Raw genomic sequence first — 72,089 nt, forward strand, 5'->3', positions numbered from 1 at the left:
TATACCGCATGTAGTCTAACTCCCATGAATCTAACCACCACTGACACTCCTAGTACGGTCACCATGTGAATGCTATCAGCTCATCAAATAGGCATTGGTAATAGGTCACATCTCCACTATGCCTCTGTGGGATGAAACCTCTATAGCAAAAAATGTACAGCTAGCTACGCTCTCGTGGCTGCACCTGTGGTCAGATCACAACGATGTGCTCCCAAGCCCAGATCTGTGCTAACATTGCTCTGCATGCCCATGACCCACCCTCATGGTATACTATCTCATGAAGCTCATGGTACATCTCTGCCAGTATAGCAGGCCCCCATGCCATCCTACGTGGTCAGGAGATCAGATCATATACCAATCGACCCCATCCTAGTGGAACGCCCTTCTAGCCTCGGTCTGTCACCAGGGCCTGGGCTACCAAAGAGCATAGCAAGCTGGGCTACCAAAGAGAATAACAAGCTAGGAAAAGGATAATCATATCCGTACTCATTCATCAATCTCTCCCAACTCAGGTGACAGTCCAGAATGGTCACATCCTGGAAAAGCTCCTGCACTCGCGCTCGCCCCTCTGTTGGGGTTGTATCATAATACACCTGTGCCATCACCAAACTTAACATCAGTACACCTGGCATCCAACATTGAAATGGCTAAATCAACAAACTACTAACCAAGTAACTTACCAGCTCACTGTGGCATGGTACTTGCAAAATGCGATATACGTCCTCCAAGGTAATCGACACCTCGCTGGTCAGTAAGTGAAAGGTGTTATGCTCGCTATGCCACCTCTCTGCCAGCGTAGACAACAAACCATGGTTTGCCCAAATATGGGGCATCCATACAACCCAACGTAAGCCCATAGCCACTAGCGCAGTCTGCTCCTCATCGCTCAAATGCTCCAAAATGCACAAACCAACCACCCTGGGAGCTCTAATCTATAATGTAGGGAATACCTCCTGTCTAGGTAAAACAAGCAATCATCAGTAATAGTCACATGATGAAAAAAATCATTAAGGAAAAAAAAAAAACTAGCCGTGTGACACTTTTTACATAATGAGTGCAACAATTTTTTTGAAACAGTGTCGCGTGACACTTTTTACATAGGAGTGTAACATTTTTATGTCGTGCAACATTTCACACCGCGTTGTGCAACATTTGGGTATTGCCTGGGAGACATATTTTTTCTGAATGGTGTGACACTTTTTTTGAAAAAAAGTGTTGCACGATAGCTTTTCTAAGCCTGTGTGATACTTTAAAAGTATCATGCAACTTTTTTTCAAAAAACTTAAAAACATGCAAAAAAACTTACAAAAAGCTCGAAAAAGCAACAAAAAGGTAGTTACTTACCGGTGCCTCATATCGCTCTGGTCGGTTGTGCAACCGGCTGCGCTCAAAATGGTGTTGATGAAGAGGAATGTTCGCCTGATCCATGATGCTATGTGGACCACACAAAATCTCTCAAATCAAAAAAAGACAAATGAATAGTGAAAATGACACTTGGACCCCTTTTATAGCCTCTAACCTCATTTTGACCTAATTTTCAAACTCCCCAAAATTGTGCAAAAACTGCACCCCTAGCTAATTTTGACATCTTGGATCCATTTTTGGGATTGAAATTGAAATCAAAGTTCATCTTGATGGTCAAAATCACATTTTAAAATTTTACCTTGTTCTAAGCAGTTAGCTGACCGTTTGAGGTCTAATCTTTGAATCATCGCTGGGGCATCTTCATTTCTTCATGACTTCATCATTTCTATGCTTCATATCTACTTCTATTCACCTTTTCACATTTAAATCCTCTTTCTACTCAATTTGACCTAATTTTTATGATTTATCTTTCATGGTCAACGTTGGTCAAAATGGGGCATTTTATCAATTTCTTATAGTCATTCTTGGGTTCTAATCATTTATCTATCATATCAGACATTGCTATATCTCAATTTTCTCATGTCTAGCTACTTTCTTCTTCCTCTTACCTCATTTTGATTTCGATCTCGAGGGGGCAGAAATACTCTATTGCTGATTGTTACAGCTATCTATTTCTTAGGAGCATTTGTTTGACCTTATCACTTGCTCTCGATCTATTCGCTTTGCTAGATGTTAGAATTCTTTTCGGATTCTAACATCATCTTCCTAATGTTTAGTACTGCCACTATCAAGCTGTGCATTTAGGACTTGTTATCTATTTTTGCATTTCATTCTTTGGAATTAGATATCTATATCTATCATCACCTACTTGGCTTCTATTTTTTTTGACATAATGTGTTCCCAGATCGATCACGCATTAGTCAAAGAGGGGAAAATGTAATCACCTAAAAATGGTCATCTAGACTATTAGCCCCCTTCTCAGCATTTTGGCTAAATTAATTTAATCATTTATCTAGACCAAATTGCTAATAATCAATTTATTTGATTATAACCTATAGTTTGACTATGCTATCCTAAGTTCATTATTTGATTAAAAGAACATGTCCCCTTTTAATTAAATAAAATACCCCATTCTTCTAACCCACTTAAATTGCACACATAAAGTCCTTTTTTTATTTTACAATTAAAAGAAAAGGCTTGTGAGACTTTTGTCTTACGTGACAAGTCAACTTATATTCTATTGGTTGACTTGTGTGTGCACATGGATCACTCCTCTTTTTGAATTCCACCGTTAATCATCCACCATCTTCATCTTGATCTCTACCATCCATACGACTTTAAAAGGGAGAGAGCTTTCCCCCTCAAAGGATCCATCCATCTTTTGAATATTGTTATGCTGCAGGTTTTCTAACAGGTTTCTTTGGAGCTTTGTGGAGAACTTCTCATTTCTTGTCTCATTTTCTCATTCCATCATATTAGCATAAGATCATATGGCATTCTTAGCATAGTTGCATGTTAGTTTAGCTTTGATTCTTGCAATAATCTCACATAGTTTAAATAATGGTATTGTAACACTCTTATTCACATTCTAGCATAGTTGCATCTTGCATTTCCATTCAAGTTTAGTCTTCCATCTTGCATTGCATCTTTGAGGAACTCATTGTAGACACTTGCATTCTTGCTCTTGTTTCAAAGAATCTCCCATTGCATGGTTCACTAGCAAGAAGCACATTTCTAAGGCTTGGCTGAGAGCCTTCATGTTTGAATACTAGCTCCTTGTACTCCATGGATAGGGAGCTCTAAGCCAACATCTAAGCATTCCAACTCATGGAATCGTTTGGATAGAATGGTTTAGAGTGTGACAAAAATCAAGTGTAAAATGATCATGCAAAAAGAATGAGATCACAAAATTGGATTTGCACATTTCAAGATGCTAAGATGATGGAAGATGAATCTATAAGAAGTTATGTTTGTAGAATATTAGAAATTGTTGCAGGTATTTAGTCTCTTGGTGGAACTAAATAGGATGATGAGGCTATATGGAAGATCTTGAAAATTTTAACACCACCATTCAAGCATACAACTTAGATGATTTAGCTAGTAATGCACTACACCCAATATTTCAAAAAGGAAACATTGTTTGGAAGGTTACAATTTGTAGAAGTAGAATTGAGATGGTTTGGAGAACTAGCAAGAGTTGAGACAACTTTTAGTACTCTAAACATTTGACCTAATCTATCAAGAAGTGCAAGCACAAGAGGATATTTTTCTAATAGTAGAATGTTTGAAGAAGATAAGAAGATTGAAGAAGGAATAGCCCTTTTGGTAAGAATAGGAAAAGATGGTAAAAACATATTTAAATGCTGAACTTGTGATGAATATTGTCATTATGCATCTAAATGTCCTAACAAAGAGAAAAAATTTAGAGAAAAATTTAAGCCTCGAAGAGATAAGGATATAAATTGTTTATATGCTAATAAGGATGAAAAATCTGAAGAAAGAGATTAGAGTGAAAATGATGATGAATTAGGATTTGTGTCTATCAAGGAAGATGATCTTGATAGAGAAATTAGAGAAGAGAAAGCTCTAGTTACCCAAGTTGGGAAGAAATTAGATTGGATAATTGATAGTGGATGTTCACATCACATGACTTGTGACATGAACAAATTTGTCAAGTTTAGAAATCATGATGGAGGTATTGTTAGAGTTCTAGTAACAATGCAAAATGTCATATCATAGTTGGATCTATTACTCTTGATGGTAAAACTAACATTGATGATGTTTACTTTGTTGATGGTTTGAAACATAATTTTCTAAGTGTTGGATAGTTGGTAGATAGGGGATATATGTTGCAGTTCATAGAGAAGACTTGCATTATCAAAGACAAAGATAGTAAGTTGATTGGTATTAGAACCATGTCCAAAGGTAATGTATTTTAGTTGAATCCTATTGAAATAAAATTCTTGGTTGCAAAGGTTGATAACAGTTGGTTATGGCATAGATGGTTTTTTCATATAAACTTTGACAATATTGTGAAAGTTAGTAGTAGATTTGCAGTAAGAGATCTACCTAAGATTATTAAGCCTACTAATGTTATCTGCAAGGAATGTATTTTTGCTAAGTAGAGGAAAGTGTCTTTTTCTAGCAAGAAGTTATCTACAACAAAGAAATTAGAGATTGTTCACACAAATCTGAGTGTTCCTACAAGAACCAAAGGATCCTATGGTGAAATGTACTTTATGATTTTTGTTGATGATTTCGCTAGGATGATGTGGGTAGTATTTCTTAAAGAGAAGTCTGAAGCTTTTGAGAAATTTAAGATATTCAAGAATAGAGTTGAAAATGAATCTAGTGTCACAATTAAATGTTTAAGACCAAATAGATGAGGTGAGTTCACCTCTATAGAGTTCAACATGTTCTATGAAGAGAATGGAATCAAACAATAGTTATCTTCACCTAGAACACCTGAATAGAATGAGATTGTTGAAAGAAGGAACACATCAATAGAAAAAGTAGCAAGAGTGATGTTATTTAAGAATGTCATCTCAAAGAAATTTTGGAGACAAGTAGTTAACACTGTAGTATATACTTTGAACAAAGTACAAGTTAGAAAAGGTATGAGCAAGACACCCTATGAGTTATGGTTTGGTCACTCACCATCATTCAAGTGTTACATATTAGTAAGTGTTACATAAAGAGAGATGATGTTATTGGTAAGTTTGATCCTAGAATTGATGAAGGTATTTTTCTTGGTTACTCATTAAAAAGAAAAGCATATAGATGTTTCAACTATAGAACTAAGACAATAGTTGAGTGCACAATTATAAGGATTGATGAAAATTTTGGTACTATGAAAAGATGACAGATTATAATTCTGATGAAGAAGAGGATAATTCTCAATTTTAGTAGTAAATTTCCTCATGATTTACTTTGACATAGGGTGGCTAAATTTATAGTCAATCTTCACTAAATCAGCATTTCAAATGCAATGGCAAGGTCAAAACTAGCTCTAGACACTCCCAATTTTTGTGATACTCTAGATTTGGTCCAAGGTGTTGAAGCAACAATGGTCTCAAATGGATATCTAAAGAGAAAATCTCCAAGCTCTAAAACCATGTAATAATTTTCTTTAAGGAAAAATTCACCTAGAAACTAAGAACTCAAACACAAGCACAACTATAGACTACAAAGGAGTATGATTAGAATAACAATGCATTAAATTCAATATGCACTAAGAGTAGACTAGGAGTGCTTGTATATAAAGGCCTCTGGTATGCATTTAGAATGCCTAAGAATTAGCTACATTATAAGTCATACAATTAAGCACATGTCCACTAGATATGGGTTTTCCTCCATTAAGCACAGAAGTAAGTGTGATGATGAGAGGATAAGTCTACAATAGTGTATCACACAAATCAGTGTTGTAGACAACATGTCCTAAAAAGGGAGTGCAAATAATTGTATTTTCAATATGAAAACTCAAAAAAGTACACAAACTACTAAGTGTCTCACAAAATAAAATAATGAAATAATGCAATATAATAAAATAATGCATTACCCTAAGTAAACTTAAGTGAGTGTAAATAGTAAATACATATTTACATCAATAGTATTGGATCCAACTTTCCAAGTATTTAATGAATTCTCCTATTATTCTCACTTCCATACTACCATCTTTAACATAATAACTTATTTACTAAGAGGTTTTCAATGTTTCTTATGTCCCTATTGATTTAAGGATCAAATCATGTTGACTTGGTATCCCTGGTGGTTAAAAGGAATTGTTAACAAATATTACTACTCTATGTGAGGAAATAGGAGTAAAAAAGAACTAATTTAACACTTTAACTACTAAAAACACAAACCAATAAAGTAATCCAAATTAGGCCAAGAGAGGTTGACATATTCAAGACAAGAATACTTATACAAAATGAAGCTGAATCATGGGAGACACACTAAGTATTGGGCCTTCTAGTTTTTAATTTGATATTTGCATGAAAATGAAACATTCAAAATGCACTTATGAGAGAAGACCTAGAATGAATTAAATTGATCAAATAATGAACGTAAGTTAGTTTAAGCTTAACTTGGTTTCAAGAATACATTAATATTCTTTACTTACTAAGGCCAAACACGTGAAGGTGGAAGCTCATCTGGCCATGCCCCTTCCCTCCATCCCCCCAAGATCAATCTAAATTCTCCATTAACATCTAATTACACACTTCATCCATTCATTCATCCATTTGTGAACTATGACACTCAATCAATACAATCACATAACTTTTATTAATATAATATAACATTCATTAATACACAACACTAATTAGGAATTTATTAACACATTAAAATATTCATTAACATGACATAAAATTCAATATTAATATGAAACATTCATATCCAATTACTTAAAACAATGTTCTTTCATTAATAAACAAAGTTAATCAAACAAGGTTTATGAAAGAGCATTTTCAAGAAATCATTTCTTTTTTAGGCTTTTCTTAGATTTCTTAAGGAAAAGGCTAAGAGGAGCATCAATATCTTCCTCATTATCCTCCTCTTGTGGCTATGATTTTAAATTATGATGCATCCTCTTGTTTTGAGGAGCATGAGGCTTCTACACTAAACTGAGGTCTATTGCAATAAAATTACATGGGTTAAATTTGCATACTTTTTTTTTACTGTTACAAGAATTTCATTAACCAATAGAACATAACATGAATTTCTCTTTACCTAATAATGCCACATAATGTGTTAGCATGAATTCTTATGATACTACATTGGGGTAGTATTCTAATCATTAATAAGTTGCATTCATGACTACATTTGTCATTGATGACAACATAGCAGTAATTTTGTAAAGAATGGAAGAATAGCAGTCAGTAATCTTATGTTGTATGGAAGCTAAGGAAGTTTTAGATGATTGAAAATTGAGGACATGCTCCTAATATTTTCATGATGACATGGTTAAAATGACTAATTCTAAGTCAATGGTGTATAGAAGTTACAATTGATTCATTGGAAGCAGTGCAGAAACATATCATTGGAAAATAGAGTTCTGATGATCTATCACTATCTTTCATTTGAGATATAATGAAGAGATGAAAAGTAACACAATGGTAGAGGAAAATCATGTGAGGACACCAACATGTGCCCAAGATGCAGTTTCACACGTGTGAATTCTTGTATAGACCATGAAGTGATAGTACTATTGTAATTCTAAATTAATTAATTATCTTATTTTAATTAATTGGGAAAGCCTCAAGGCCAACTCAAGGAATTATTTGTAATGTATCTTGGATTAGAAGATCAAGTGGAATGTGAAGTATTAGTGCATAGTGTGAGAAGGAGCAGAATGCTTACTAAATATGTGTAAGCAATCCAAGGGATCATTGGATGCATAGTATAAGATCTAGTTACAAGATTTGAAGGAGAAAAAGTCTAGTTGATAGGATATAGATAGAGGAAGGAAGTAAATTTTATTTCTATTATTATATAGGGAATAATATAGAGATCATTTGGACAATGGGTTCTTTGATCTTAACCTTGAAGTTGTTTATGTAGTGGGTCTAGTTGTCTTCCACACATGATTGGCACAACACCTAATAGGGTTGGAATCTCCTAATAGGGATTCAAAGTCTCCTAACAAAGACTCATATGTACTGAATGTTGTAATAGACTAATAAAAAGTTCTATTCTCTAACAAGGAATATTTATATTAGTACATAATCTTATGGGTACCATCCCCATCAGGGTTTTTCCTATGATCAACGGTTTCCCTAGTTAACATATCTAGTGTTAATTTTGTATGCGTATATTGTTATGGTTTCAATTAACATTACTCATATGGTTAAGATTATTTAAAGTTAATGATTGCTATTATACTTGCATAACTAATTCACCCCCATTAGTTATATCAGTAGACTATATATTCTAACAATTGGTATGAGAGTTCTAGGTCCTTGGAGATAAGGCTTAACAACTTTGGGAGATTGATGGCGAATATGTTTAGGAAGGATAGTCCAAGATTCAATGGGGCTAACTATGATAGTTAGAAGGAAAAGCTGAAGACTTGTCTGCTATGCATGGGTCTAGGATATTGGGTTTTGATGAAAGTTAAGAAGGAAATTTTTGAAGAATCAAGGTTAAAAGAATGTAGTGAGGGAGAAAGAGATATGTTTATGTGTAACATGAGAGTGAGAGAATACCTACTATTATCTCTTCCAAAGAATAAATATAACTAGGTAAAGACATTTCAAACTTCTCATGAAATTTGGAAACCATTAGAAGTTACTTTTGAAGGTGATGATCATGCAAAAAGAATGAGATCACAAAATTAGATTTGCACATTTCAAGATGCTAAGATGATGGAAGATGAATCTATAAGAAGTTATATTGGTAGAATATTAAAAATTGTTGTAGGTATTTAGTCTCTTGATGGAACGAAATAGGATGATGATGCTATATGAAAGATCTTAAAAATTTTAACACCACCATTCAAGCAGACAACTTAGATGATTTAGCTAGTAATGCACTACACCCAATATTTCAGAGAGGAAATATTGTTTGGAAGGTTACAGTTTGTAGAAGTAGAATTGAGATGGTTTGGAGAACTAGCAAGAGTTGAGACAACTTTTAGTACCCTAAACATTTGAACTAATCTATCAAGAAGTGAAAGCACAAGAGGATATTTTTCTAGTAGTAGAATGTCTAAATAAGATAAGAAGATTGAAGAAGGAATAGCCCTTTTGGTAAGAATAGGTAAAGATGTTAAAAAAATATTTAAATGTTGAACTTGTGATGAATATTGTCATTATGCATCTAAATTTCCTAACAAAGAGAAAAAATTTAGAGGAAAATTTAAGCCTCGAAGAGATAAGGGTATAAATTGTTTATATGCTAACGAGGATGAAAAATCTGAAGAAAGATATTAGAGTGAAAATGATGATGAATTAGGATTTGTGGCTATCAAGGAAGATGGTCTTGATAGAGAAATTAGAGAAGAGAAAGCTCTAGTTACCCAAGTTGGGAAGAAATTAGATTGGATAACTGATAGTGGATGTTCACATCACATGACTTGTGACATGAAAAAAATTGTCAAGTTTAGAAATCATGATGGAGGTATTGTTAGAGTTCTAGTAACAATGCAAAATGTCATATCATAGGGATTGGATCTATTACTCTTGATGGTAAAACTAACATTGATGATGTTTACTTTGTTGATGGTTTGAAACATAATTTTATAAGTGTTGGATAGTTGGTAGATAGGGGATATATGTTGCAGTTCATAGAGAAGACTTGCATTATCAAAGACAAATATGGTAAGCTGATTGGTATTAGAACCATGTCCAAAGGTAATGTATTTCAGTTGAATCCTATTGAAATAAAATTCTTGGTGAAAAGATTGATAACAGTTGGTTATAGCATAGAAGGTTTTGTCATATAAGCTTTGATAATATTGTGAAAGTTAGTAGTACATTTGCAGTAAGAGATATGCCTAAGATTATTAAGCCTACTAATGTTATCTGCAAGGAATGTATTTTTGCTAAGTAGAGGAACGTGTCTTTTTCTAGCAAGAAGTTATCTACAAAAAAGAAATTAGAGATTGTTCACACAGATCTGAGTGGTCCTACAAGAACCAAAGGATTCTATGGTGAAATGTACTTTATGATTTTTGTTGATGATTTCACTAGGATGATGTGGGTAGTATTTCTTAAAGAGAAGTTTGAAGCTTTTGAGAAATTTAAGATATTCAAGAATAGAGTTCAAAATGAATCTAGTGTCACAATTAAATGTTTAAGACTAAATAGATGAGGTGAGTTGACCTCTATAGAGTTCAACATGTTCTATGAAGAGAATGGAATCAAACAATAGTCATCTTCACCTAGAACACCTGAATAGAATGAGTTTGTTGAAAGAAGGAACACATCAATAGAAAAAGTAGCAAGAGTGATGCTATTTAAGAATGTCATCTCAAAGAAATTTTGGAGACAAGTAGTTAACACAATAGTATATACTTTGAACAATGTACAAGTTAGAAAAGGTATGAACAAGACACCCTATGAGTTATGGTTTGGTCACTCACCATTAGTCAAGTGTTACATATTAGTAAGTGTTACATAAAGAGATATGATGATATTGGTAAGTTTAATCCTAGAAGTGATGAAGGTATGTTTCTTGGTTACTCATTGAAAAGAAAAGAATATAGATGTTTCAACTATAGAACTAAGACAATAGTTGAGTGCATAATTGTAAGGATTGATGAAAATTTTGGTACTATGAAAAGATGACATATTATAATTCTGATGAAGAAGAGGATAATTCTCAATTTTGCAGATAGAGTGTTTTAGTTCTTGTTGAGACTAACAATGACTTGTAGAATGATGTATATGTTGAGCATAGAGAAGATAAGAGATATGAACCTAGGGAAGAGATAAGAGTTGAGATCTCATCTCCTACTTCTAGCAAAAATATGACAAAGAATCACCCTCTACAGCAAATAATTTGGAGCAAGGATAAAGGCGTAATGAAAAGAAACAAAGTGAATGAGGAATTGTGTCTAATTTCTCAAGTAGAATGTAAGATAATAGATGAGGCATGTAAGGATGATCACTAGATGCATGCAGTGAAAGAAGAACTAGATTAGATTGTGAAGAATGAGACACGGGAATTAGTTCCTACACCTAAAGACAAGAATGTTACTGGAATAAAGTGGGTATTCAAAAATAAGATGAATGAGCAAGGAGAAGTTGTGAGAAATAAGGCTAGACTTGTTTTCAAAGGTTACTCATAGAAAGAAGGCATAGATTATGAAGATAAATATGCACCTATGACAAGAATGGAAGCAACTTGGCTTATACATAAAGTAAAAATTGCAAGGTTTATTAGATAGATGTCAAGTCATCTTTTCTAAATGGAGAACTTAAAGAAGAAGTATACATTAAGAATTCTAATGGATTCCCTTTGAAAAAGGATAAAGATTTTGTATGCAAACTAAAGAAAGCACTGTATGGTCTAAATCAAGCACCTAGAATCTAGTATGTAAGGTTGGATAGGTATTTATCTAAGCTTGGATTTAACAAAGGTTCAACTAATGGTAATTTATATTTGAGGAAAATTGAGGATAGTTTATTTATCATTGTAATATTTGTGGATGACATAATATTTGGAGGAAATGATTAAGAAAGTGATAAGTTTCTTGAAGAGATGAAAAATGAATTTGAAATGAGCATGACAGGAGAAATGAAGTTTTTCTTAGGATTTTAGATTGCATAAAATAATGATGGGATATTTATCTCACAAACCAAGTATCTAAAAGACATGTTGAAAAGATTTGGTTTAGAAAGTTGCAAACCTATTGGTACACAAGTGCAGAGGCATCTAAGCCACTCTAGGAAGACAAGGTCAACCAGAGGACTCCAAGAATGAATTCAAATTACTCGTATCATGGTGGAATCAACTGGGAAGTTTTAAAGCCTATCATGTCATCAAATATGAAAAATATGTAATTCCTAGGTCCTAGAAGCCGAAGAAAAGAAAATTGAGCATATAAATGTAATAGGAATTAAATTGAGTTAGTTTTTTCCTTATGAATGATTAATAAGACTATTTGAGCCATTTCAAAAGGTTGGAACATTCAAAATGTAATTAAAATGTCAAATTTTTAAAGTTGCAAATTCAAATTTTGAATTGCAATGGTTGGCTTTAGGAGGGAAAAGGAGTTTCTTTGTGTTTTAACCTTTAATGACTCTTGTACTAACCAAGGTTGGTTGGGAAGGTTGTAGGGAAGTCATATATAAGGGATAGAATCTCATTGTATGATAGAGAAATGAATGGTACGGATTGTGCACAAATTTAATGAGAAAACCCTCTATTTTAGCAAGTTTTTAATGAGTTTATTCATTGATTGGGAGTGTCTTTGAAAGAAAATTTATGTATGATTCAATCTACCATTCTATGCTTTGATTGAAGGTTTGCAACATTGTTTTCATTCCTTATTGATGACTGCCATAATTTGTCTAGATTTATTTAATAGGCAATTTTAACAAGTTTTATGGAAATGAGAATTCCATGGATGTGAAGAATTTATTCTCATGGAATGGCTCTATTTTAACATGTATTATATGTATTATAACATACTAACCTTATAATATGCATTTGTGATGGAGAAGTTAAGGTTATTGGTGATCACCATATGAATTGCTAGAGTTTTACATTAAAAGTTGTAGGTAAGTTACAGAAGTAACATATTTCCCTTAAGAAGAGAGAATTATAATGATTGATTATGCTTATAGGTGTTCTATGCATTAGTTGTTGGAGAAAGAATTGCTAGAGTGTAGATTGGAGAAGCCCTAGGTTTTGAGGGTTTTGAAGCTTAATTTGGGCCTTTTAGACTTGCAACACCTAAAGACTCAAATTTATTCAATATTCCTTTGATTCAATACATTTTATGATAGTATATAAAGTTATGGAGTTTGGGGATAGGTATTATGAGTACTTCCTTTATAAAAGTAGGTGTTTTTTGGCTTAAAATAGGGCATGTAGTATAACAAAAAGGATTTCATCCAAAAAAACTATACCTAATAATTTAATATATTATAGAGAATTCAAATAGGTATCCAAATATATAATTTATTTCTCTAACATTTTGTAAAAGTTGTGAGAAAAATGTGTGATAATAACGGTGGAAGCGTAGTTGGGATTTTAGGCCTAACTTGTGCATTTTTTAGTTTATGACCATAGAGTGCTTTTAGAAGGGAAGAACCATTTGAATCATATTATTTTTTGTATTTTAAGACTGTCCATATCATCTTGGAATAGGGTATAGGTCTTGGTTAACCTTTTAGGTGTTTGAGGCATTGTGGGTTTTTACATTTCATTGAAACTTGTGAAACTTTGTATTTTCCTTACTCTTGTTGTTTGGACCTTCATCACACCACCATCCATTGCATCAAGTGATATTAGAGCATTAGTTAGTAGGTCCTTGAGTAGGGAGAAGAAATTTTTTGCAAACATGCCTCCTAATGGAAAAATGGCTAGGGAGATGATAGAGTTTAGACAAGAATTGGAAAGGAAAAGAAGAGAGAAGAGGGAACTAGAAGCATCCAAGGAAAGGGAAGAGAGATAGTTAAGAAGAGAAATATTGCAACTAATTTCAAGGATTTAAGCCTTAGAGAAGGATATACATGAACCTATAAGTGAAGCAATCCATGAAGAATAACTTCGAGAGAACAATGTTAAAGAAGGGAACCACAATGCAAGATAAGAGCAAGAGGATCATGAAGCAACATATGATCTTGATGAATGAAGATTTTTGAAGTTGATAAAGGCAAGGCAAGGTATTGTATTGAATAAATTAGTGGATTTATCCATTTATCATGGAAGGATGGAGAGTGACAAAGTGCTTGGATGGATAGAGACACTTGAAAACTATTTTGATCTAGACAACATAGAAGAGGATAAGAAGGTGAAAGTGGTAAACGAAAAGTTAAGGGAAACAATCCATACTTGGTGGAAAAGTTTACAAAATGAGAGAGTGGCTAGAGGCCTAAATAAGATTTCAAATTGGGATATGATGAAGACAAAGGTAAGAATTCAATTTTTACCATCAAATTTGGCTATACAAATGAAGATGAGAAGGAATAATTTGAATCAAAAAGACATGGATGTCATGTCATACACTGAGAAGTTTCATACCCTAAGCATAAGGGGAGGAGTTAAAGAAGAATATAAAAAAGTTGCAAGGTATATGAGTGGACTAAGGTTCAACATTCAAGATGAGACTAGTTTAAACATTCCTAGGACCCTTGGGGAATGTTTCCAATTAGCCATTAGGGTAGAGGAGAAGTTGAAAAGAAAGAATGAGAGGGAAAAAAATAGAGGAGGATCTTCTATGTGAGGAAGGGGTGGAATAAATCAAGCTAATAATTCAAGCAATCAAGATAAAGAAAAAGGATCTACATCTAAGGAAAAAGGAGGTTATAGAGGAGGAAGATTTGGAGGTGGCAGAGGAAGTGAAGGCTTAACAAGGAGATGTTTCCATTGTAATGAAGTGGGTCATTAATCATTTAGGTGTCCTAAATGGATTGATTCAAATAAGGGAAAAGAGAGGAGAGTAAACCCAATAGAGGAGAAAGAAGGAGAACCTACCATGATACTACCTCAGGAAGGAGAATGTCTTCTTATGAGGAATGGAGGATAAACATTACCACTAGCACAAGAAGGTATCTTTAAATCTAGATGCTTGGTAAAAGGTAAAGTATGTATTTTCATCATTGATTCAAGGACTCATAGTAATCTAGTTTTAGTTAATATGGTTTCTTAGTTAAGATTGGCATTAATAGAACATCCTAATCCTTACAGTGCCACTTGGGTAAACCAATAGTTAAATGTAAAGGTTAGTTAGAGGGCTCTTGTCAATTTTTCAATTGGTCCATATCAAGATCAGGTTTGGTGTGATGTCATGTCAATGAATTGTGGGCATACAATTTTGGGTAGGCCTTGGAAAATTTCTAGTATAATCTTACATGATGGATATTCTAACACATACATTGTACATAAAGGAAAAGAGAAGTATAAATTAAAACCATCCACTTGTAGAAGCTAGGAACCCATAATTATGTGTTTTTGTGATAAGATACCATTACAAGGTCAACATAGAGACAAGAAGGACACTAGTTGGAGATTAAATTAAAATCTTGGGGTAGACTATCCTAGAAATTAGAATACCTTAGGAATGTTGAGGACAAGATTTGAAGGCCAAAAGTACATAAAAGTAGGTACTATCTATTTTCCAATCAATAGGCATAGAGATACTAGTTAGAGGAAGAAATTATAGATATTTGGAGGGTAGAAGAAATTACACAAAGATCAGGCAAGGACACAAGAAAAACTTGTAGTAATTACACACTCCATTGGTATAGGGTTGAATAAAAACATAAACATGTTGATTATTATCCCAAAAAGTTGTATGCAGGTCAAAGGAAGAGGCCTATCACTTTGGAAGATTTCATGCAACCATCAAAACAACAGTACCATGGAAGGAAACACCACTTTTCTAAGTCTCATTCTTGTGACAAGAATCATTTTAAAGCTGGGGAGTATGATGTAGAGGCACCTAAGCTAGTCCAAGAAAACAAGGTCAACCAAAGGACTCCAAGCATGAAGACAAATCACTCATATCATGGTGGAATCAATAGGGAAGTTTTAAAGCCTATCATGGCATCAAATATGCAAAATATGTAATTCCTAGGTCCTGGAAGTCCAAAAAGTGAAAATTGAGCATATAGATGTAATAGGAATTAAATTAAGTTAGTTTTGTCTTTACAAGTGATTAATATGACTATTTGACCCATTTGGCAAGGTTGGAAGATTAAAAATGTCCTTAAGATGTCAAATTTGTAAAGTTGCAAATTCAAATTTTGAATTACAAGGGTTAGTTGGTTTTAGGAGAGAAAAGGATTTTATTTGTGTTTTAACCTTTTAATGACTCTTGTGCCAACCAAGGTTGGTTGGGAAGGTTTTAGGGAAGTTATATATAAGGTATATAATCCTATTGTATGGCAGAGAAGTGAATGATATAGATTATTCACAAATTTAATGAGAAAATCCTTTATATTGGTGATGAGTCAAGTTTATGGGATGTTTTGTTTATGATTTTCTCAGTATAGACTTGAATATCTTATAGTTTTTTGTAAACATGATACAATCTTTTATGTTTATAAGTGTTTACTATATATATATATATTATGCTTATATATATATATATATATATATATATATATATATATATATATATATATATATATATATATATATATATATATATATATATATATATATATATATATATATATATATATATATATATATATATATATATATATACATATATATATATATATCTCTGTGTGTGTGTGTGTGTGTAGATATATATATATATATCTATATGTATATGTATATATACATATACATATGCATATACATATATATATACATATATATATACATATATATACATACATAAACATATATATATATATATATATATATATATATATATATATATATATATATATATATATATATATATATATATATATATATATACATACATATACATATACATATACCTCTTGTGGTTGTGTGACAAGGCTACATTAAAATAGGGTAAACTTATTATGACCTATGCCTTGGATTCATGTTTTGAATTTTGTTGTGTTAACCATTTGTAGGAAGAATAGGTCAACCAAGGAGCTCAGACTAAAAGATGAGTGGGTCTTTCAAGGCAGGTGACTATCTCAGAGTTCATTATAGCTCCACTCCTTCCATCACTTTGTGATTGTTGATTAAGTCCAAGACAATCTAGTTGTTGAGTGTTCCTATGTATTTGAAGCATTGAATATGTCTTATCTTCTTGCATAAATGATTTTTTCACTCCTGAAACTAAAATATGTTATGCTATGTAATGGAAGACCTAGTTTGTGGGCATTCTATTTTTCCTAGATTCCTTTAAATAAGATAGAACTTATGTTTCTAGGGGAGTTATATGTCTTAAGAAATTCATGTTGTAATCAAATAGTAGAGTAAAGCATCTTGATATTCTATATTGTGTCCATGTTTTATTGAATGAATACATGACAAATTTTCACTTCAATCTTTGAGATATAATTCATTCACACTTCTATGTGGGCCCACACAGAAGGTGAATTCTTTGTTCATGCTTAAGTAGAATTTGGTTAAGTTTCCTTTGAGTTGTTAAGTATTGTTGTTCCTATAGTCACTAGTAGTAGAACTACTGATTGTATCCTGTAGCATAGTTGTTTTCTAGAGCATTATTTATTTACTCTTATGTTTTTTCTTCAAGATGAGAATTAATTTGAAAGTTCATTTTCTAGTATAAGTTTCCTATTGCAACTGCTTTTACCTTAGTAGTGATGACTATTGAGAAGAATTAAAGAATAGACTTTGCAGTCACTATCTCAAGTTCATGTTCCTAGATTGATACATTAAATGAGTCAAGCATGATTTTCTAAGTAGAAACATGATGAATTTCAGCAATGAATTATTGTTTAAGGATTTCCAATCCTTGTGTTACTAGGATATTGTTCTAACTAGTCATTTTTGGACCCATTGCTAAGGATGGTGTCAATTTAGTTCAACCCAGAAGTCATTAAGTTAGTTTCCATTTTGCTTCATTTTGCATGCATAGGCATAAGGACCATCTTGGGTTATTCCTACCTAATCTTAATCAGGAAGAACAATTTGAGGTTCTCAATCTATCACTTGAGAAAACCCAATTAGAAATTCCACAAGAAGAAGAACCATTTGAGAACATGTTTGTTGATGCCGATGACCAATTTCCTTCACCACTATCATCTAAAGAATATATGTCTTAACTATTCTAGAGCTACTATCAAGAAAGGAAGAGGCTTGAAAGCCCTACCGCACAAGTCTAATAGTAGAGGTGTGTCCAAAAAAAAGTTATCCAATATGTTTTCAGACTTCAAATAAGACATCATTAATGAAGTTGTTGCTTAGTTGGATGCAATGCAAGCAAGGAGAAAGAAAGATGAATCTGATGCAATGTTGGAAGAAAATTGTCCACATTGTAGGGAGAAGAAAATGAATTGCCAATGTAAGTTTCTTGTAAGTCTAGAATCTCAACTTATGCCTACTAAGTTCAAATCCATTGATGAGAATGGAGAGGTCCTCTACATTTCTCAACAAAGGCCATGGGCTTTGAAACCAAGTAATCCCCAAGATCCTCTTCAAAATTTTAATAGTAATAGTGCATGGAAAAACCAATAGTATAGTGGATCCAGTGGATATAATAGTTGGAAACAACCCCAATAGGGGTGGAAACAATGACACAATTGGTCTAACCAATCAAGCTAGTAAGATTTGATGCAACCACCTCAAAAATAAGCTTTAATGCCTCCTCTTGTAGCCATTATTACTTCCCCTAAATAGACTCAATTGCATGCTCATCCTACTCCTAATCCCAACAATGCTAAGCCAACAATGCAGTAGCAGAGCTATGCAATTTCCTTGAGTAACATCCATTTAAGATCTGTAACAACTCTTCCTCCTCCATAGTAGCCTACTATTACCAAAGTTGAGGATAATTTAGTAGAGCTAGCTCAGATACCAGTCCAACCTACTACTCCTATAGCACAAGAACCTCCATTTCCTCATAGGTTGGAGGAACACATTAAGTTGATAGAAAATTAGGCAATAATGGATTTACTTACCCAACTAAAGCAAATGATAGCAAGGGTTCCTTTGTTATGTGCCATAAAAAAAGTACCTATATACTAAAGCTATCAATGAAACTTGCATAAAATAGTCTGAAAGAAAGAGAAAAGATCCTAAAACCATTCATGACCTAGGTCAGTTATCTAATCTCATGTTGGAGAAATTAACAATTCCAAAATATTCTAATCCTAGTAGTCCTATGGTAATAATCACTATGCAAGGAGTTAAATTCCACAATTCCCTAGTTGACTTAGGTGCTTCCTTGGTAAATTTAGCTCTTAAGAATATAGTCAAGAATGAGTTGTAGAAGTTGTTAATTGCTGGCTTCATCTATCCAATTTCAAATAGTCAGTGGGTCTAACCTCTTGTTTTAGTACCTAAGAAAGGAGGAAAGTAGAGAGTTTGTGTCAACTATAGGGAGCTTAACAAAAAGGACCACTTACCCTTAACATTCATAGATCAATTCCTTGATAAGATTACTAAAGAAAGAAGATTTCTAGCTAAAAAGAGCTTTAATTATTCATGGATTTATTGATTCATGTTTTACACTAGTTCTGAACAAATCATTAGAAGATGCATCAGAGAGGATAAAACTTATGATATCCTCATGGTATGTCATGATGAACCTTGTTGTGGACATTTTTCTGCTAAATGGATAGCATTGAAGATCTTAACTATAGGTTACTATTGGCCCAGTTTATATAAGGATGCTACTTAGTACACTAAACAATGTGACAAATGCTAGTGTATGTGATACCCCACCAAGATAGATGAAATGCCCCTACAACCATAGGTTGTTGTTGCACCATTTGATAAATGAGGGATTGATTTTGTTGGTCCTATTGAGCCATCCTCACAAGGTAAATCCTATATCCTTGTCTACACTAATTATGTTACAAAGTGGGCTAAGGAAAAACCTATGAAACACCCAAGAGATGACAATATTGTGAAGTTCCTTTATGAATTCATCTTCACTAGATTTGGTGCACCAAGGGAGATTCAATCTAACCAAGGTCCTTAGATTACTTCTAATCTGATTACCACTCTAATGGAGGAATACAACATCATACATGGTAAATATTCACCTTATCACCCTCAAGCTAATAGGTAAGTTGAAGTTACCAATTAGGATTTGGAGTTTATTCTCACTAAAATAGTAGCCATCCATAAGAAAGATTGGGCTATTTAACTTCCTAAAGCACTTTGGGCTTACAGTGCCACATGGAAGTCTACTACTAGTTTTACACCATTTTAGCTTATTTATGGACGTTCTATAGTTATACTGATAGAGTTGGAACATAATACACTCCAGACAACCCTTGATCTTGTTAGAGTAAATAATTAATTATTAATTATTTATTCTATTACTTAAGCTTACTTAGGTAAATGCATGTGGTTAATAGTTGTAGTGATAAGTTGTTGACAACATGGGAGTTTGTTCCCTTCTAGCATGTTCCACCTTTTTGTGGAAGTGTGCTTAGTTGTCAACCTTATCTTCTACCTCCTTCTAGCTTGTTCTATAAACTTCCTTGAGGCCTTTATATTTGGTCTTCTCCCTCATTGTAAATTCATCCATTCATATAGCAATTTCATTTTCCTATTGTGAAATATTTTCTCATGCATTGTTTGCTTCAAGCTTTAAGTCTTGCTCCTTTGATTTCTCTTTGGAAAGCTATTTACATGCAGGTGATCTTGGTGTATTGTGGAGTTAGAATTTATCAACTCCTACATGGTATTAGAGCCTCCCTGCTGCTTCTTGTTTGAAGGATTTTTGAAGCCATTATTTGGAGATACAAACCCTAGTTTGTTTGTGCATTTTTCTTCAATCTGAGGGTAGAGAAAAAATTTGGAGCACTTTGAGCCTAAATGGATGCTACCATTAGATCCAAAAGGTCACTTACAATCAAGATTCATTTAAAATTTATTGAATTTGGCTTCTGAGTGTTAGGGAATTTTTTTTAGCCCCCTATAGGCTACCGTATGGACTGTATGGATCAAAAATTAAAAATAAAATTAAAAAAGAAGCCACCACTATAGTAGCACTCACGTGCCACCACAGGGCCACCCACACACCATCAGTGCTTCACTTAGGCATGATTGCATTTCCTACACAATGCCCAGCCTCTGTTGCTGCCCGCATCCCACTGTTCTCTACCTCCACCAGCGGCTTGGTCACAGCGCGGTCGAGGTTCTCCTCTCAGGTGCCACTACCATCGATGCTCCACTACTTGTCACCACTCTAATGGTGATGTCACTTGATGACTACCCCACATCAGAAAATTGGTTGCTAACATCACTTTTCTGGGTGATATGTCATCCTTTTAGCTACTGATGTCATCATGTCAGACCCTGTGCTAACATCATTTTTTGGTCGGGTGATGTCATCACTTAGGCTACTAATGTTAGCAATCTAGCTACCAGAATTTTTTTCTAGAAATGGCCAGGTAATGACCATATGGGCATTAATTTTAATGCAGTAATTATAATTTTCTAGCAAGGTGGTCTTTTGGAGTAGCAGTTAGTTTTTTGGCTATAACTTGAGCATACAAAGGTATTTTTCTAATCCAAATGAAGCACCACAAAGATGACTTAGAGATAGAGACAATGGTGCTAGTTTCATCTAATTCTAAATTTGTTTGAGCTTCCATTTTTAGTGTCAAAGTAGAGGCTTCTATTTCCTCCTTCTCTACATCCACAATCCAAGTTCTTTTTTTAATTTTTCTTGCTTTCCATAGTTTTTTTTTGTGGTATTTGAGGGATACTATCTATTGTGGGGGGTATTTTTCTTTTCTATAATTTAATTTAGAATAAAAACCTTCTACTTCTATCTTCTTTCTCTCAATGGCAGATCCATCTGTGACCTATCTCACACATCACAACTATCACACCTAGAAGGCACAAATGACATGGCTTCTCATGTCAAGAGGCTTATGGTCATGTCTAGATGAGAATCAACCTATTCTTACACAAGCTTTTGAGGTTCTTTAGCACAAGAACAAAATGGATGAGGCCATAGGATTGATTGCAGTAAACATTTTAGATAGTCTACTATTTCACTTGGATGGTTTGACTACTCCAGAAGCTTATTCGCTCAAATTTTAGACTTTGTTTGACCAAGTGAATGAGTTCTGGGCACTTCAACTAGATGCAAAGTTGACTTCTTTGTCACTAGCCAGCTTTCCCACCATTGAAGACTTATTGATAAAGTTCAAATCTCTACATGTAGTTTTACAGGGATGTGGGAAAAACAAAATAGATGATGAGTGCATTTTTTTGATACTCTAAAAGCCTTGGGGATAGTATCAAATTTTTTCTTCAACTTTCTACTCCACTATGGATGCCCTTGGTGATAGACATAGGATGCCTACATTTAAGACATTTTGTGATTGGTTGACATGGGAACAAGCAAAGATCCAATAGGTGGATGCTTCTATCTCTTCCATCCAAGCATTGGTTGCTCAAAATTCTAAGGGGAAATCAAAGAAGAAAGGAAAATTGAAGAAAGACACATCAAAATCTGATCCTAAGCCTCTAGCTACTCATCTAGCAAACCCTTCAAGGGTAATGATTCTTCAAAGTTTGCTGAGTCTACCTCCAAGACCAAGAAGAAATCTAGTGAGACCTGTAGTTTTTGTGGCAAGGATGGACATCCCATTTCTAGGTTTTGGAAAGGTTTGGAAGCTTTAGAGGAAGCCATGAAGGAGCATCATATTTTAGCCCCTTAGTCTTCATCCCCCTTGTAGGGAAAGGTCATGCTCTTTTTGCTCGAGCTACGACTTCAAGGCCTACATTGATTCTTGATTCTGATGTCTCTCACCATATGACCAACACTCTTAAGTTTCTTACTTCACTTGCTCCTTGTGCTACCACACAAATATCTATTGAGAACTCTTCACAAATTTTAGTTAAGGGTTCTAGTTCTATTACACTAGATGGGGCTTCTCTTCTAGATGTGCTTTGTGTCCTTGACATTTTGATGAACCTATTGTCTATATATTAGATTTGCCACTCTAGCTCTTGTAAGACAATTGAGTTCTCACCACATGATGTGGTTATATGGGACTTACATAATTTTGAGATGATTGTGGCTATTGGGAGTGTTGACTCTACATCTCACCTCTATAGATTTGATGGATATGAGTCTTCTGATGACATAGGTTCATGTTTAGTTGCATATGCAGATTCAGTAAGTATACTTTGGCATGAACATTTTGGGCATGTCAATTACAAATATCTTCAATAGATGAGCATACAGACACTTTTTCTTGGGCTTCCCTAGATTTCCTATCTAGATGGTGTTTGTCAGGGATGTGCACTTGGCAAGCAACATAGGGATTCTTTTCCACATGGATGAGCCACTCATGCTTTAGCACCTTTGGAGTTGATTCATAGTGACTTCATGTCATTTCCTAATCCTTTTTTTTGGTGCCAAATATGTTCTTACATTCATTTATGACTTCTCTAGATGCACATGGGTGTACTTCTTCAAGTACAAGTTTGATATCTTTGATTCATTTCAAGTTTTTAAGGCATTTTTTGAGAAGCAATCTGGTCTTTCTATTTGGTGGATATGTATAGACAATGAGGGGGAGTATGTGAACTAGGCTTTTAGAGATTTTTGTTCTAAGCATGGTCTTCAGCATCAGTTTTTAGTTCCCTACACTCCTTAGTAGAATGGTGTAGTCAAGAGGAAGAACATAATACTTTGAGAGATGGCTAATTGTATGATTCAGTCCAGGTCCATGGATTTTTGTTTTTGGGTAGAGGTAATCAGTTGTGCCAACTATATTTAGAATTGGATGCCACATAAGGCACTTTGACATATGACTCCTAAGAAGGTCTAGTCTCATGTCAAGCCTAATGCATCATCATTTTGAGTTTTTGGGAGTGCAACATGAGCATTTGTACCTGATGCTTAGAGGAAAGAAATGGAACAGAAGAGTCAACCACTCATTTTTTTTGGTTTCTATGAGGATGCTAAGGCTTATAGGTTGTTCCATCCTAATTCTAGAGAGGTCATATTTTGACAGGATGTCCAGTTTGATGAGAGATCTCCTACAGTTCATTCTTTGCCTCCAATGCCTCCTTCAACTCCCACTACTCCCACCTTTTTTCTAGGTTGTTTCATAGATGATGATGATGATGATCAGGGTGATCCCTATTTACCTCCACCATAGGATCCTCCCCAGATGCCTAAATGGGGCTTGAGCTATAGTTCAGGCGACAAGATCTCTAGCTAGTGACCCTTCCATTTCTCATCACACCCATTCTCATACTATGGGTTCTAGTATTCTCAGTCATGCTATCAGTGATGATCCTTAGATATTTGTAGAACAATAGGACATTCTAAATGGGATAGTGCAATGGAGGAGGAATATTCTTCTTTGATGAAGAATCACACATAGGATCTTTGTCCTCTTCCCTAGGGGAGAAAACTAGTGTAACGCAAATGGATCTATAATACTAAGTATGCTACTAATGGTTCAATTGATAAGCATAAGGCTCATCTTCTTGCAAAGGGTTTTTTGTAGGTTGGGAGTATTGACTACACCAAGACATTTTCCCCTATCACCAAGATGAATTCTATCCACTTTTCCTTATCCCTCGTAGCTTCATAGGGGTGGCCTATTTATCAGATGGATGTGAAGAGTGCCTTCCTACATGGTGATATCACTGAGGAGATTTATATGGAGTAGCCTCCAAGATTTGTGCAGGATCCTTCCTTGGTTTGTAGACTTTGACACTCATTGTATGGTCTCAAGTAAGCTCCTAGGGCTTGGTATGAGAAGATGGACTCTTTTCTACTTTCTATAGGCTTCACTCACTGCCACTCCAATCCCATAGTGTACATTTAGTGTCTTGGTGATAAGATTTTGATTCTTGTTCTATATGTTGATGATCTTATTCTTATGGGTGTATGCATGGAATGCAACCTCAATTGTAACACACACACACACACACACACACACACACACACACACACTTCAACACGGTCTTTGTATGCGGATTCATCCTAGAATGAACATGAGATTGTTCACCCAAGAATAGTCCTACAAACCAACCTATTGCCTTCTATCTAGATAGATTTTACCTATTTAATATCCTCAGATTTGAGGTGTAGGTAACCAGACCCTCTAAGACTGAAGGATTTAAATGTGATTAATCTATATGAATGCAATTATTCTAACATGAGATATGAATTTAATATAAGAACATGTAAATAGAATTAAGAAAATAAATGCATATTAATTCTAAATGATATTAATCTAGAAAAGTGAAAGTCTTATGAAAGTAGTGAGCTCAAATGAATGCATAATTTAGCAGCGATTGGATAATAATTCAATTCAACCTTTCTAATGAGGAATTATGAGTTCCTTAAATAGACTTCCTAGAATCTATCAACAGATGGGATCAACTCGGATCGACAGTTAGGATTGAAGCAAAGATTCAGTTAGGATGGAAACTTCCTTATGCAGGTGAAGCAAACTATTCTTGATCTCAGTGTGATGAGCAGCCAACTAAACTTGCCAAAAGTGAGAGAACAAGTTAACTGGATTGATTCTAATTTTGAGAAGTAGTTCACTCAAAGTTTCCATTTAGAACTAAAGAGAAGGTTTAGGATGAATATTTAATTTAATAAAATGAGACATGCTCTCATAAATACCTTTTCAATTTAATTAAATAATTTCATTTAATTAATTAGGACTGACTTTCTCTTTAATTAAATGATTTTGTTTAATTAATTAAAATAGGCATATTTATTAAATTAAATAAATTTAACCCCGTAGTACATTAGCCTTAGGAGACAATTTAATTTAATAAAGTATGAATACTTTTAATTAAATTAAATTTAAATCTAACAGATTTAATATGGATAATATGAGTAAATACTATAGGGATTAAATAGGAAATATGATGAATGTAGATTAGGGTTTTCTGTATCTGACAATTAAGTCAAGTAGCGACAATCAAAATGAGAATTGCCTATTAGAATAGGTCTTATGATTGATTAGAATAGACCAAAATTAGTGATCATGGCAATGAGCCAATTTTGGGGTATTACATTTTGCCCCTCTTTGAATGAATGTGCGAGAAACACATTCAATTCAAAGAAAATCAGAAAGCATGATGTGAAGATGAGATTGGTTCCGAAGTTGATGAGCTGAAGAGCAATTGATAAGCTTTTAAGGACCATCTCTAGAATAGAGCTTAATCCCAAGGAATCCAAGCAGAATACTTAGATACCCAAAATTGATAAGCATTTTAAAGGTTTCCTTCATAACAAAGTTTAACCTTTAAGGATCCAAACAGAATGTCTAGATACATGTGATTAATAATCATTTAAAAGATTGTATCTAGAATGGAGCTTAACCTTTAAGGATCTAGGCAGAACGTCTAGATACTTGAGAGCAATAGCATTTAAAAGATCATCTCCAAAATAGATCTTAATCTTTAAGGATCCAGATAGAACATCTAGATACCTGAGAGTGATAAGCATTTAAAAGATGATCTCCTAAACAGAGCTTAACCTTTAAGGATCCAAACAAAATGTCTAGATACCATAGATCAATAGCATTTAAAAGACTATCTCCAGAACGAAGCTTAATCTTTAAGGATCTAGATAGAACATCCAAATACCTAAAATTGATAGCATTTAAAAGACTATCTCTAGAACGGAGCTTAATCTTTAAGGATCTAGATAGAACACCTAGATACTTGAAATTGATAAAAGATAGCAAGATCAAATTATGAGTCATAAAATCATCCCCAGAATGAGGCTTGATCCTTAGGAATCGAGGTTTAGATTGTCTTGATACCTATAATCAAATGATGACAAGACAAAAAAGATGTCAAAAAGAGGGAAACAAGATGCCCCTAGTGGTGAGATGCCCCAAATGATGAGGACATAAGATGGGAACGAGATGCCCTAAGCAATAAGTATTCAATGATGTAATCATCCTACCCCCTTGGGAGCGAAATTGAAAGATGACACACCAGAAATGTGACATAAAGTAGTAGAAGAAATTTGAGATTCAATAGAATGTAGAAGAAATTAGAATAAGATTTAGAGTTAATTTGGCATCGTTTTGAGGTCTAGAAGACCAAGTTTGACCAAAAGTTGACCAAAATTGGCCATGGTTGACTTGAGTTGACTATTTCCAAAAGGAATTTTGAAAACATGAAGAAGTTTGAGTTGAGAAGATTCCAAAAACTCAGAAAGTATCAAAAACATTTGGGCTGCACAAGCATTTGATCGCGTCGGTCCCAAAATTTTAAAATGCATTTTTGAGGCACTGAGGTGTGTCAAATTTTGAATTCGATCCCGAAAATGGATTTAGAACGGTCAAATTAGCCAGAGGGGTGGTTTTCGCACAAATTGGAGCACTTTGAAAAAATTAGGTTAATAGCTATATAAGGGCCCAAGGGGTCATTTTCAAATCATTTGTGCATTTTGTCTTTCATGAATAGTAGCTCTGAGAGGAAGATGGTAGTGAATGTGTGAGATCATCATTTTGAGCACTCCCGACGACAGTCGGCTAGTAGACTATGGACCTCTGATGAGTCATCGATTTTCCACCTCCGTACTTTCATTTGCATGCATTACAATGCCATTTATTGCATTTTTAGCATGTTTTAGGACTTGGTCAATCAATCTTCATGCAAGACTATCCTTTCTTGTGCGAAGACATTCTCTTCTCGTGCAAAGAAATAAAATCCCTTATTTCTTCGCATGCATCGGTAGGTTTTCTTGCGTAGGAAATACCCATGTCTCACATGAAGAATGAGGAATCTTGCTCAATCTTCGCGTGATAGACTATCACGTGATGAAGAGATTTCTCACATGAAGAAATGAAACTTCGCACGAGATCTTGACATCTTCGTGCGAAAATCCATGACAGCGGAGTTAAAATTTTCATTTTTGTGTGTGAAATTTGCATTTGTGTCTTCATTGTTCTATTGTTTCGACTTGGTACTGATCGTTTGCTTGTCATTGTTGTTTGTGTGTGTGCAGGAGGTCTTTGATGATGTGTCATTTAGATCGCACTATCCACCATATAGATATTTGTTGCAGGGCATAGATAATGTTAATAGGGCACATATCATTCGATTGGGCTTATCGTCTCTATGCTAGATCCCAATAGTGTTGGTGAATCACGGCCTACTCATAGCCTTGGTGGAGCATTTCCATTCAAAGATGAACACCTTTCACCTGCCAGTGTGGGAGATGACCATCACCCCAGAGAACATATGGAGGATACTGAGGATCCCATTCCATGGACCCTATGTGCTATATGATGTAGTGCCCTGAGCAGGTAGAGAGACATTGTCTATTGTGTTTGAGAGAGAGCTATGGAGGGGTCAAGCCATTAGTTGGGATGAGCTTGTGCACACTTATGGGTGGACACACAGACTGGCATCAGTGCTGGCAATATTTTTGAGCTACTTTTTAGTGCTAGACAGGAGGCAGCACGGCTTAGAGTGTGGTTGGGGGGTCATGCTTCGATGGATGGTAAAGGCCCTTGAGATATTTGGGTGGGGTCAATGCATGCTAGCCCATATGTTCCATTAGATGCACGAGATAGTCTTCCATAAGAAGAAGACTATGGCAGCAGGAGTCTATGTCTTACAGATCTGGGCATGAGAGCATCTTCCGGTATGTAGGCCCATTCATGAGGATTCCTGAGAGCCTATGGAGCTAAATATTTGTAGGTATTGGGGGCATATTACCCAGGTCTTCTTGGGTAAGATAGAGAACTAGCAAGCATGTCTCGACGACTTGGTCTCCGTCATATGGTGGCCCTGGTGAGAGATAGAGGATTGGGATGATGCCCTGAGGGAGCTGGGCTAGATGTTTTGTTCGCGGCCACTGTTGGGCCAGACATCTCAGATTATTGAGAGGTTTGTGATTTCACAGGTGTGACAGCATATGGCTGACCATAGGACATTTCACAAGAGTACTATGCCTATGCCAGACTAGCAAAGGATGTAGGGTAGGGGTGGCCTCCATGACTGGACCTAGGCCGATCCATGATAGGTCAATCCATGATAGATGTGTGTAACTTGGTTGTAATACAGTGGGACTATCTTCCCAACATTGTAGATGTAGGGATGATGCCTGCATAGTAGGCATATTTGATTAGTCATCCATTCCCACAATTCACAAACCCAGTGGGGAGAGCAAGGTAGGGTTAGAAACATGTACCTCCATAGTAGGAGATACCTTAGTAGTAGGAGCAGGAGCAACCAGAGGTCAGGCTCTAGATACAGTAGGTACAGATTCCCCCACATCAAATGGGGTCAGACATAGGTGCAGGCACATCGCAAGGTCAATGACGGAGGCCGAGGATAGAAGAGTAGGTACCATTGTAGGAGGTACCACTACAACAGCAGGCACCACTACAATAGCAGGCACTTGAGATACTAGATGAGGATATGCCTAATCAGCCTACTACTGGGACACAAGACCTAGTGCGACACTACCGAGAGTGTATTTGTTAGGCCTCCTGATAGTTGGGAGAGCTATAGATACAAGTAGCTATCTGTGATGCATAGCTAGTGGAGCGATAGTAGGAGATGAACCGATGGAGAGGACACACCAAGATTGCTAAGTGGAGAGTAGAGACATTGCAAGATGAGGTCCGCTTCCACTTAGCCTGGGTAGTGTACTATTTTGTTGTATATTTGACAATGGTGCCTAATGAGGCTCTATAGGTACAATGGTTTTCTTAGTATGCATGAGAGTCCAGAGGTGCACGACCTTCTATGAGACCTAACATGCCACCACCTCCTCCTCCACCTGTTGCTCCTGCTCCTGCTCCTTTTGGAGATGAGAGTCCAAGATAGAGTTAGATGTTGTGTGCTTGGCTCTTGATTTTGATCTCTGGTTATGTATTGATTCATGTGCCAGCACCATTTTGTATCATTTTGATTGATAGCACTCAAGTAGTGCCCATTTTTGTACTGACCCATTTTTTTGATAGATATATATACGAGATTTTGAGCCGAGTATCATCATGTACATGTCATTGTTTGTGTCTGCTTCACTTTGATGTACATGAGATGTCAATATGATGATTATGAGATGTATGTTTTACTTTGATATGAATGCATATGTATTTTGATGTGATGTGATGTGATTATGAGCATGTAGAGTAGATATTATGAGTATATGGATGCAATGTATATGGAAATGGATTGACATCTCATGTAGTGTTGCATGTTTTCCTTGACAGTGATAGGTATTCCATTGAGGAGCATGAATCGATGAACCAAATGCTTGTGCAGCCATGGAGAAACCTGATATGTTTGAAGATGCCCCCAATCCTTCATCACACAGGGGAGAAATAGGATCACAACCAAATTGTGTGCTTATGCAAGTGAAGCATGTAATGCAAGACTTATGTTAAATGCAACCCTAGGTCTAGTTACCAAGCCTCGACAATTTATCATCACTGGATATAGAAAAAAGCTCGTATGTTATACGATTCTCACCGACATTGCAATCATGGGAATATAAATAGATCATATGTTATAGGTTTGTCAAGATTAAATGTAAGCATTCAAGGTACAAGAAGCTAGAATGACTAGAACATTTGCCCCTTTTTAATATAGCAAGTTAACATAAGCATCAAAGCATAAATGTTAGGATGACTAGAATGTTGTTTGCATGACAAGCACACCAAACAAATGGAAGATCTTTCTCATGCTTAGTATTCAATAAGTATTTTGTCTACAATGACCCTTGTGTTCATAACCTAAGACAGAAATGTACTAGGTATACTTGCAGTGACCCGTACATTCACTTAGTAGGATGAGTATTAGATATTACTAAAGCATGAAGAATTCACTTTAATAGACAAGGAAAAGTACCAATCTTACTAATTGTCCAATTAAGAGGAGTCAAGGTACACATGGCCATCCAACACGAGATGGAGGCTCTTATAGTGGACATCCCTCTTTCATGAATCTTTCAGATGTTTTAGAACTAAACTGCAAACAAAAAAAAAGAAAAGATCATGCCACTAGTCATTACTTCTCTAGTCAGAAATGACATCATCGAGTTGCTCGAGGAGACATGATAAAGAAAAAATGAAGCAAACAAAGAAAAAAGCTCAGCATATCCTAACAAGTATGTCATTTTGAGTTCATTTCTATGTTGTAGGATTGATGTCAATTATTAGTGTCCAGAGTATGTTTGAAAGAAATCTCTTTAGTAGGGTGACAATAGTAGGTAGATGCAGTCAGAATGACTAGTGACTAAGGTCAAAGAGGAATCTTGAAGATGAAGAACCTAAAGTGGACTGAGCGATAGTAGACAAACATAGCTAGAATGACCGGTGACTAATGCAAGAGAGATCTTCCATAAAGGAATCTAGAAACATTACCCAAGCAATAGTAGGTAAACACTATGGCGAAAGAGATTCTATGAGGAGAATCTTGAAAAGAGTGACACTAGCAATAGTAGGTAGACACAGACAAAACAACTAGTGACTATCATGAAAGAGATTCTATGAGGAGAATCTCGAAAGGAGTGACACTAAAGGGGAATGCCTATGAGCTGTGACAAGACTCAATCCATGGATACATGAGCGAAAAGTAGGAAAAGTAGTGAAACAACTATACAGAGAGCCAGAAGATGTGCTGTTGGATGGAGCATTGGGAACAAGAGGTGCTTGTTTACTAGGTTTTCACCTTCTTGGAAGAAATTTCTCTTTTTTTGCTACCATGATGCTTGTTTCTAGGTTTTCACCAATGGCACTTCTACTATTTTTTTCAATTTTTTTTGTATTTTTCTTCTTTTTTATTTTTTTTTTGCATTTTTTGGAATTTTCAAAAAAAAAATTGTTATTACCAAGGTGCCTATTGCTAGGTTTTCTCCAAAATAGTAGATTTTTTCAAGACTTTTTGCAAATTTTAAATTTTTTCAAGAAATTTTCAAATTTTCTGAACTTTTTTCAGAGATTACTAGCTCTCAAGCAAGATTCCCTTGATTTTTCTCCAATGTCTAGCAAGGTGTACGACAAGAAGTAGTAGCAAGTTGGTGGATAAGTGGAGATGAATAGGCAAGGAGTATGAAGCAGTGAATGATACCCTCAAGGAAAGCCTTCACAAGATTACCCAAGCTAGGGAAAAGTATAACAATATAAGCTCATGGTGTAATGAAGGGTGTCACGTAAGTAATCCAAGAAAGTGACCATGTTAAGAGATTGCCAAGAACTAAGTTTTCTTTTTTCTTTCATTGATCAAGACCAAAGGGTTAACTAAGTAAGATAGCAAAGTTTTTTATGGAGGTTATGAGTGAATGACTTTGGGAATGAGGACATCTGAAGGATAAGCAAGACCATGATAGGATCTCATGGATGGAAGAATTATGCATGACACCTGTTTATCAGGTTTTCATCATGGTACTTGTACAAGGTGCCACAAGAAGTGGTTTTCATCATAGAATGGATTTATTCTTCTTTACTTTTGCTACCAAGGTGCCTATTTCCAGGTTTTCACCAAGGCACTTTTTTTCTCTTTTTTTGGATTTTTAGAGTTTTTGGAAAGAATTCAAGCCTTTCTCAAGTTATATAGCATGCCAATAAGAAAGATAAGTTATGATAATCCAAGGCCATAGAAAGGTACACTCAAAGATGCTAATAAGGCAATGGAAGAGAAATGATAGGAAAATGAGAGGTAGATGGAGGATAAGATTGTTGGTTTTGGAAGACTGAAACAAGCAAGGATGGCAATTAGGCATAAGATTTAGAGGATCTCATGAGGGTGGATAAGATATTAGGCAAGATCAACATTGACACAAATCTTGAAGGGTAGTGGAATGATGGAGGAAATATGGATGAAATATATTGAGGCTTAGATATATGAGGTAGCAAAGCCATTTTGGAGAGGGGTGGAGTAGAAGGTTTTGAAACCTTTTTAGGAAGATGTTGGAAAGGAGATGGAGTGGAAAAATTTGGAAGCTTGAATCTCAACTTTGATTTGTTTTCAATATTCAAGTCCTTCAAAAGAGACTTGGGAATCCACATAGCTTTTGATTTTTCATTAGATGCTTTGGAACACATTTCTTCAATAATAGATTTAAGAACCCACACTTTCCTCGATTGAGCTCTTTGAATAGTGGACCTTTGCGGTCTCTTTTTCATATTTTCCTTCTTGACATTCACATGTTGATTAGAGGAGACATAGTGAACATTTGAGGATGGATTCATGCACTTGTGTTTGAGTTGATCATCCAAATTTCTTCCAAAGGACTTGGGATTTATGGATGAATGAGGCCAATATGACTAGTTTAGATGGAAAGGTGGATGTGAAGAGGTAAAGTATGTGCATCTTTTTTGATCTTGGAGTAGGGTAGGAGGAACGTGTAATGAGATAAGAGTGGAAGCAAGAGATAGAGGAACATAAGGTCCCAATATGGATAGAAGACTTGAAGGTTTTAGCTTAGATGGGTAGGGACCAAGGATAGATTTAGAAGATGTAAATGGACCATGAGTATGGATATCAGCATCATTAGAGTGAGCACTATGACCAAAGCCATCAATATATTTATGAGTAATTGTTATAAGAGCAATACCTTTGACAGGAGTATTTAAAGCTTGAGAATAGTTTTGAAGTGAATGTAGTGAGGTAGAACAAGAGAGTGAGGGAACACTTTCTTCAAAAGGAATCTTAGGTAGTAGAGGAAAAGTATCCTTCTCTTGGTCTTTAATAGTCTCCTTAGGGATGGTGGAAGGAATATCACAATCTTGCCTAGTAGAGGAGTATGATATGGGAGATGGAGGACTACATGGTTCTTGAGATGGAGGGATGACATCTTGAGGGATATGCGAGGGTTCTTGATCTTGATCTTTAGATTTTTTAAAATCCTCTTGACATGGATTCAATTCTAAGGACAAGGTAGGATGCAGAGTTTGCATGATAGGCTCTTGAAGAGATAGTGAAGTGCTAGTTGGAGTGGGAATAATGGGAGTAGCAATGAATGAAGGTTTTGGATCATTTAGTTTGAGTATTATGGGAGAGGCTTGTAGCCAAGTCAAGATTAGGTTGGGTTTCTTTTAGAGGCAACCCTTGAGGGTACACATAGTCAACAACAAAAGAATTAGGTGCTTTGTTTGGTGGAGGTATGTTGGAAAGCTTAGACACTTTAGAAGGTTATGGCATGTTGGCAAAAGTAGAAGTTTCATTTGAACCATTTCTAGACATGGTTTCATGATGTTGATCCTTCTTGAGAGTAGAATCTATAGTAGATGAGAGCTTATATTTTTGAATTTTGCCATTATCAAAGAGATCTTGGATCTTGTTTTTCAGCTCCTTACAATGTGAAGTTTTATGTAAATTATGTCTATGATAGGCACAATAGTTACTCATAAATGAAACTCCTACCAAAGTGACCTTAGGTAATAAAATGAGCTTCTTTTGAAGAAGTTCTTCCAATGTTGATTCATAAGATCTTTCGAAAGGGGTGAATCATGCTTTGGTTTAGGTTCCCAAGGTTTTTCTTCAAAAATATTTCTAGATTTCTTGGGTGTTTGCAGATTGTTTTGAGATGGCTTGGAATCAACATTATAGGAAGGAAAATAATCTTGCAAGGAGAATTTGTTCGATGATGTGTCATCTTCCTTCTTCAGTCTTTGAAGTTGAGTGCTCATTGATTGGATTTGTTGCTTTATGTTTGCAATAAGTATCTCTTCTTCCTCACTAGGCATATTTGATTTAAAGCATTTGTTGTTAGCCATTGTGATGTCCTAGGTTTAAGTGAACAACCACACATAAAAGGTTTTATAGTTTTAGACTAAGACCATACCTATGTCATCTCTATGTAGATTTTGGACTTTGAGTACTCAAGCAAACCAAACACATCAACAATCCTATCAAGGCTTTCAACTAGGATATACAAAGATCAACTATATGGTGTCCTCAATATACACAAGGTATGTGAGGCCCAAATCTATAGGTGAAAGAAAATAATGCCACATAGCTAGGAGGAGACGGTAACACAAATCTCCACCTTCACTTCCCAAAGGTATAAAGTTGTTTGGGACTTAGCCAAGAGTGACAAGATTATACTTCCAAGAGAGGTGTCTTTTGATTCACCTCTCAATATTTATACTCTACCAGAACATAGGAGTTGAGGTCATCCCAAGGGGTGATGAAATCCCCAAGCGAGCCTCCTAAAAAAAATAAAACAAGTCCACTTATTTCTTGTGCACTCAAGATCACCCAAAGGCATGAGAGGAGTGAATATGTAAGTGGACTTGGGGTTTAAAAGACAGTCGTTCTTCCCCAATGAATCTTTAGTTTTTGTATTCTAATCTTGAAGACACTCATGTTTAGCATGCAAGGTTCTTTCCAACTTATAGGTCATCAACATAATAAATTGAGAGTTTGTCAACAAAAGTAAATTGAGCGTCATCAACATAAGAAATAGATAGAGAAAAGATTCAATTCTTTTATGCATTCAAGATTGAATGTATTCATTTTAAGTATCAAAATCCAAATATTTCATTGGAATGGTTCTTTGATCCTTAGCCACTCAAGATTGTGTTGATTAACATAAATTTCAATGAAAATGTGTTCTCTTTAAGGCAATCAAGAGTGTGTTATAACATTCATTCCAATGAAAAATATGTAGATTCTAATCCATGACATTCAAGATTGAGTTTTTAGCACATTCATTCAAATGAAAGATTTGTCAATTTATTAAGACATTCAAGATTGAATTTGATTGTTTTAGATTTGAAGGCATTCAAGAGTGTGTTCGGATTTTAAATTTAATTGCAACATTCATTCAAAGAAAAATGATTAATCATTCAAGTTCATTCCTTTCTAATTAAAAATCCTTTCATGTCCTTCATTGTCGCTTTCCACATACCTGCAGTAAAAAAAGTTTGATTAAAACTCAAGGATTTGCATCATGAATTAATGTTTTGATAAAAAACATTTTAAAAAAGATTTAAAATGAATTTATAATTTTTATTGTGAGCTCTTGAAAATGTCCCAAATTGGCAATAAAAATTTCAGATCAAAATGTTGAGATTTATCTTATAAATTTTTTTTTTTTATGGAAAACCATAAAAAAAATATTTTAAAATTATTTTAAATCTGAAAAATCTGAAATTTTTATTATGCATGGAATGCGGCCTCAATTGTAACACACACACTTCAACATGGTCTTTGTATACAGATTCATCCTAGAATGAACATGAGATTGTTCACCCAAGAATAGTCCTGCAAGTCGATCTGTTGCTTTCTATCTAGAGAGATTTTACCTATTTAATATCCTGATTTGAGGTGTAGGTAACTAGACCCTCTAAGAATGAAAGATTTAAATGTGATTAATCTATATGAATGCAATTATTCTAACATGAGATATTCATTTAATCTAAGAACATGTAAATAGAATTAACTAAATGAATGCATATTAATTCTAAATGATATTAATCTAGAAAAATGAAAGTCTTATGAAAGTAGTGAGCTCAAATGAATGCACAATTTAGCAACAATTTGATAACAATTCAATTCAACCTTTCTAATGAGGAATTATGAGTTCCTTAAATAGACTTCTTGGAATCTATTAATGGATGAGATCAACTCAGATCAATGGTTAGGATTGAAGCAAAGATTTTGTTAGGATGGAAACTTCCTTGTGCAGGTGAAGTGAACTATTCCTGATCTGAGTGTGATGAGCAGTCAATTGAACTTGCCATGAGTGAGAGAACAAGTTAATTGGACTGATTCTAATTTTGAGAAGTAGTTCACTCAAAGTTTCCATTTAGAATTGAAGAGAAGGTTTAGGATGAATATTTAATTTAATAAAATGAGATATGCTCTCATAAATACCTTTTCTATTTAATTAAATAATTTTTTTTAATTAATTAAAATAGGCATATTTATTAAATTAAATAAAAATAACCCCATAGTACATTAGCCTTAGGAGATAATTTAATTTAATAAAGTATGAATACTTTTGATTAAATTAAATTTAAATCAAATAGGTTTAATGTGGCTAATATGAGTGAATACTATAGGGATTAAATAGGAAATATGATGAATGCAGATTAGGGTTTTTTGTATCTGATAATTAAGTCAAGTTGCAACAATCAAAATGAGAATTGCATATTAGAATAGATCTTATGATTGATCAGAATAGACTAGAGTTGGTGATCATGGCAATGAGCCAATTTTGGGGTATTACAATGGGTAGCTCATCATCTATACTTCAGGATGTTAAGTGTGCATTGATGGACTAGTTTTAGATGACTAATCTTAGTTTGCTGCACTATTTTCTTGGTCTTCAGATTCTTTAGTTCTCTACTAGGATTTTTGTGTATCAGCAGAAGTATGCTCTTGACATGCTTTGTCACTTTGACATGATTGATTGCAAGCCTGCTCCCACACCTTTTTAGTTAGGTGTCACTTTGTCTACCTCCTACTCTTCACCTTTAGTGGATGCTACTTTGTATCAGTAGTTGGTTGGTAGCTTGTTTTACTTGACACACACTTGTCCTAATCTCTCATTTATAGTTGGCCTTGTCTCTCAATTTTATTAGGACCCTCATGAGAGTCATTGGCAAGCTACTAGGCATATTCTACACTACATTTAGGGCACACTTATGTATGGCATTCATTACACCATGGGGACTCCACACATTGTTGGCTATACTGACTCAGATTGGGTTAGTGATGTTGATGATTGGAAGTCTACTTCTAGCTTCATGTTTTATCTTGGCTCTGATCCTATCACATGGTCATGCAAAAGGAAGCATGCTGAAGAACTTTCATCTATAGAGGTTGAGTACTGAGCAACACTACTTGCTAGTTAGGAGGCTTTGTGGCTTCGATAGTTGATGACTGAGTTTGGTTTTCCTCCCGATCATCCCACTATTTTGTGGTGTGATAATCAAATTTCCATCCACATTTCATGCAACCTAGTGGAGCATCGGCATACCAAGAGCATTGAGTTGCATATGCATTTCATCTGTTAGCTAATCTAGGATGGTGTTATTGTATTAGAGTACATTCCCATAAATGCATAGGTTGTAGATATCTTCACTTAACCTTTTCCATTGCCACACTATCTACAGTTGCGGTCTATGCTTGGGGTTACAGAAGTTGTCCTTGGGGGGATTGGTTGAGGCCTTTCTTCCTTCACTTTTTTTTTTTTTAGCATGTTTTTTTACCTCTTTTTGGAGGAGGGTTCTTACCATGTGGTTTTCCCTCTTTCTCCATTTTTAGAGGTTACATCTCTTTGCATTTTACATGGGTACCTGACATGGCCTTGTTTCTGGGACCCATTTTTGCATTTCATCTTAGTTTTGTGAGCTTAAGGAATTCCCCAAAGTTTCACTTAAGGGGGGGTGTCAAAGTAAATAATTAATTAATTATTATTTATTCTATTACTTAAGCTTACTTGGGTAAATGCATGTAGTTAATAGTTGTAGTGATAAGTTGTTGACAACACGGGAGTTTGTTTCCTTCTAGCATGTTCCACCTTTTTGTGGAAGTGTGCTTAGTTGTCAACCTTATCTTCTACCTCCTTCCAACTTCATTGAGGCCTTTATATTTTGTCTCTCCCTCATTGTAAATTCATCCATTTATATAGCAATTTCATTTTCCTATTGTGAAATATTTTCTCATGCATTGTTTGCTTCAAGCTTCAAGCTCTTGCTCCTTTGGTTTCTCTTTGGCAAGCTATTTGCATGCAAGTGATCTTGGCACATTGTGGAGTCATATTTTATCAACTCCTAAAAATCTTGGGATGGATCAAACTATTGCACAACAAGATAGGATAGTGATTTTAAATGGTCTTGATGAATGGTGTAAATCTACCTTGCACAACATAGAATTGATACAAAACCAATGCAAGCAATGGCATGATAAGTATGTTTAGGACAAAGTTTTTTCTATCGGTGACTGGGCACTCCTTTATGACTCTAAGTATCAACATAATCCTAGTAAAATTCCAAACCAAATGGTTAGGGCTATATGAAATTATTGTAGTCTTTCTATTTAAAGCAGTCTAGCTCTCCACACATGGATCAAGTTTGGTTCAAATTGTTGGTCAATGGTCAAACTTTAAAATTATATCACAAACCAAAGAGTAAGGAGGAGTTCCTATAGTAATTCTCTTCTGGTGTTGGTGCTATAGTTCCTATTGCATCTCCTAATGAGCTTTTGCCTCATTTGCCTTCCTCACTCTAGTTGTTCTTGTCACTATTATAATAAACACTTTCATAGTGAAATTTGATTCTCCATAATAAATTTTTACTTCATTTCTAGTCTACCTCCCATCCATCTCATCATTTCTTTCATTCAAGTATAGCAACTGCCACCTCACCAACACTTTTAGTTAACACACATTCCAATGTATGTGATATTAATTTGTTTTTCCAATGTTTTTTTTTTGTATGTCTTGTCACTGCTACCAATGTAGGACCACTTGCACTATTTTAGCTGGGGGGAATTTTATTAGTTTTATCATTATGTTTATGAAATCTTTTTATTTATTCTTTTCCCTTGTCTTACTTTTTTTTTCTACCAATGATTTGACATTTTTGAAAATCCTTCTGCTACGTGTTATTTTTCACATGTATAAAACTAAGGTGGTAAGATATGTTGTGTACGAGTTTTGAGGGATGTATTTATGAGTAATTATGAAATGATAACATGGAGATTTTTATTTCTTTTACTCATAAGTTCTTATTTCTCAAGCTTCTTTACTCTAGAAATTTCATCCTATAACTTGTTGTTTCAAGTTTTCTTGTCCAATTTTGTGGTTGTCTATTATTATTTCTTGAAAATTTGTTTTGGGTACCCTGGAAATTAAATTTTGAGAGGAGACTTGATTCGAAGAGAGCCTACTATGCATAATATGTTACTCAAATACCATAATTTTAGGTTGTATTTTCAAGCAAGGGGATGGATATATTATATTTAGAAGCTAACTAGCTAGGATGTTGAGGTTGTGTTTCAATTTCTCAACTCTTAAAAGAATGTAAGTGGCAATAGTTAAAGAATTAAAGGTGACATTTTCTCAGATAGTTTTGGAAGAAGCTATGGGACTACCATTGGAAGGTGAGGAATTTATAGAGAATCTTGACCCAACTTCCACTAGATCTTAGTTCACTCGACATGGAGATCCAAAGCCTGATATTAATAAGAAATAAGGTACTATTAGACTATATCTTCATGAGCCATTTCCACAATGTGCAACTTTTTTCATTAAGTATTTCACTAGTGAAGGGTGATACTCATTTTTTGCATGTTGTTCATTTCAAATTCTTGAGTTTTTTAAGGCATGCTATTAGATCTAACAATGTCCCTAGTTTTGTATTTGGCATTTTGTCAAAACAAGGCATACTAGTACAAGAGGGTAGATGGAACTACATCTCCCACCATTGCTTAATTATTCTAATAGTGGAAAAAGCTTTAAAGGAGTAGTCAGATATTTCTTGGGAAGAATTTATGTTGCAAGGGTTTAAGTAGCCTATCCCAAAGCTAGTTGGGTGTAGAGTAGGTTAAAGGATTAAAACTGGTAAAGGAATTAGAAAAATCTTTATCAAAATTGGACAATGTTCTTCATCCAAAAAGAAAAAGGAAGCTAAGGTTAAAAGCCCTAATTCATCTAACTTCCCTAATTCTACTAATTCCTCTACTTTAAGAATAGTTCATGAAGAGAAATTGGAGATTCCTATAGAGAAGGTTGAAGTTGCTGCTATAGTAGAAATAGTTTTCCAAGAGCGTAAGAAGTGAAAAATTAACCCTAGTACTAACCAGCAGGCTAAGGCATCTCTTACAGCCAAGAACACTTCCAGAAAAGGAGGAAACTCCACTAAGGAGAAGTGCTAGGCAAAAAGAAAAAACAACTAAGGAGATTCCAGATAATGAACCTCAAGTAACCCAAGATTTTGAGCCGAAGGAAGAAGAAAATGAAAATATCTAGCAAGAGGCTTATTTATGGCTTGAAATTTCTCAGAAAGATGAGCAATGGATTGAAGTTATGGAATAGGGAACATTTGAGGAATTTCATGATGAAAAAATGGAGAAAGTTCTTGATAAGCCCGAGAATGGAGAAGTCATTACAGTCAAAGATGACTCTAGCTTGAAGGAAAAGGCTTTGTGTATTTCAAGGACTAGCCTCTAGGAATTTTTAGAGAGATGATTCTGGAAGTGATGATTTTGATAGTTATATCAGGGAAATAGATGAACTAGCATTTTCTCCTATAGAAAAATCTCCTATGGCAGAGAAGGATCCCTATGAAGAAAATCTAGTTGCTGATATGGACCTTGTGAATAAGGTGGTTGAGAAAATTTTGAACAAAGGATTAGAAAGATTAGCTTCAATGGCTCAAAAATGCTCTAATCCTAAGAAATCTATGATTAATTGGATTTATCCTTTAAAAAGGACAAGTGCTAACAATGGTAAGTCATTTGTTCTTCAAGTAGTAGATAATTCTCACCATAGTTTGGTACTAGCTCAATCTAGTCCAACATCTTTGTTAGATGTTATTTTCTTGTTGGCTAAACAATTAAATTCTAAGAGGGAAAAGTGGAAACAAAAAAGGAAAGAACTAAATAAAATCATAACAATCATTATCAGGAAACACTTTTTAAGGAAGAAAAAGTAGAAAACTTAAGTGTAAATCTTGACAAAATTACATCCTTAATCCCTAACTTAATGGGTTATAGATCCCCATCACCTATCTATGCTCTGTTTCTTAAAGAATAGCTATTAAACTATCAAATTACCTACATTATGCAAGATAGGACTTCCTCATTACAAGAGCCTACCCAATTTTTCTAAGCTTTCCATAACTCTCTTGTAGTCATCAAAAATTTGTTGTGTGAACTTTATCTTCACAATCTTGTAGTTCCAGATGACCAATTTTGGAATCCCTTACTTTATGTTGGGGATATTCAACTTAGAGCCTTCATGTCTTGGATACAAAATGAAATTAGTTGGAACACTCAAGCTGAAGTGTATGGAAATTTGGAGATAGACATTCCCTTATTTCTAAGACCTAAAGCCAAGGATCCTCAAACTCCCTATTATAATTGGTTGAGGATAGCCCCCTCTAAATTAGGTAGTTAGATCATCTATCCAATGAGAAAAGAAGCATCCAATGCATATGAATAGATGGTCAATACTAAACTATGTGAGGCTAGAAATGCCATACATTGGCATTGAAACAAGTTATCTGAGGGGATGAGAAAGAGAGAAACACATTTACCTCTCAATTTTATTATGGAAACCAAGTGTGCTCCTTGGTACATCTCTTTGGGAAGAGAGAGAAATTTTTTGGATTCCATTAACCTTTCTACCTCCATTACTTGCAAATTTAGAAAGACTAGACGATTTTACCATGCAGGAGGAACACGACAAGTGGAAGAAACATAGGAAAACAAAAGGGTTCTACTAGAGTTTTGTAGAGGAGGGATCTAGATAGAGCATAGATGCTAACTATAGGATGACAAATAGGTTAAATAATTTATTTTTTGTAGGGCCAACAAATGGCTAGGCTAGGGAGAATGATGAGACAAGTTTATGGGATGTTTTATGTTTATAAGTGTTAACTATATGTATATTTGATTCTTATGGAACTTAAAGACAATTCTCTCTCTCTCTCTCTCTCTCTCTCTCTCTCTATATATATATATATATATATATATATATATATATATATATATATATATATATATATATATAAAGATTTATATATATCTAGATTATGAATGTCATGGTAAATCTGGTATACTTCTTCTCTAGCATTAATGGGTAGACCTCATGCAGTTGTGTGACAAGGCTACATTAAAATAGGGAAATTTTATTATGATCGATGCCTTGGATTCATGTTTTGGATTTTTTTGTGTTAACCTTTTATACAAAGAACAAGTCAAGCAAGGAGTGCAAAGTAAAGGATGAGTGGGTCTTCAAGGTAAATGATTGTTTTAGAGTTCATTATAACTCCACTCCTTCCATCACTTTGCAGTTGCTAATTTAGTCCAAGATAATCTAGTTGCTGAGCATTCCTACATTTTGAAGCATTGAATATTCCTTATCTTCATGCATATACGAGGATGTCGCTCCTAAAACTAAAAGTTGTTATGTTATGTAATGGAAGACCTAGTTTGTAGGCATTCTATTTTTCCTAGTTTCCTTTAAATAAGATGGAACTTATGTTTCTAGGGAAGTTAGATTTTTTGAAAAATTCATGTTGTAATCAAATAGTATAGTAAAGTGTCTTGAGATTCTATATTGTGTCCATGTTTTATTGAATGAATTCATGACAATTTTTCACTTCAATCTTTGAGTTATAATTCACTCACACTTTCGTGGGGGCCCACATGGAAGGTGAATTCTTTGTTCATGCTTAAGTAGAATTTAGTTAAGTTTCCTTTGAGTTGTTAAGTACTATTGTTCCTATAGTCACTAGTATCAGAACCATTGATGGTATCCTACATCATAGGTTTAGTTCCAGAGCATTATTTATCTAATGTTATGATTTTCCTTCAAGATGAGAATTAATCTATAAGTTTAGTTTTTAGTATAAGTTTCCTGTAGCAACTAATTTTACCTTAGTAGTGATGAATATTGAGAATAACTAAAGAATAAACTTTACAGTCATTATCTCAAGTTTAGATTCCCAAGTTGGTATATTAAATGAGTCTAGCATGATGTTCTAAGTGGAAACATGATGAATTTCAACAAGGAATCATTGTTTAAGGATGTCCAATCCTTGTGTAGAGGCACCCAAGTGACTTTAGGAACACAAGGTTAACTAGAGGACTCCAAGCATGAAGAAAAATCACTGATATCTTGGTGGAATGAATTGGGAAGTTTTAAAGCCTATCACGGCATCAAATATGCAAAATATGCAATTTCTAGGCCTTGGAAGTCCAAAAAGGGTAAATTGAGCATTTAGATGTAATAGGCATTAAATTAAGTTATTTTTTTCTTTAAGAATTATTAATAAGATTATTTGATCCATTTGGCAAGTTTGGACTGTTCAAAATGTCCTTAAAATGTCAAATTTGTAAAGTTGCAAATTCAAATTTTGAATTACAAGGGTTAGTTGGTTATAGAAGGGAAAAGGAGTTTATTTGTGTTATAACATTTCAATGACTCCTTTACCAACCAAGTTTGGTTGGGAATGTTGTAGGGAAGTTATATATGAGGTATAGAATCCTATTGTATGATAGAGAAGTGAATGATACTAATTGTGCACAAATCTAATGAGAAAAACCTCTATTTTGGCAATTTTTTTATGAGTTTATTCATTGATTGGGAGCGTATTTGAAAGAAAATTGATCATGGATGAAATAAGGAAACTGATTTATGATTAAATCTACCATTCCATGCTTTGATTGAAGGTTTGCAGTGTTGTTTTCATTCCTTATTGCTAATCGTCATAATTTGTCCAGATTTAACAAGAAATTTTGACAAGTTTTATGGAAATGGGCATGTATGTGAAGACTTTATTCTCATGGAATGGATCTATTTTAATTTTTTTTTTATAACATAATAACCTTCTAATATGCATTTGTGATGGAGAAGATAAGGTTATTGGTGATCACCATAAGAATTGCTATAGTTTTGTATTGAATGTTGGTCATAAGTTATAGCAACATTGTATTTTCATTAAGGAGAGGGAATTTTTATGATGTATTATGATTATAACTATTTAAGACAAGGTGTTCCATTCATTATTTTTTGGAGAAAGCATTGGGAGAGTGCAAATTGGAGAAGCCCTAGGTTTTGAGGGTTATAAAGCTTAATTTGGGGCTTTTACATTTGGGGCACCTAAAGACTTAAACTAATTGAATATTACTTTGATTAAATATATTTTGTGATACTTTAGAAATCTTTGGAGTTTGGGGATAGGTATTATGAGTACTTCCTTTTTTAAATTGGGTGTTTTTAGGCTTAAAATAGGGCCTATAGTGTAATAGCAAGGACTCTGTACAAAACAACCATACCTAATAATTTAATATGTTATATAGAATCCAAATGGGTATCCAAATACATAATTTGTTTATCTAAGTTTTTGGAAACTTTGTGATAAAAATGTGTGATAACAACGGTGGAAGCCTAGTTGGGGTTTTAGGCCTAACTTGTGCATTTTTTAGTTTATGACCACAAAGTATTTTGGATGGAAGGAACCATTTGAATCATCTTAGTTTTGAAATTTTAAGACTATCAAAATCATCTTGTAATAGGGTATAGGTCTTGGTTAACCTTTTAGGTGTTTGAGACATTGTGGGTCTTTACATTTCATTGAGACTTGTGAAACTTTACATTTTCATCACTCTCTTTATTTGGACCTTCATCCCAGCACCATCCATTGCATCATACACCCATGATAATTTTTCACAATTTATCTAGTAAAGATGAGAAACCTATTGTTGATCAGAAAAAGTATAGATCTATGATTAGAGGATTGCAATATCTGACTCACACCAGACCATGTATAGAAAATGCAGTTGGTATTGTGGCAAAAGATCCAAAAGAGTATAATTTTGTAGTAGTAAAGAGGATATTTAGATATTTTAAGGGTACATCTAATTATGGATTTTGGTATGATAGATCAAGTGACTTCACTTTGTGTGCATATACCGATGTAGATTGGGCAGGCAGTATGAATGATAAAAAGAACACTAGTGATGGAGCATTCTTTCTTGGAGGAAGATTGGTTTCTTGAATGAGAAAGAAATAGGAATGTGTAACTTAAAGTACAGCTAAGGGAGAGTATGTTGCAACAGTAAATAACTATAATTGAGTTATGTGGATGAAACAAATGTTGAAGGATATTGGGATTGAGTTCATAGAACCTATTATCATTTATTATGATAACACAAGTATAGTAATTATGTCTAAGAATCTAGCATTACATTCTAATACAAATAGCATATCCATAAATTATCATGTTTTGAGAGAGAAGGTAACTAAAAAGGAAATAAGGTTGGAGTATATAAGTACTAAATATTAGATTGCAAATATCTTTACAAAGCCTTTGCCTAAAGATACTTTTGAGTACCTAAGAGGTATGTTAGGTATTATGCCTCTATCTACTTTAGAGGAGATGATGCAAGGAGTGCATCAGTCTAGTGGTACAAAGCATTATGGTTAGATTAGACTAAATTTTGATGCTTCCTATATGGGGGAGTATCTTGCATGTACTGAGTCATTGAGGACTCTTCATATTTTGATAATTTTGTACTAAATAATTTCTTTGGACACTTGAGCTTATTGAAAGAGTTGGAAGAATTATATTAACAATTGGTATTGTGTACTTGTATTGATACCTTTGACATTGATTCAATGGGGAGAAGAATGTGTACATAAAAAACATCTCCTAAGAAATGGGGAGAAAAAATAGGAAAGAGACACCTATTGAGTTGTCAATGGCAGTGTTATCTTTTTAGGGAGATTTAGAAAGATTCATGTAAGTGCTCAAAAGAATATGAGAGTGCGTAGAAGAATATGTTAGTGTGTAGAAGCATATGTAAGTTTGCAGGAGGATATCTCTATGGTAAAGATATGTAGCCAAAATAGTCTTGGAAGTTGTTTACCATAAACAACTCATGACAATAGGTAGAAGAATTCAGATTGATGAAGAGGATTTGAGAAGATGATTGCAACAATAGTAGTAGTAGAGTACAATTTGGTATTCTTGGAACTTAGATGTTTTTCATCTATTTTTCCATCAATTCCAAAGGGGGAGATTGTTAGCATGGATGTTTATGATACTACATTGGGGGAGTATCCTAAGCATTAGAGAGTATTAATATGTTGCATTCATGATTGCATTTGTCATTGATGTCGACATAGTAGTAATTCTATAAAGAATGGAAGAATAGCAGTCAGTAATCTTATGATACATAGAAGTTGAGGATGTTTTAGATGATGTATAGTGGATGAAACATTCCTAAGGTTTTCCTAGTGACATGGTTAAAAGGATTAAGTCTGAGTCAATGGTGTACAAAAGTTACACTTAATTTACTGGAAGTAGTGCATAAACAAAGTATTGGAAAATAGAGTTCTAATGATCTATCACTATCTTTCATCTGAGATAAAATGAAGAGATGTATAGTCACATGGTGATAGAGGATAGTTGTGTGATGATGCCAACATGTGCACAAGATGTGGTTTCACATTGTGAAGTTTTGTATAGTCTGTGAGCCAACAATATATTGTAATTGTGAATTAATGAATTATCTTATTTTAATTAATTAGGAAAGCCTCAAGGAAAACTCAAGGAATTATTATGAAGATATGGTATAAAGGAAAAAAAATTTCCTTATTTTTAATGTATCTTGGATTAGAATATCAAGTGGAATGCAAAGTATTAGTGCGTAGTACAAGAAGGACTAGAATCCTTACTAAATGTGTGTAAGTGATCCAATAAATCATTGGATGTGCATTATGAGATTTGATTAAAATATATAAAGGAGAAAAATTCTCATTGTTAGGAAAGAGAGAGAGGAAGGAAGTACATTTTAGTTCTACTATTCTACAAGGAATAATATTGAAATCATTTCAATAGTGGGTTCTTTGATTTTAACCTTGAAGTTGTTTGGGTAGTGGGTCCAGTTGTCTTCCACAACTCCTAACAAGGTTGGAATCTCCTATTAGGGATTCAAAATTTCCTAATTGGGACTAATATCTATTGAATGTTGTAACCAACTCCTTAAAATCTTTATCCTCTAACAAGAAATATTGTGGGTACCATCCCCACTAGGGTTTTCACTTTGATCAAGGGTTTCCCTAATTAATATATCTAGTGTTAATTGTTTATCAGTATCTTGTTATAGTTTTAGTGAACATTACTCATATGGTTAATATTGTTTAAAGCTAATGATTATTATAATACTTGTATAACTAATTCACCCCCCTAGTTATATGAGTGGACTATATATTTTAACATCACATACAATAAAATTTTGATTTGTCACCACGTCAACATGCTAAGCACCTCAAACATGCTCCACTCATTCACCATGATGTTCAACATGATCTAAAATATTCAAAAAAAGGTTACATGACCAATTGCAATTAAAGATGTTAAATTCTATTAATAATTACTTAATTTATTTCCAATAGAATATTAATACCTCCACTACTATGATTCACATCATGGCCTTCATCACGCCCAAGTTCTATGATAAGATTTGAAGGTTGTGGTGAAATGTCATGTGCATTATTATCATTGTTTGATATATAAAACAAAAATAGACAATTTATGTTGAAATTAATAGCAAACATGAAATTTCTCAACTATTTAATTTGAATTACTTTTCATTTGACCAATTTACCTATGTCTCATCTAGTGCACCAAATTCTTTGGTATGGCTTTTGAATTCTTGGTGTAGGCTTGCAACAATGACTTTATAGCCTTCCTTCAAGGCATTTTTGTTGTCTTCATCTGTGAGCTCTACATTGAATTTTTTGCCCTATAATTTTTTCTTAATATCATTAGTTTTTCATCTATGATTTGATTAAACAAATTGTTTTCAACCTTACATAATAAAAAAAATGATATGAAATTCTATTGCTTCTACTTACAAGTCAAGAGTGAAGTTTCATATAGCCACTAGAACCAAGTTTGTGTTGGCCAAAATTTTGTACACTTGCTTTTGTAGCTTTTGATGTGTCCTATAGTATATGAAAATTTTGAAATATGTTAGATTATATATTTACAAAGATCACTAATTAGTGCATGATTACATTCTACTTAATACTATCATGGCATGCCACCTTATTTTTCCCTCTTCTATTGCAATTCCTTTACCATGTAGCCTTTTCTCTTTTGTATCTTTTATTATTTCATTCCACACCATCACTGGAATCATAAGAGGACACCCATACTTTGGGTTGTCATCTAGACCCCTTCTATATTGGTCATCCATAGTCTTTATATGTTTGGATGCTCTTTTAAGAAGTAGGCACTGTCAAAAATGTTTTTTCTAAAGAGGTCCTCTAAAGATGTAATGAGCTGATTTTTTAATTTAGGAATCCATTCACTCCACCTTTTTTGAAAAAAAAAAAATTAGATACATAACATTCATATAGTATAATAAATGGAATAAGAGTAAAATATTATACCACTGATATGAAGCTACATACCTTTTACATATGTTGAGCCCAAATAGCTTCAATATTGTTTCAAAAAGAGTATCATAAAAAACATCATTTCCTAACAAAAAAATTATGGGATTATTAGTCCAAAATGAGTTATGTATAAGTAAACTTCAATTTTAATTTAAATAATTACAATTTTGAAGCACCTAGAAGCTTTGGTAATTTTAATAGAAATATAGTTTTCTTGTTCAACAACAATGACTCCACAAAAAAACTAGTACTAGTAATATGAGTTGATCTAGGAAATGGTTCAGCTTTAGTAGTAGTGGTCTCTATTCTTGTATCAGTAGCAGGGATGACAAAGTGTTATCCCATAGAAGTTGTTATTTAAAATAGAGAAAACAACACATTTATTCAATATTTAGTAATAATAAAATAAAATAAAAAATATTATCTACTAGCTACTAAATGAGGCAACTAAAAAAAATTTAATAGATTTTCATTATTAAATAATGAAATTTGCATATACTAGTGGTTCTTTATATTCAAAAGGCATAAAAAAACACTACCTCAATCACATATACCTTTCCCAGAAGGGAAAACCAATGAAAATCATAATAAACATCCACTAGCATTTGAGGGTGACATTAAATTTTCTAAATTCGACATAAGCCACATTTGTATCTTTGATTTCCATAAATGACACCAAGAGGCCAAAAATTTTGTAATGTGCAAACATAGGTTTTGCTGAAAGCATCAAATCTATGAGACAAGAGCATGTTGTCTACCATAGATAAAAGATGTCTTCATTAGTTCTAAATTCAACAGCTCACTTCTAACCTAATTTATATATTCATATTAAACCTAAGGTGTCACCTAAACTTTGGCATAAGGAATCAAATATTATGCTCACCTACTAGTATGTTCAACAACCAAAGAGGTAGAATACAATGTTTGTATAAACAATGCTAACTTCAAGCAATGAGAAATTGAAAGTGGTTTCCTTATTCTTTATAAAAATTAAAATAATGACATGAAAAAATAATAAAAATGTTGCAACTAGAGGCATAGAGAAGAAGTTAAAACAATACATTAGAAAGCAACTTCAAATCTTAAGAACATCAAGAAACATAACTTTGTTACAACTCAAAGGAAGTAAAAATTGGTTTCTTTGAAGTGAGTGTGGAAGATTATGTTTTACATTTTCTTCCACCATATACTAATTTTCAATAGAAAAATACATCTAAAGCAATCACTTTTAGACAAATCCCATTAAATGGTTATGCCTTTAAAAAATAAATAGCAATTATATTAAGAGAAACAATACCAGAATGGGATTAGTACATTGGATTTTTGTGGCAAGAAATTTTGAGGCACATAAAAAAAATCAAGTTTCTTGTAATTAAACACCATATAAATTTTAGTTTATGTACAAGGCATTGATAATCATACTATAAAATTTCATAGATAGAGGTGGCTTAAAAGTTCAAAACACTATTACATGATTTATTATTGTAAGCTCCCTTTGAGTTATGCATCTAGTAAATGAAACTGCAACCTATTGGGATTGAGACAAATCCTATTAAATAAAAACTAAGAAGGATTTCTTACCATTAGCTTCTAAATACAGGGTCCTCCAACCACTGCCATCATGATAACATTCAACCTAAACTCACAAAAACTAGAAGTTAGCAAAATCCATTTCTCTGAAGAATTTATCTATGGTACCCCATATATTTAAACATAGACATGATGACATATAGAATGATGATATCCTCCCTCTACAATGCAACCAATTACATAGATGGAATCTTTAAAAACTATTGTAGCCCCATATCCCTGGGGTGAGGAAATTGAATTAATCTATTTAAATGCATCATTTTAGTAAAATTTAGAACTCAAAATTTATAAGCCTTTACCATGATTCAATTTTTGTTCATGATTAAGAGTTAAAACATGATAGAAGAATTCCCTTAGATGGATTTTGTAAAACTTTGTTACCTAAATGCATGTTAAGATTGAAAAATTATGAAAAACATGTGATTTAATCATGAAAGTTATTTTAATAGGACCCAGGAACCTGTGTGAGGATTAAAAATCTTCACACTAAATTAAAGTGTTGAGCCATCATAACCACCTATAACATAACTGAATTAGTCACACATCAGTATCAACATGTTTGCAAGGACATCATTTAGTATAGAGTACACATCTTGTGATATAAATTTGATTTACTAAATGAACTTTAAACTATTTTTGCTGAAGACATAAAAATTTTCATTTAACATCACTCCAGACAAGCTTCCTCACTTCTTATTCATATCTTCAAGTTGGATTGAGTGTCCCTCACAAGGATCAAATATTTCAATGAACATGAAGGAAATGAGATAAATTAGATTTAAATTATGAACAAGTGTTCCATCCAATATCTTCACTAGTTATAGAATAAAATTCATTAACAAATTAGAATAGTCCACCTTAAAGATTCTTTGAATAAAAAAGGAGCATATATATTAGTTTGATGATTACTCACTGATCCATTTGTTCTTGCAAGATGAGAAGATGGAGATAATGGAATTCAAAAATGGATGCAAAAATATTTATTTCTCAATTAAATATTATCCATAAAGGAAGTAGGATGATCCAAACAATACAATCTCATGGATCTCCATTCCTGAGACCTGCACAAACATGACAGTCCTACTGCTCAAAAAGTAACTTGGCATTCACCAAAAGATGGGTCTAAAATATGCTCCAAAATATATATTGCCTCTTTAACTCACATCAATTATTTATAGAAGCCAGAAGATAGAAAAAAATAAGGATTATGGAAGATGAGATTACGTTAGATGAGATTCAAACTTATTATTAGTCTATAAGATTCCTTGATACTCAAAACTAGAGTGCTTGTTTCATATTATCAAAAGAAAACAATTATTTGAATATTTTGTATTAAAATATTAAAATAAAATGTATCGATGTATTGGATCCAACTTTCCAAGTATAAGCCAATATCACAACTTTCACATATACTAACTTCTTTTGTTATTCTCACTTCTATACTACCATCTTTAACATAAAAACTTATGAACTTAGAAGTTTTCAATGTTTCCTATGTCTTTATTGATTTAAGGAACTAATCATGTTGATTTGGTATCCTTGATTAGAAAAAGGATTTTTTAACAAATATTACTACTCTATGTGAGGAAATAGAAGTCCAAAAATACTGATTTAACACTTCACCTACTAAAAAACATAAACCAATAAAATAATCCAGATTAGGCCAAGAGAGGTTGACACATTCAAGAAAAGAATACTTACACAAAATGAAGTATAATTATGATAGAAAAGTTGAGTATTGGCCCTTCAAGTTTTTTATTTGATAGTTGCATGAAAATGAAACATTCAAAATGCACTTATGAGCAAACACCGAATGAATGAAATTGATTAAATAATGTAGGTAAGTTAGTTTGAGCTTCACTTGGTTTAGAGAATACTTTAATATTCTCTACTTAGCAAGGCCAACCACATGAAGGTGGAAGCTAATCTAGCCTCACCACCCTCCCCCCCCCAACTTCAATCTAAATTCCCTATTAACATCTAATTACACACTTCATTCATTCATTCATCCATTTATGAACTATAACAGTCAATCAATACAATCACATAACACTCATTAATGTGATATAACATCAATTAATACACAACACTAATCAAGAATTTGTTAACACATAAAAATATTCATTAGCATGACATAAAATTAAAAATTAACATTGATGGGGTCAAGCCAACTAACAAAATGGACACAAAAGGAAAGGGAAATTTTTATTAACTATGAAAATATGCTAGTACACTTAGTGCAGAGAAAAGGACTTCAAAACATGCCTTATGGGCTTACAATAGCATAAAATAGCATAAATGTAGAGATAATTTCTTCTCCCAGTACTTTCTCTCAAACTCCACTCCAAACTGCCTTTTACAATGCCAGAAATGCTCTTAAATAGACCCCAAAGGGTTAAGGATTAGGAATACATTCTAGAAAGTGCTAGTTGGCATCCACCGACCAAATAAAAGGCTCCAAAAAGGCGCATTAGAAGTTGGCACAAAATTAGAAGAATCCAAAAATGGTAACCAAACTTCTAGGAGGCATAAATTTTGAACCGTAGCTCCGATTGACAAATCGTCTACATTTTTGAAAAGCTCTCAAAGTGCTCTATAGCCCTATGTATAGCTTTTCTCGTCTCCCATTTTTCAGCCCTATATGAGATCATTTAATGCCTCAAACCTAACTTTGAAGCATTCTTAGGAGGCCTCCAAAAACTGAAAAATTGTAATAACTTTCAAACTGTTTAGACTTTTGACCTGATTCTTTTTTTGGAATGTGCTAAATTACAATTTTAATCCTCCCTCCAATTTACACCTTCTAATTCACCATAATTATGGCTCAATTACATAGTCCTATTTTTTTTTACATTTACACATATCCCAAGGTGCTCAAATACTCTAACCCAAAACATGGATAGTGGAACTGTGAGAGTTGGAACCTTTATTTGACCCAAATGGGTATCTAGAAATGAAAACACATGAAATAGAAACTATGTCTAGGTACATTTTTTTTGGGTGATACAAGATTGCCCTTATACCTCTGGATGCTCATGCATCAAACATTCACCATTCATAGATAATTACTTAAAACAACATTCTTTCATTATCCAACAAAGTTAATCAAACAAGGTCTATCAAAGAGCATTTTTAAGAAATTATTTATTTTTTGGGTTTTTCTTAGATTTCTTAAGGAAAGGCTAAGAGGAGCATAAATATCTTCCTCATCCTCCTCCTCTTGTGGCTATGTTCTCAAATTATGATGCTTCCTCTTGTTTTGAAGAGCACAAGGTTGTTGCACTAAAGGTGTGTCTTTTGCAACAATAAGTAAATGGGTTAAATTTGCATATTTTTTTTACTATTAAAAGTATTTCATTAACCAATAGAACATAACATGTATTTTCTTTACTTGAAAATTGCACATCATGTACAATAAAATTTTGATCTCCTACCACCTCAACATGTTGAACACTTTTAACATGCTTCACTCATTCACCATGATGTTCAATATGCTCTAAAATAGTAAAAAAAAGGTTACACGACCAATTTCAATTAAAGATGTTAAATTCTATTAATAATTACGCAATTTATTTCTAACATAAAATTAATACCTCCATTACTGTGATGCACATCATGTCCTTCATCACACCTAGGTTCTATGATAGGATTTGAAGGCTATAGTGAAATGTCATGTGCATTGTTATCATTGTTTGATATATAAAACTGAAATAGTCAATTTATGTTGGAAATTAATAGCAAAAATGAAAATTCTCAAGTATTAATTTTGATTTACTTTTCATTTGACTAATTTACCTGTGTCTCATCTAGATTCTTCAGTATGGTTTTTAGATTGTTGGTGTAAGTGTGCAACCATGACTTTATAGCCTTCCTTCAAGGCAATTTTTTTTGTCTTCATCCTTGGGCTTTACATTGAATTTTGTGCATTGTATTTTTTTCTTAATATCATAATTTTTTCATCTATGATTTGATTTTAATTTTTTTTTTGCAACATTATATAATAAAAATCTGATATGAAATTCCATTGCTTCTACTTACAAGTTGCCAGAGCCAAGTTTATGTTGGCCAAACTTTTGTACTCTCACTTCTATAGCTTTTGATGTTTGCTACAGTATATGAAAGGTTTGCAACATGTTATATTATATATTTACAAAGATCACTAATTAGTGCATGATTACATTCTACTTAGTACTATCATGGCATACCTTGTTTTTCTCTCTTTTGTTTCAATTCCTTTCCATGTAGCCTTTTCTCTTTTGCATCTTCTTTTATTTTATTCCATATCATCGGTGGAATCATAGGAGGATGCTCATACTTTGGGTTATCCTTTAGACCCCTTCTATATTGGCCCTTCACAATCTTTATATGTTTGGATGCTCTTTTAAGAAGTAGGGCACTGTCAAAAATGTTTTTTCCAAAGAGGTCCTGTAAAGATGTAATGAGCTAATTTTTTAATTTAGGACTCTATTCATCCCACCTTTTTCAAGAAATTTTTTTTTTTTAGATACATAATTTTAATATAGTTTAATAAATGGAAGAAAATTAAAATACTATACCAATGCTATGGAGCTACATATCTTTTACATATGGTGGGCCCAAATAGCTTCAATGTCATTTCAAAAAGAGTATCATTAAAAACTTCATTTCCTAACAAAAACATCATGGGATTATTAGTCCAAAATGAGTTATGTATAAGTAAACTACAATTGTAATGTAAATAATTACAATTTTAAAGCACCTTGAAGCTTTGGTAATTTTAATGGAAATATAGTTTTCTTATTCAACAACAATGACCCCAAAAACAAACCAGTACTAGTAGTATGAGCTGATCCAGGAAATGGTTTTGCTTTAGTAGTAGTGGTCTTTATTCTTGTATTAGCTATAGGTGTATATATTAGTGCACAAAATAGATTCATGAGTATAAAATGCACCCAACAAAAAAATCTCAATGCATGATTAGTGCATAAAAAAATATCAAAAAAAAGTTTTACTAATTGTATTTGGTATAGATGAAGATGTCTGTAAGATCATGTTTGTTGACATTGTAGTTGACAGTATCCGAGTGGTGATTGAAAGTGGCATCCACACTTCATCATGAGCTAAAAAATACATTTTTAACAAAGGCATTTACAATGGATAAAGATCAAATGGGGTACTATAAGCATCCTAAACACAAGTTGAGTTAATAATGCATGTAAAGGTTAAATGGATAGTTAAAGGTTTAAATATTATTTACATGAAGGTTGTGCACTACAGCCCTTACCATGTTGACCATGTTTCATAGGTGTCAAAAATTCTTGTAAGAAGAACACATCATATTTTAGATCATGTTCCATAAGATAGTATAAAATATAAACATCTATTGAACTTTTTATTATTGCTTAAGATTAATTACTACTTACATTCATACAATTGAATTTATGTATCAATTCATCTTTGAGTCCCTCTATCTCCTCAATTTTGTTTTGTTCTAGGAAAAGGGTAAGAAATTATTTACTATATATATTTATCACACAATTAGCCATGAAGCTGGGGTCAGTGCTACATGTGATGTCATCTTAAAATATCGCCTCAATTTCAAATCACATTTGATTTGTTGTCATTTTTTCTTTTCTCTATCAATAAGTACCAAGTTGTGACATCAATATCAGTAAAATTATATCAAAATAACTCTAAAGACAAAGAAAAGAGCATAATAATATGACATTTGTTTCTATATAATTTGTACAATTATACTAACTAAGGTTTAACTTTGCTGAAGAAGGTGTGTGAGGTACATCCCTGCCTATGCCTTGTGGTGAATCCATGTCGCCCTATAAAAAATATTAGTAATTCTTAGTAATAAAAAAAAAATGAAAGTAATAGAATTACCAAAAGAAATTATTAACAAAATAGTAGATTGTATGTTGGAGTCAATATCAACCAGTGGCAATTGGTTTGAATTATGTTATACTTACTAGTCCCATGATAGTGAATTTTTTTGTATCTACATGATTCAATTTTATAATCTATTAGAAGCTCTTCCCTGATACTTTTTAATGTTATCATACATACAAAAATAAGATTTCCCTTGCATACCTCAAATATACAACTCAACCACTTATAACTTACATAAGTCGAGAACTATTTATAAAACCCACAATATTCCCTATTTCTTTTCATTTTCCATCAATATAAATAGCGAGCCTTTTAATTTGATAATTTTCTTTGAATTATATATAATTTTCTAACAATGCATACCTATGCATACTTTTTTTATATTGCACAAACCGCATCCAATTATTGTAATTATAACAAGCTCCTACATACTCCATCAATTCAACAACTTTATTATAACTAACCTCTATGCCAACCATGGAAAATAATGCAAAGCCATGTAATGAAGATGGAGCTATGCAATATATCCTTTTGTTAATAGAAAAATCAGTGTTAACTAGAGCTAGTTCCTTGGGTGCCATTTCTTTTTGAAAACATGTGTACCTTAAGGGAACTGTCTTGTCACCTTTGGTCTAATTATCATAAGAATATGACCCCCCCACCCTCAACAAGGAAAAATTGCACTCATTTATTGAATTTTCTTCTAATCTTTTGACCTCTAGTTGATCTCCCTATTTTAAACCTACTAGATGTATCACTTTTGTCTTCATTTCTCACATTTTCCTCACTTGAGGAAGACAGATCAGATAAATACCTATTTGGTGATACCTGCAATCCATCAAATGAGAGACATAGTACGATATATGCATATTTTTAACTAGAAGAGAGGAAATTAAATAATACATTTGATAACTAACTAAAGTTGATGTGGTTAGTAAAGAGAAGACACACAAATAATAAATTACATCTATAGGATCTATTGAATTATAACTATTGATCAATATCACTATGCATGATCCTAGTCAAAGGCATTAAATTTTCTACATATTTAAATCATTTATCTTAAGTTAGCCAAGAATTACATTATATGTAAGCTACAAATTACGTAGAAGAAAAAATTTTCATGATGCAAATTTATGTGTATATACTCCATGAAATTAGAGTTCAACACATAATGACTTGATTATATAAACACACAAGTCAAAAATTATTCTATGAATAAATCATTACCTCATAGGTGACATTGATCATACCTTGACATAAATTTCATTGATCATGTTATTGATCATCCTCTTCATCCATATCATCATCATGACTTGTTAGAATTCATTAGAACAATAGAGAGGGGGGTGAATCAGTTATTCAAAGTCCAATAATGTCCAATATAATTTTTTAATAAAACAGGGGTGAATCAGAAGTACTATCTTTTTTACTTTCTTATCATGCATGCAATTAAACATTAAACAATCATGAAAAGTAAACATGCATCACCACATAACACAAAGGATTTTGGTGACCCAGAAACCCTCCAGGAATAAGAAGGTAAAATTGGGGTGGGGATGACACCCACAAAATAATTGCGCAATTGATTTCAACCACTTCTGATGGTTTTCCCTATTAAAGGCCTACCCTGTTAAAGGCTTTACACACTATAAAATGTGACCCTGCTAAAAGATTTATACACCCTATTAGGAGTGTGCCCTGTTAGAGGACTTAAGAACATTCAACTTATAATTCCACCCTGTTAAATGATTTACATAGAGCTGTTAGGCCCACCCAAGTCCATGGGATTTATAGTCACCTTCTCAAAAGAATCTTTTATCCCTCTCAAAGGATATCCTATCCTTCTCCTAAGGATCTCTTATCCTTCTCCTAGGGATCTTCTATCCTTTTCCTAAGGCTTATCCACCTAGCTATTAAGCTAACCTAGCAATGTAGGATTTCAATGTCTAATACAATGGTAAGAAAGTATTAGAAAAGTTTTGACCTGATAAAGATTGCAACTCTAACCTTGTAGATTTTAGATCACTCTTCAGTTCTTTTATTTGCTTGGTTTTTCTTCCTTATAGTGTTGATAGCTTGTCCACCCTTCAAGATCTATCTCCTTGAGTTCTTCCACTCATTATGCCAATGCACTCTATGGTCACTTGATCAACTCAGAGTGTTGATGCTCTATGCTTACTCCTCACTATGTCCTCTTCTTGACACTTCACACTAGCCTTCTCTTGGCTTCTTTGCATGGCCACACTTATGACCAACTCCCTCTCACATGTGCACTTGATCTTTGACCTATAACTCCTTATAAAGAAGTTATGTTCTTCATTTCCCACTCAAATCTTCCCACTCATCAATTTAATTTAATCTTGAGAAAACAATATTGTTTTCCCTCCAAATTGTTTCTTTTAGAAACTTCATGATAAATCCATCAGCATTCACCTTGAATTGGTTTGCATGGTTTACATAAAATTCTATGAAATCTACTCATCATCCTTATCATCCAACTAATTCACAAAACTCAATGTGACAAACTTATCATTACTGATCTGGCAAATCTTTTGTCTTAACAAATAATGCAGCAACTCGACATCGTTGGTTTACTGATGCTCAACACCTAAAGTATTTTCTTGAGTTACTCAGCACTTGAACAATTACTTAGCACCAAAAAAATTACTCGACACTTGAACATTCTTGTGTTACTCAGTACCTAAAAGATTGCTTGGCACACACTGAAGTTGAACTTGCTCAGCTTCAACAAAGAATTTGCTCGAATCTAACTAGCTTGCTCTGCTCTCTCTAATGAGCTTGGTTAGGCTTTACAAATGACTTAGTTAAACCTTACATATTTGATGTGTCTTAGTGTGTCCATCCTCTTAGAGTATGTCATCAATACACTATTTCATCAATGGCTTAGCTGATCCTTATACTTCATTACAACACCATAACTTCAACCTTTCTCTAAGTGCCCTAATTGCATCTTATTGATTGCCTCCTCCTTGTCAATCAACCAATTGATAGTATTTGGATCACTTAAGCAATTTTCATTCCTACAAGTAGCAAGTTTGACATCAATGACAAAACAATGATTGAATACATTTTTTACCAGTTCCATTATTCTTCATTCATGATCTTTTCAATCATTTCCAACAATCTCCCTCTTTGGCATTGATGGAAAACCAAACTAATCAATTGATTGAGCCGATCAACTTAGTTACCACCAAAATTATATACCAAATAGAGAAATGTTTTGTCATTACATATGTTCCTCTTTGTATCATGTCTCCTTCTTTTGTTGATATAAACTGAATCCTTTGTTCTACTTCTCCCTCTTGACTGCTACATCCTTTACTCTGTATTCCTGATCCTTCCTTCATAGCTACTTGTTGATCAGTTTCTTATCTCTTCTGAATCTCCCTCTTTAATCTCTCCTTTCATACATTCTCATACATCTCCATATCTTTACCTTTCATTGATCAATTTCTCATAAATCTCCCTCTTTGACATAAATGCCAAAGATGTAGCATCTTCAACATGCTAAATATAAGCTTTGCATCTTATGTTTTCTCCCTCTATCACCATGCTTGTGATTGATCTGGAATTTCTATTCTTGTTGTCATCCTCTGCATCATTCTTCTGATATTGCAAGGATCTACTCCTGTTGATGTAGGGTAGCTTCTTTGTTGCTTTAGACTACTTGAGTTAGGGGCATTACCCCCAAATTGCCTCTAAGATATTCATAAGTATCCTTGGGCAATGGTTTGGTGAAGATATCTGCAATTTGTTCCTTTGTGTGAATGTACTCCATCTTCACTTGTTTGTCTTCCACCAATTATTTGACATAGTGATACTTGATTGCAATATGCTTGGTTTTTGCATGCATTACTAGATTCTTGGATATGTTTATAGCACTTATATTATCACAATACAATATCATAGGTTTGGTTACCTCTTCTTTCATTCCTTTCAATAGATGTTTGAGCCACACAATATTTGTGCAATTGACTGTTGCTGCCACATATTCTACTTCTACAGTAGACTAAGATGTGCATGTTTGTTTCTTGCTAGTCCAAGTAACTAGCCTTTTACCCAAGAATAATGCTCCTCCACTTGTGCTTTTCTTGTAACCAATGTTGCCTCCCCAATCTGTGTCTATGTATGCATTGAGCTCAAAATTCTCATTCTTTTGGTAGTATAGTCCAAAATCATCAGTTCCTTTGAGATACCTCATTATCCTTTTTACTACCATGAGATGATTTTCTCTAAGATTAGCAAAGAATCTAGCCACTATTCCAATAGCTAATGCTATGTCTCATCTACTATGTGCAACATATTGTAGTTTTCCAATCATGGATCTGTACATTGTTTGATTGACTTCAGCTGATTCATCATTTTTGGATAGCTTAAGTCCTGTTGCCATTGGTGTGCTGACAGGTTTGGAGCCTTCCAATCTAAACTTCTTGAGTATCTCTTTGATGTACTTTGATTTTGTCACAAATATACCATGTTTTAGTTGATGTACTTGCAATCCAACAAAGAACTTGATTTCTCCAAACATAGACATCTCAAACTCATGTTTCATTTTGTCAGCAAAACTTTTGCAAAGTGCTTCCTTTCCTCCAAAAACTATGTCATCCACAAAGATTTCAGATAAAAGGATATCCTTGCCTTCTTCTAATTTGATGTACATGTTGCTATTATTATCAGTTCTTTAAAATCCTATTTGCACTAGATACTTGTGAAGTCTCTCATACCAAGCTCTAGGGGCTTGCTTTAATCCATATAGAGCCTTATGCAATTTACATACCTTGTTTTTGTTATTTTCATCAAAAAATCCTTTTGGTTGCTCTATGTAGACTTCCTCTTCAAGTATACCATTTAAAAATGTGGACTTAACATCCATTTGATAGACTTTAAATCCTTTGAAGGCTGCATATGCCAATAAGGTTCTTATTCCTTCCATTTTGGCAACTGGAGCAAAAGTTTCTCCATAGTCTAGTCCTTTTTCTTTTGCATATCCTTTACAAACTAGTCTTGCCTTGTTCCTTGCAATTTCACCATTCTCATCTAACTTGTTTCTAAACACCCACTTGGTTCCAATTACATTCTTGTCAGCTGGTCTTGAGACTAAGGTTCATGTCTTGTTCTTTTCAATTTGTTCTATTTCTTCTTTCATAGCATTGTACCAGTCATCATCTTTTATGGCTTCACTTACTATTTTTGCTTCCATTGTGCTGAGTAGACATGTCTCACTTTTGAGTCCATTCCTTGTCATTGGTCCTACCTATTTGTTTCTAATAATTTGATCTACAGGGTGATGTCTTCTTACATACTTTGCCAATATTGGTTCTCTCCTTGTTTGCATGTTGTCTCTTTTAGAATCTGCATCTTCATGGGTATTTTCATTATATATTTCTTCATTTCCTTCATGTTGATAGTTCTCAAAATCTAAATGAACATTCTTTGTATTCTATAGCTCGACTTTTGAATGTGTCTGCTGCTCAGTATTCACTGTCTGTGACTCGACAGATACTAGATTTTGTTGCTGATTATCATTCTAAGTTGAAACTTCATGATTATTAGGTATACCTTCATAAAAGTATACAAAGGTCATGTATTCTTCTACTTTCTTGGTGTTCTCAACACTTTGTTCTTTTGCAAGCTCATCAAATTTCACATTTGTGCTTTCTACTACTTTGTTAGTGTTAACATGCAAGCACTTATAAGCTTTGCTTCTAGTAGAATAACTAAGAAATGTTCCTTCCTCACTCTTTACATCAAACTTTCCATTTCTTGACTCTTTATATATATAGCATTTGCATGCAAATATTTTGAAATGTTTTACATTAGGAGAATGCCCATACCATAATTCAAAAGGTGTTGCATTTGTACCTTTCTTGACTTGAACTCTGTTGAGTGTGTAGACTATAGTACTTATAGCTTCTCTCCAGTACTTGAGTGCAACATTTTTCCCCATCATTAAGGTCCTAGCATAGTCAATAACTGATCTATTCCTTCTTTCTACTATACCATTCTGAGGTGGAGTCTTGGGTGCTGATGTCTGCCTTTTGATTCCTCTTTCATTGCAGAATTCTTCAAATTCTCTTGATGTGAATTCACCTCCTCTATCAGATCTAAGACATTTTAGGCTCTTCCCAGTCTCATTATCAACTCTGGCCAAGTACCATTTAAACATTTGGAATGCATCTAATTTTTGTTTCATGAACATGACTGTCATCATCCTTGAATAGTCATCTACAAATAGCATTATGTATATATCACCTTTGTAGCTTTGCACTTCAATAGGAGCACACAAGTTAGTATGAACTAGCTCTAATACTTCATTAGAAGTATAAGCCTTGCTTTTGAAAGTTGACTTAGTCATCTTCCCTAGTTGGCATTGTTTGCACATGGTGTTATCAGGCTTCTTCAACTTTGGTAGACCTCTAACTTTCTTCATTTTGCTGATGCTTATTAGATTGTCAAAATGTACATGACATAGCCTCTTGTGACATATCCATACATCATCAGTTTGAACAATGAGACAAGAAGCATCTTCCATGTCTAGGTAGAACAAATTACTCCTAGTCTGGTCACCTTTTCTTATTAGACTTCCTTGAGAATCATAGATCTTGGCAACTCTATTTTCAAATTCAACCTTACAACCTATGTTGCCTGACTATGAGACACTTAACAAGTTATAATTCAGGCCTTCAACATAGTATGCATTATCAGTAAGCTTGATACTACCTTTCCCTTTGATCTAACATGGTGCATTGTTACCAAATCTAACACTATTTCCTTCATATTGAGTAAAAGAAATGAACTTACTTTTATCTTCGATCATGTGATGAGAGCATCCATTGTCTATGATCCATTTTTTATTCTTGTTCATGTAAGTTACTAGGGTAGTTGCTTCATCTTCATCTTATTCATCTTACATAGCCACATAGACTACTTCATCATCATTCTCATCAAAGTCTTCTTCAACAATGTAGCATCTTTTGCCTTTACCTCTGTCATCCTTGTTGTGCTCTTTATTGTTCTTAAAGTTGCCTCCATCCTTGTAATTTTTCTTTATCTGGCTGCAATGTGACCAACTTCATTACAATTGAAACAAATGATTGGTAGCTTACCTTTGAATTTGCCTCTTCCTCTATGAAATCTTCTTTCTAGTAATGCCTCCAATTGGTCTACATCATCTTCATCAATGCTGCTATCACTGGATACATACTTTCCTTTTCCACTCTTTTTCTTTTTTTGCACCTCCTCATTGTCTTTTATTTTCATCTTGGCTTTGAATGCAGATTCAAAGTTTTCTGGCTTGTAGTTGTCAAAGTTGGATAGCTCAAAGGCAGTGAGTCTTCCAATTATTCCTTCAAATGACAATGTGTTTCCTAGTACACATCTTAGCTCTTGGATGGCTGATACCCTTATAACATAGATAGGAAGAAACATTCTCAAGTATTTGCTACATACTATTTCTTCTGATAACTATCCTCCTAGACTTCTTATGGAACTTACCACTTCTTTCATCCTTGCACCATATTGAGTAGCATTCTCTCCTTCTTCAATTTTCATGTCATCAAACTTTCCTCTGAGGCTCTCTCTTTTGGCTCTCTTGACATTATCATCTCCTCCATAGATTCTTGATAATGTTTCCCACATCTGATGTGTAGTACCACATTCTTTGATGTCATCATACTCGACATAGCTTAATGCTAAAGCAATATCTAACATCACTTGATTGTGCTCCTTCTTCTTGCTCATGTCTTCTATAGTGAGGGGTCCTGCAGGGTCTACATGATCAATTTTGATTGAGGTCTATGCATAGTCACCTATTGATCCAAGTTGTAGCTTCATCAAACTTTTCCATGCAACAAAGTTGTCTTTATTTAGTTTGGGAACTTCTCTCTTGGACATCTTGATCTTCCTATTGCTAGGACCTTGGAACAAATCAGCAATGGGATCTGATACCAATTGTTAGAATTCTTTAGAATAACTGAGAGGGGGGTGAATTAGTTATTCAAAGTCCAATAATGTCCAATACAAATTTTTAATAAAACAAGGGTGAATCAGAAGTAGTATCCTTTTTACTTTCTTATCATGCATCCAATTAAACATTAAAAAATCATGAAAAGTAAACATGCATCACCACATAACACAAAGAATATTAGTGACCCAAAAACCCTCAAGGAATAAGAAGGTAAAATTGGGGTGGGGAAAACACCCACAAAATAATTGTGCAATTAATTTTAACCACTTCTGATGGTTTTCCCTGTTAAAGACCTTCCTCATTAAAGGCTTTACACACTTTAAAATGTGACCCTGCTAAAGGATTTCTACACCCTATTACAAGTGTGCCCTATTAGAGGACTTAAGAGCATTCAACTTAGAATGCCACCCTATTAAATGATTTATATAGAGCTGTTAGGCCCACCCAAGTCCATGGGATTTACAATCACCTTCTCAAAAGAATCTTTTATCCCTCTCTAAGGATCTCCTATCCTTCTCCTAAGGATCTATTATCCTTCTCTTGAGGATCTCTTATCCTTCTCTTGGGGATCTTCTATCTTTTCCTAAGGCTTATCAACATAGGTGTTAAGCTAACCTAGTAATGTAGGATTTCAATGTCTAATACAATGGTAAGAAAGTATTAGAAAGGTTTTGATCTGATAAAGATTGCAACTCTAACCTTGCAGATTTTAGATCACTCTTCAGTTCTTTTCTTTGCTTGGCTTTTCTTCCTTATAGTGTTGACAACTTGTCCACCCTTCAAGATCTATCTCCTTGAGTTCTTCCACTCATTATGCCAATGCAATCTATGGTCACTTGATCAACTCAGAGTCTTGATGCTCTGTGCTTACTCCTCACTATGTCCTATTCTCGACACTTCACACTAGCCTTCTCTTGGCTTCTTCGCACGACCACACTTATGACCAACTCCCTCTCACATGCGCACTTGATCTATGACCTATAACTCCTTATAAAGAATTTATGTTCTTCATTTCCTACTCAAATCTTCCTGCTCATCAATTTGATTTAATCTTGAGAAAATGATATTGGTTTCCCTCCAAATTGTTTCTTCTAGAAACTTCATGATAAATCCATCAGCATTCACCTTGAATTGGTTTGCATGGTTTACATAAAATTCTGTGTCATCTACTCATCATCCTTACCATCCAACTAATTCACAAAATTCAATGTAACAAACTTATCATTACTGATCTGCTGAATCTTGTCTTAACAAATAATGCAGCAACTCGGCATCATTGGTTTACTGATGCTTGGCACTTGAAGTCTTTTCCTGAGTTACTCGACACTTGAATAATTACTCGACACCTGAACAATTACTTGGCACCTGAACAATTACTCGGTATCTGAAGGATTGCTTGGCACACACTGAAGTTGAACTTGCTCAGCTTCAACTAAGAATTTTCTCAGCTCTCTCTAATGAACTTAGTTAGGCTTTACAAATGACTTAGTTAAATCTTACATCTTTTATGTGTCTCAGTGTGTCCATCCTCTTAGAGTATATCATCAATACACTATTTCATCAATGGCTTAGCTGATCCTTATACTTCATTACAACAGCATAACTTCAACCTTTCTCTAGGTGCCCTAGTTATATCTTATTGATTACTTCCTCCTTGTTAATCAACCAATTGATAGTATTTGGATCACTTAAGAAATTGTCATTCTTGCAAGTAGAATGTTTGACATCAATGACAAAACAGTGATTGAAAACATTTTTTACCAGTTCCATTATTCTTCATTAATGATCTTTTCAATCATTTCCAACATCATCATCATCACCACCATCATTTTACTTGTCACCTTAATCATTATCATCATCGTCATCATCATCATGACTAGCACCACCACCATCTTCATCACCATTATCATCATTATCATTATCATGACCATCATCACCTTGATCAATGCCATCTTCATCACCATGATCATGATCATCATGATCATCAACATCAATAGAATCATCATCATTTTCTTCTTCTTCTTCTTCTTCTTCATTGTATAATAGTCATTCATGACCATCATTTAATTCATCTTCTGATTCTTTAGTATCTTCTTCTTCCATCACATTATACTTTACTGGCCTTCCTCTTGGATTATGTCTAACAACAAATAATCAACCTAGTTTATGTGGAATACCAAAGTAAAATAATTTCTCAATTGGATTGGAAGAACACAGGGCTCATCTCCAACTAGCTCAAATAACATTGTATTAATAATTAGAAATTCATTATCATGTTGAATAACAGTCCTATCAGGATCATTTTAATTCACTTGTAGCCTAAACCATTTGATGAAAAATATAAATAATTTGAATAAGTTAAAGTCACACTCAAGTATATCATTCAAAATGTTATAGTATCAATTTTTAGATTATTTTCGATGTATGTTATTTTTAGATAAAATATTAGTGACCTCAAAGACTAGACTTATCCCATAATTCCAAGTTTTCATCAGGTCTTCTAACTTTTTATGCAAAATTTATGACCATGTTGGAATTTACAAGAGGGAAGATACACTTCTGAGATGGGGGGTGAATTAGAAGTAACTCACTTTAACCCTTTTAAATTATTTTAACTAAAACCATTCACATGCATCCAATCTATCCAATGAAATTGAAAGTAAAGACATGCATGAAAATAGATAACACACAAATTTGGTAACCTGGAAACCCTCCAAAATGAGAAGGTAAAACTGGAGTGGGGATGATACCCACAAAATATCACTGCAACAATGTGTAACTTTACAAGGTTACAATGTTTGACCACTTCCAATGGTCTGCCTTGTGAAAGGCCTATCCTATTAAAGACTTTTACACTCTATCAAAAGTGACTTGGTTAAAGGATTTCACTACCCTACTAAAAGTAGGCCTAGTTAAAGGACTTTTGTACATTCACTTGAAATGCCAACCTATTAAAAGATTTACAAATGGCTGGTAGGCCAACCTCAGTCCATAGGATTTCTATGTCTAATACAATTGCTAGAGAGTATTAAAAAATCTTTGACTTGATAGCTTTGTAATATTCAATTACTGATTCCAGATCCTTGTTCTACTCTATCACTTTGATCCTTTCTTGATCTAATATGTCACTCTACTAGGTTCTAATACTCTATTCTTTCAACAACTAGATTCTGCAATGCTACTCTGTTCTTCACTAAGTCTCTTATCCTTCTAAATTTTTCTATAGTTCACCCATACACCTCTCTCACACACATACAATGGTATTTCATCCTCCTTTTAAAGATTTCAAATAATTAGGATTAGGTATGAATCTACGATCAATATTAAATCTTCATTTCCCACTCATTCCTTTCACTTTTCTTATTAGTTGCATGCCTTCTCCATTTTTCTTATTGGTTGCATGTTGATTGCATAGGTAATGCAAAAGATTCATTCTTATCATTAAGATCCTTAAATATTCATCCCATGTCAGCTCCAAAAATGGTTTACATTGGAGTTTTTCAAGGCACAAACTCATATGCTAATTTTTGTGTTACTTGGCTCATACTATTTTTTGATGCTCGACACATATAGAAAAATTGGCTCACTTAGCTCCTATAGAAATTCTATTTCACTCGGCATCTATAATGACTCGGCACCTATAATTTGCTCAACACTTGAACTTTACTTGACACCTAAAGATTGCTTGGTAGCTGAAGTTCACTGGGCACCTAAAGATTGCTTAGCATCTATATTATACTTAGCATCATCATAAGAATTGGTCAAGTGTGTTGACACTCAAATGTCAAAACCATTCTGAGACTAACAAACCATAGTAATACATATCTTTGTGGTATTTAATCTACAATTATTCAAACATGTCAAGATTATTTTTTATTGATCTATGATTTGATATTAAACTTATGGGTCATGGTTAGTAAACTTATACGTACCTTTCTACCTCTTACACCATATTCTAGATCAGGTACCATTGGTGTAACAATTGGATCTCCATTACGATGAGCTTCTTTAACCAATGATGCAACACTATCCCATGTTAATGAGCAACTACTTTTTTGAGATTTTTGAATCCATACCATCACCCAATCAAGATTGTTTGCAATATACAAATATAGTGAAACCCACTCACGACCAAATTTAAAGATAAAAAATAGATCGCTTAGAAATAACTTATATTGAAGATTTATAAGAATTAATAAAATATAATAACATCGTATGATTATCTCTCACTTTCCTCAATCTACCTTTCTCCATCAAGTACTCCCCTTTGAATTTTTTAATAGAGTTGGGATCCCAAATAGAATCTACATGGATATTTGTTAAGAACTTGGGAAGATATTTGCTAATGTACGCCATGGTCTGGTATACCATATATCCCTCCACTATAGAACCCTTAGGATATTCTCTTTATTGAAACAAGCCCTTCATAAATTTTTAGTGCCTCTCAACCATGCACATTGACCTAGTTTGTATAGGTCCACACCATTCAATCTCCTTAATTTGAAGTATGAGGTAATGTTCTTGAACATTGAAAAATATTAGAGATAGACAATTTTGCATTTTACACATAAGCTAGGGAAATTTCTCTTCTAATATTTTATATATATTTTTATCAATTTCATTAGATGATAACCATCTAAAAGAGATTCAACTTAGAAGAACATATAAACAAGATTTTAGAGAAAAATAGGTAATAAATTAGATAAAAAGTAAAGAAAGGCATAAATATAATATTTGTACAACAAATCTAAGAAATTACACTTCTAACCTCATGTATTTTCCAAGATCATATATAACTTGTTTAACATTATTTTCAAATTTGTGTGGGAGGGATAGAGGTAGGACATATGCAATAATCCAAAAATGATCTTTTCAATACATTATAAAATAATATACTAAAAAGTACAATTTTACAAATATATTGTAAATAGAGAACATGACTTTCCTTGATGAAAGTATGCCAATAATCTATTTTCAACCTTGGCCCCGAAACCACCTTTCTTTGATACAAGACTACTTATATTTGCAGTAAATCCTATTGAAAATTTGGTTTTTTTTTTTCTTTTTTATGACTTCTTTTAATGCATCACTTTGATGCTCTGTTAATAACCAAGGAGGGCACTCATATTTATGTAGTCTCCATTGCTATTTGATTCAATGAAATTTTTTGGTGCATGATTGAATTCATGAATATCATTACAAATTTTGACAATTTTTTCTTTATCACATGTTCCATTCAATATTTTTCATAGTGTCTTTGTTACATTTTTTCCAATATGCATAACATCAAACAAATGCATGATTGAGAGATCCTTGTAGTATGACAACATACCAGATTGACTAGGATAACTTTTATTCCTCTACGAAGTTGGTCATTGATTTCTTGATGACCTTCATGAGCATCAATTACATCATTAGTAAATAAAGTACAATATCAAAATATAAATATTAAGAAAAAATCATTAGATGGAATGACATTACCTCAACTATTTAGTCTATTGTATTCCAATTTCTATAGACAAGGTGTCATTATTGGTGGCCTTGATGTTGTCTCTTCTTTCCCATTAAAAGAATGTTTTTTTGTAATTTGATACTTATGATTATTGTGGAGAAAGTGCCTAAACTCATTAAACACCTACTTTCCTAAACTTCTTGAATCACAAGATTTCATCTTTGGACCACACATTAGGCATGCAAATTTAGCCTTTGTTTGAAGACCTAAAAGATCATATACAATTGGATCATGCACAATTATTATGTGCAACTTAAATATAAAGCAATAATGTGTAAGCACTATAACATACCAAAAATATGTGACCTTAACAATATATAACATACCACAAAAATGAGTTAGCCTAGGGGCATCATGTATTGTCCATACAAGTATTATACGAAATTGAAATTTTCTTTGTTCTATCAATCTAAAGATGTTGTACATAGTGACTCCACTCTATAACTTCAAAAACTTGTCAATAAGGGGCTCAATATACATGTTCATATCTTTAACTTGGTACTTACCTAGTTGAATGAACAAAAATATTACATAAATATTATTTCATAACTATTTTGATGTAGTGTTTATAAATTAATTTAGATAACTATTAAATAAAAATACCTGGTACAAGCATTGACAACATTATGTGCTCCCTCTTTATAGAGATCCAAGGATGAATACTATTGTTAATAAAAAAAATAGGCCACACTAAGTAAAGAGATCTCATATCTCTAAATGGATTGACACCATCTGCTGCTAATATAAGCTTGAGATTATGAGGTTCTTCATTAAAATGTGTCCATTATTTTCTATGTCTTTAAATGTATAACCATCTATAGACATTCACATAATGTCATCTTGAATCTATTGTGTGCATGATAATCCATAAATTGTGTCAAGCTAGTCCACTTGAATTATTGTTCAAGATTTAGAATAATGGGAATCTACTGGAGAACCTTGTGAGACACATTTTTTTAATTTGATTTGATTGATATCTACTAATATGGAAATCATGGCAATCTATTGCAAATTTATATTGTTTATGATATAGAATTTGATCATTAGGACATGCATATATTGTCTAATAATTCATTTCAATTTGATTCATAATGGTCAATAATTATTGGTACAAACGAGGCAAAATATTTGGTGGTGGTAACAAAAGTTAGCAATCAAACTACAAGAAAAAAATATGAATTGTTAATATAATAAATAGTAATGTTATACTAACATTGAAGATGACAAAAATAGCACACCTTAGCATACATGACATTGCTACATTGTATAAACCATTCATAACCTTCAAGTTGACCAAAAACACTATAGCAAAGAGAAGAGTTTTTTGGGAGCCTTGGTATAGGGGCTCATATGCCTTCTCAAGTATAGGTATATCAAGACCATCTTCATCATCATTGTCAGATGTGCTAGTACCATCATCGTGATCAGCCATGCCAATACCATCTTCTTCAATCATTTCCTCTAGCACATTATCTACTATGCTAATAACATCATCTTCAATTCTATTATTTGCCAAAGGATCATCTTCTTCTATGGGAAAGTTATCCTCAGGCTGGATATTCACACCTCCATGTTCTTCCAGCTAGAAATCCACATTCACTAATTGAAAAAAATCATGCTCCCCTTTAATGTGACCATGTTGCCTACAATGGCTTTGGGTTGTTGTGATTATAATTCTTCCATTGTTTAAGCCCTTATACTTTTTGGAAGGGACAATTACATTTGCCAACTTTTCTTCAGAAGGGAGAACACAATCTAGTAATTGTCTCATTTTGTTTTTTGGGTTCATATTGTTATGTGTGGACTTTCTTTACAAGAAAATATTTGGGCTATAAATATACAAAATATAGACATACAAGCATTAGTAGTATATTGTACATAATAAAAAAAATATAAAATATTACAAGATTATGCAATATTTACAAATACACATACAAAAAATAATGCTATAGGCCTATTTAAGACCAAGGTTAGGATTGTTTCCATATTGTAAGTTTCCCACATTAACTATTAAAGTAGATGATTCAAAGAAAGGAAGTTTGGAACATCAGTCAAATAGTTCTTTTCCAATATTATACATTTACTTAATATATCCTGGGATGTTTGAAGTCTTAAAACCAAATATTTGTAAAAATTGTAAAATTTGCTCATGACAACTTTGCAATTTTGCAAAGTTCTCATCATAACTTTGCATTCTAAGGGAAAATTTAACAACCTAGGTGTTAGGACATTATCCCAATGGGAAAAACATGTAAAGAGAGAAAAATACCTCATCAATCTTGAGAATAGGTTGAGAGGAAGTAGTTATATAGAGTGTAGAAAGATTTGGGTGATTTTTTCCTAATTGTGAAAGTTGGTTGTACATATTGTGGTTTACCAAGGAATCCACA

Source organism: Cupressus sempervirens, chromosome 11, assembly GCF_028749045.1.
Source record: "Cupressus sempervirens isolate cs-2001-9-10 chromosome 11, ASM2874904v1, whole genome shotgun sequence".
Taxonomy (NCBI): Eukaryota; Viridiplantae; Streptophyta; class Pinopsida; order Cupressales; family Cupressaceae; genus Cupressus; species Cupressus sempervirens.